Genomic DNA, 72,089 nt, shown 5'->3' with positions numbered 1-72,089 from the left:
AATCAATTCTGCAAAGTAACTAACAAACATCTATATTTTCATCCATAATGATTTTACTCTATAAGAATAAATTCTGGAGTTATCAAATGTGTACCCAAACACACTCATAGACTAATAGAATGGTTGAGAGGCCTTGACATGAAACAAAAGCACATAATTTATGTGCATGACATTAGAAAAACAGAGAGTGAGAGATAACTAACCTGGTCTGAGGAAGCAGATTTTGGAACAGAGGAGCCAGAGCGTTTAGACGAATGATTGGTTTCATCTCCATGAACAACTTCAGCTTTTTTGTTATCAACTTTGGTTAAAGCCAGAACAGGGTCAAAATCAAAGGAAGCTGCAGAGCCACCAAGCAAATATCTTGAAGAACCAGGAGGTGTATTCAAATCAGAAGGTGGCTTAACCCAGCTCCTCCTCAGAACACTGTCAATTGGTTTACAAGAGAAATTGTTGGTGATGTGTTCAGTTATCTTTTCTGCTGCAGCTTCACATTTCTTCTTCTTCTTCTCATCATCATGACCCTTTGTTGCTTTTTTCTTTTTCCTCTCACCTGGTTTTGGAATGGTGTTTTTCTTGGCCTTATGGGGATCATGGGAAGGTTTGGGGTCTGTGAGTGGTGGTGGCTGAGAGGAAGAACTGGGAGCGGTGAAGTCTCTGGAAGGGGTTCTTTTAGGATCTGTGATGATGGGGTTGTGGCGGTCAATGGCTCTGCCACCAAATTGGATGGTGTTGGAAGAGGAGGAGATGGAGGAGGAGGAGGAGGAGGGTTGATCCGTGCTGAGACATATGGCTGTGGAGGCCTGTGATGCACAGAAGATATCTATGGTTTTCATTTCTGGTTGGTGATGAATGAGAAGAAACAGTGGTTCAGTGAAGGGAGAGATAGAGAGGAAGTTGAACCAGAAGGAAGGTTGGAACTGACTGCTTTTAAACTTCAATTCGTTTGGGATTGAGGACAGAGTGAGAGAGAGAGGATTGAAAATGGGAAATTCAAAATTCAATTAAAAGTTTTTATTGTTTAAATGTGTGATAATGGAAGTAATTAAAGTGGGAAGTTAATGTTTAAGCTTTTAAACTTACCCAAGACATGAGTTTGGACCTTTTATTTCATTTCATTCATACTGGTATGGCACTTAATCTTAAGCCAATTGGCAATTGCTACTGGAATAGTACACTTGGATTGTTGTGGGGGACCTAAACCATTAATAACATTTGGATTGGAATATGTTAAATTTATTTAAGTTATTGGAATCTCAAATTTGACTTTTCAAACTAGAAGTCTAGAATGAAGGGAATAGTTAAATTTTCATTAAACTGAACAGAATTTGAATGTAAACATGCGCCTGCATATCAAGGGTTTTGTAATTTTGTTCTTGATGGAAATGGGTAGAGACAAGATGCTATAATATTTATGTCTATATCTCTACATTCAAGAAGAAACTCATATCTTATCTAAATTTGAGTTTAGTGTAACATGGTTTCCTTTTATTTTTTCTTGCAAATACTAGTGGACTGATATGGACAACAATGTAGAGTTAGATTATGATGATGCTATGTTTGCCATCAAGGAGAAACCAAGTAGTTATTGGAGGAGGTAATGTTCCCATTTAGCTTAAGTTATAATACATAGCCCATAGCCCTTAATGGGGCACCTAATGTTGCAAGCCTTTGAGCGACATGTGCCCTTAAGAAGGGAGGTTGGAACGCTCTCAACCGGTTGTGAGACACAATATCAAAGTGTGGTGTTTGAAAACCACGTCTCATGGAGCGATTGGAGGACGATTGGATACAACTTTTGTACGTAAAGAATGTTTGTATGAAATAAGAACTCATATTCACTTATATACTAATTCAAAGATTGAATTTAGAATTCTTCATTCCATTTTCACTTTCTCTCACCTTAATTCACTTTTTGAACAACTAGTAACCATTGTGGTACTATTCATTCTATATAGAAATCTTTTTAACTAAAAATACAATTCATAACTCAATTAAAAAATATCATAAAATTTAGGAAACTTTAATAGTAAATATACTATGCATGTAGAAAGTGTGACAAGTACTATGCAGCACACATATTCACACTCAATAGACTTGGTTCACGCTCAATTCAAGACAACTCTTGCAAGTGCCCATCATTCCATTTGCATCCCTATTTAATTTACACATAATTGTGGATGTTTTTAGTACCATCATAGCTACGGTACTCGTGCGTTAGAGTCAAACATTAAAAAATGGGCTGGGGTGAAAGGTGAAAGAAATGCATCAATTTTATAATAAGACAGAGCAAAACAGTGTGGCTTTAATGAGATATGTAACCAACAGTACCATTAGGATGACTAGTGTATGTATATATTCCACCACATAGTACTTTTTACTATCTTATTCCATGGGTGTTAGTGTTTGCAATTATTACTGGTCTCAGAATTATATATAACAATCATTTCTTTATATTAATCATGCTATGCTGAGTGCAACATATGCACAAGGGTGCAGGCATGTATTTTGGATAGACGTGAAGTTCCAGCGACATGAACTTCCATTTGAAGTAAAAGGATAAAAAAAATTGGTGGCACAAATAGCTAAAGCACTGTGAATTTGGGTATCTCTGTTACCCTGCTGGTTTTGTTGGGCATGGCCTGAAGTTTTAGTACTTACCAAGCACTTCACACAGCATGCATGCTGTCTTTTTAGAACATTGAAAACTTCCAGCAGTTTCATGTGCTAAGTTCATTCAGATAACAATTTGTAATTTATACAAAATATTAATGGGATAAATAAAAGTGTCAGATACCAATTGACTACAGAGTAAGATACCAAATTATACATTTGTAGTGCTATTCAATGTGACTATTTCACTGTACTATAGATGGTACTTTGGTAGTAAGTAGCCAAAGATGAATCCAGATCCTCTGTTCCCCTTTCATGCCTAAGCAGACAAGTGTTTAAATAATTAAAGTTTTTCACCAATTCAATTTTTTTACTAATTAATGTAAACCATTTAATATAATATAAGAGTGAAAGGTCAAGAATTTGTCGTAAGAAGTTGCAGAGAAAATAGCTGTAGAGGATGCATGTTGAATCAAAGATAGTCAACAAAATTACTGTAGGATCGTTTGTGTTGTTGTCCAATGAAAAACTCAATCACTCACTGCTTTTTTAATATTTTATTAATGTGATAACTTTCAACATTTTTTCCTCTTCCAACAGGTGTGTGTCTCATGGATAACAGTAAAAACAACAAGTAATGTATATAACTATATCTAAGTTTTTTTTCATTTCATAAATTGAAATCTTGGTTATTGGAAAGCACTAGGAAACTAGGAAAAGCATCAAACTTGCATGAACATTTGAAGCCTGCAGGGGCATATGAATTGTGCAACTTGAACAGAATAAAGGCCTTGTTGGAGAGGAGAATCAAAGCACACAATTATTGAGATTCTAATGGAACAAATTCTGCCACTAAGTTAACCATTTGGAATTTTGCTTTGCTGTGGATGGTTGAAACGCAAAGCCACTTTCTTTCTCTCTTCTATCATCATCTTAGAAAATAAAGTCTCATCCACACAACTACGCAGAATCGGATGCTTCTATGGCTTTCTGGCTCCTCTTTACCTCCATACTTTGCCTGATTGTCCCATTTTTGAACCATAACCAAATTTCTACACCTAGCTTTTGAAAATTCTCTTTCTTTTCCCACTTTATTCTAGTTTTTCTTCAACTTCAGTCCCGAAAGCTTCAAGAAAGAGGCCAAAGCTTTTACCTTCTTCCGGTTGGGAGATCCAATACTTGGTGAGAGGAAGAACTGGATAAGCTACTAAAAGTCCTACTAAGAGTGAACATGTTAGCTAAATAAACTTTAAGGACAATATTGAGCTAAACACCAAGCCCTTAATATATTTAGAACAGTGCTAGCAACATTCATTTTAATATTCACTTTTTAATATGTTTTTATTAATTGATTGAATTTATATGAGTTTAATTCAATTGGAAATGAATCAATATTTTCTGTGAACCTTACATAAATTCCAACTAATAACAAAAACAAATTGTATTAGAAAAAAAAGTGTTGAACAGATTGTGGCTAGCATTTTTCTCTTGTCGAACATTAACAATGTAAGTACTTAATTATTTACCAAATTAAACAAAAATGATTTATGTCGAATTGATGAAACAATCTCTTAGCTGGTCCTTTTCGTATGGAAGAAATCATGAAAGTACTACATAAATTATTCCAAGATGTTAATGAAATGACTCATTGATTATAAAGAAGTAACAAATTTAGATAGTGTCCGTTTGAGGTGGTTGATAGTTTCAATATTTCTTTAGTTTTTAAATGCAAATTTTGACACATTACATGTTTGTCAAAAAAGAAACTGAAGTAATTTTTTACATAATTTAAACGCTTAATCCTCAAATTAGTCTCTGTCTTTGTCTTGACGTCTGATCTAAGTCCCTCACCGGAAAAATTTGTGTAATACGTCCCCATTTTTGCAAACCGTCTGGAGCCAATCCTCGCCGGAGCCCTGGGCTCCGACGAGTGATGATTTGGCATGTTGATTGGACTAATAACACTTACGTGGATTTAAAAAAAATAAAAAATTAACACATCAGAAAATTAAATTAAATTAACAAAAATAAAATAAATTAACAAAATTAACCCTAATCTAATTAACAAACCCGCTTTCAATTTTTTTTTTAACAAACCCAAAATCCTTCATCATCCACCGGTCTATCTTCATCATTCTAACCCAGAAAAATCAAGTCCAGAACCGTCCACTCAAATCCTTTCTTCTTCCCCTCTTTTATCATCAACCCATTCACCTTTTTTTATCAAACCTTTAATCAATAACATGAGTTCATAGAAAGTCCTAGATCCAATTTGTGAAAGCAAACACCAAAATTCAACACACGCCAAACACCAGAAAGCAAGGAATCTACAAGATTGTTCTTGTTAGTTCAAGAACTTGTGAACTTCTTGGTCCCCTCGGAGACGGCAGGCTTGGCCAACTCTCTGGCAGAAAAACCCAACCTTTTTGAAAGAAAAGAAACAGGTGGAGAAGAGAAAATAGGGGAAGAAGAAAGGGTTTGAGATTCAAAAAACCTAGAAACAAAAGAGAAAGGGAAAAGATCCAAATCTGAATCATTGAACCCAGATCCGGATCCATTGAACCTTTGACCCACATGACCGAGATCCAGATCAGAATCATCATCAACCCATTCATCTCCCACTCCCCCCTCCATCAAAGGAACAAATCGAAAACCCAGATCAAAATCATCATCAACCCATTCATCTACAGCGATAGTGCGACGCGAAGATGGAGGTTTGAACTGATTTGGCGGTGGTGCTGGTTTGCGGGAGATCGTATGGTGGCTGGGTGCTCCGTGATGGTGGCTCCATGAAGACTCAGAGGTTGATGATGGATGATGTGTGCGGAGGAAGGAAGGAAAGGGAGAAGCAGCAACGTTAATTGTTGTTGATGTATCTGAGTTGATGCAATTTGGAATTGGGAATTAGGGTAATTTGGGGGGAATTAGGATAAGTTTGTGGGAGAATTAAGTTTGGTTAATTAAGTTTGGGTTAGATTAAGAAATAAGTTTATTTATGTTAATTAAAACTTAATTATATGATGTGTAAAATATTTTTTAATTTTTTTAAATCCACGTAAGCGTTATTAGTCCATTCATCATGTCATTTCATCACTCGGAGCTCCGGCGAGGACTGCCTCCATACGTTTTTCATTCATGAGGACTTTTTCCACAAATTTTTCCGGTCATGGACCTACCTCAGACGGCGACACAAAGACAGGGACTAATATGAGGTTTAAGCCTAATTTAAAATGGTTTAATTCAAGTTTCTAAAACTAGCTAGTATTCGTCACTACCTGAACTCTACATTATCACCACACCTGAACTCTACATTATCACCACAGACGGCGACACAAAGATAGTTTTAAAAATGTGTCCACCTTTCTTTGTTGTTTTCCTAAATTTCATTTTCCAAGCTGCATTCGTCACTACCTGAACTCTACATTATCACCACAATAACTCGGGTGGGGATCCTCTCAAAGTTTATTTTATCTCAATTTTATGCAATTGACATTTATGGCGGTTTCTAGCCGCCTCAAAATGTTGTCAGACCGCCACAAATGTTGCTGCAAAATATTGGCAACATTTGTGACGGCTAAAAACCGCCATAAATGTCCACTACAGAAAATTGAGAGAAAATAAACTTGAGAGGATCCATCTCCCCCATAACTCTTGCCATCATCTGACACTCTTTATTACCACCATATCCTAACACTCTTCATCATTGTCAATGTTCAACGCCCTCTACTAGAACCAATGTACCCTCCATCATCACCACCACCAAGACAACCTTGTACCTTCCCTTGCAACTCTACCTTCAAGACCGCCCTGCTATCCCATCAGAACCTCCACCACCACAATTGAATAAGAACTCTAGTCATTGTCGAACACCCTCCACGACCTACACTAGATACTCTCCACAATCGATGTCATCACTACTTCACTATCACCATTTGACATCCTTTATCATCATGCCATTAACCTCACTCGGCCTCTATCAATGTCACCCTCCATTACCACCACCTTCGAAGGATCGCTCAGGTACAAAATGATGCTAAAGGAGTAGAGGTTGAGCACGACGAGGAGATACCTGCAACAGATATTGTGATGATCAAGTCAGCTCAAGATCAAATTTATATAACCTTAACGTCTAAGAAGAGAAATAGAGAGCAAATGTGTGTCTGAATTATTTATGGTGCAATCAAACCTATTTATTGTGGTCGTCTAATCAACTGTCAGGACAACTAAATGTTTCTTTGTTTGTCATCTAGGTAGCATTGAGGCTTAAACCCAAGTTAAGTTCACTTGACCATTCTAAAACTTAGTTTTATGTTTAGCCAACTGCTTAGAATAATGGAAGCCAAGCTCTGATCTTGATTACAATCTTGCACTTGATCATCATGGTCGGCCAACTTGATTGACACGTGTTGTGTAATCATTTGGGTTGACCAAAACAAGTACATTCTAGCTTGGATTATGATAGTTTCTTTTGCGAGGGAGATTTGTTTCTTGTGGACTTACTTGTCGTGGAATTTGTTCTCCAGCATATATGAGATTTGAGATATCATGATGTTGTATGTGAGTCTGATTGCAAGAAAGTCAATGATGTACTTACTAATGATACATAAGTTATTGGCTAAGGGAGAAGATAGTCACTTTCTTTCACTTTGCAAGTGTAACCCAAAAAAAAATTAATGGCATGCATCCAATCCAGTGATCCACCCATTGAGCTGAGTGATAGATCCATACTTTAATTGTTGTGGGGGCAACTATACACATAATTTATACTATTACAAATATAATTTATTACTATTAAAATTTAAGTACTCACCATTATTGTTCGGAGTTTTTTATATTTTAGAAACATTACAATTTTTACTAACAACATAGAATATGTAATCCTATAAAATAAAATAAAATGTATCAAGTGCTGTGGAATTCTAAATGCATTAATAACAAAATTATTTTTAAAATATGGTTTTAACACAATGAAAACACCGTAAATTTGTAGATTTCCACTAGAATGACAATCATAATCATAATGTAATTAATACAACATAGATGGTTCCTCTAAAAGAAGAATGCAAGTCTCTTGGATAATAGAATGACAATTGAGGCCAAAAGCTGTAGCCCAAAACTCTGTTATAGCCATATTAATGAATAAAAGTTAAGAAATAGAAGAAAGTGGAGTTAATTATGTTCAACGTAAACGTATATTGCTATGGGAAAGAAAACTAAGTGTGTGTTTGGATTTCAGTTTGCAAAACGGAGTTTGAGTGAATGTGGGTTTGCAAAACGGAGTTTGAGTGAATGTGGGTTGAATGTAATGTGATTTATGTTTGGATACTTTTATTTTAAAAGTAAGTTTGATGAAATGAATGTTGTTTGGATAATTTAGTTGACATCACTTTTAAATGTGTCTAATTACTAAAAAGGGTATGATTTTTATAATGAATTTTTGTGTGAAGGTTTTGAAATTATTATTCCTTAAAATTATTCTTTTCATTATTGTTTAAGTACATATTAAGTAATAACATGTTTTTTATGCAATTATTTTATAGTTAATCCATCAAAATTTAATAAATTCAGAACAAATCAAAACACCAAACAATAATGAAATGCAAAATGAAAATTTAGCCTAACTTAAACATGGGGCTCAGGCCCAACCATTTCACACCAACAGAGGAAAGGGGATAAGAAACGTGAGGGAGGAAGATAAAGTTTGAGATCGAAATTGACGGTGGCTTCTCGGAGGCAATCTGAAGCGACAATGTTCCTCGCGCTGGCCAAGGAGAGATTGTTAGTATGACGATGGTGCTGCCGTGGTGGTTCGCAACTTCAGTGATGATGGTGTAACAATGAAGGGGTAGATCGAGGAGGACGAACGAATTTGTAGTGGCTTCTTGGACTACGATGGCAGAGGTTGCGGCGTGGTGCGGTGGTGGGTGATGTGGTGTGCGATGAAGCGGTGGTCTCGAAGGAGGTGTGTGATGATGAAGCATGAGTTTCTGGAGGTGGTGGTGGGCTCAAAGGTATGAAAAATGAGGGCTTTAATGTCACTACACGTTGGGTGATGAATTTAAATTCAGGATTAATCACCCCCAACGGACTCAACTGAACTGAAAAGTTACACTCGGGTTGAGTTGGGATGAAAGCTGGTTTAGGGGTCAAACTGAGTTTGGTGAATGTGAGTTGGAAGTTGCCAAACATCATGGCACAGAGTTACACATGAACCAAAAGTACTTTTGGGGCACCAAACGGAAAACCAAACATAGCCTAAAAAGGTGAATACATAGTAAAAGTTGAATCTTTTTTAGCTTCAGGGGCATTTAAAATCAATCTACAAAGTTATGAGGGCATTTATCAGATTGTGGGGTAATTAAACCCTTTATATTATCACAATGTAGTATGTTACTGTTAAAAATTGAAAATCAAGTGGGTCAATTGACCCCATAACCCCTCAAGTGAATCCGTCCCTGATTGAGCTCTTTTATTTTTGTCACAGAGTCAATATATTTTTAGTTAATAGAAGCCGATTGAGCTAGAAAATAATAAAAATTGGGCTATTTTTTTGTCATAAAAATTGGCAATTCCAAAAACGTGTGTTAAGTATAGCAAGGCCCACTCTACATTTTTGTACAAAGATTAGAGGTACAGTACAGTGTATTTTGACAAAAATTAAAACATATCAATTACTAATGGGTCATGATTATTGACCAAAATAAAATAATGGGTCATGATTTTTTTTGTGGTGTACATAATGGGTCATGATGGTTTTTGTCTCTTTAAAAAAATATGCTGGTTTTTGTCTTGTTTATTAAAGAACAAATGTTTCAGCAAAATAGTTTTAAGAATTGAAAAAAAAAAGAGAAACCGACCACAGTGGGAGTCGAACCCACGACCTTTTGATCCGAAGTCAAACGCGCTAATCCACTGCGCTATGCGGTCACTATGTGGATAGTGGTTTAATTTCCTTATATAAAACATAAAAAAGTGCAAAACTGTTAAGTTAAATCAGAACTAAATAATCACTAACTAATCAAAGAAAGAGTTTAACATTCATCCATTGTCAGTGTAAAAGGATTTTACACACACAACCAATAAGATTTCTTTTTTGGATACATCAATGCTTAAAGAAAAGAAAGAACAAGACCACAACACTAGCGCCTCATGAATAAGGTGTCACACAACCAATAAGATTTCAATATTGTCTAGCTATTTTAAAATTATTTATTAAATTAAAACAAAAAAGTACATGGTGGCAGGGCTATTGCTCTTGGACCCATTTCTGCATCACAACATCAAAGTTCTCAAGTTCTTCAACTGTGTCACGGTATCAAGATCATCGTCGTCCCCGAGGATTAGCTCAAATGGTAAAGAGTTAGGGGACATAAGGGTGGGGAGGGGAAGGTCCAGGGTTCGAATCCTGGAAGGGAACTTTGAAGGGATTTTCTAACTTACTAACAACTACCCACTAACATTTTCCTATAAAAAAAATCAAGATCATCGTCATCGAAGCTCCATGTAGTTTGCGAAACAATCCAGGTATGGAATTCCTTTTCACACTTCCTTCATGAAATCACTGTCACGGGACATGGTGGAATTCCAGCTGAGGGTAACAAAAACGTGAATATAGAAGATAGCTTGGTTGGACCAATGAGACAGAAGGATGAAAATGGTGAAATGAAGAACCGAAACAAGAAAGAAGCTCAGTTTGACCAAGTAAGTACTCATGACAAGTAATGATTCTAAAGATGCTATGAGAATTATGCTCTCTTAAACACTAAGCCTTAAAATATATACAAATGAACATTGTTCTTCCCTTGTAACTCGACCTCCTACAATGAAGAAACCTAAAAAGTTATCTTCATAATTGCATAATATTACGATTTCAACGAAAGCAACGGTCATAACACAAATGAGTGTTCAACTACTCAAAGACAAATTAATTGAGGCAAAGATTAAAGAAGCCAAGGACATGATTAAAGAAATGGCCATGATAGTGGAGGAAATTGGTACAACAGAGAATTCAAAAGGAGATTTCAGAATCCTCACAATCGAAATGGTAGACGACATGAAAATCAAGACGGGAGGGAGGAATTAGGGTAAGAAGAGGACTCGGTTGAAAGAGCGATTCAACCATTTGCAAATTCAATTGCGAGAGATTTTGTTGGAGGAAGTCTCTCTGTATTTTCTATCCGAACCACAAATACTAATCTCTATACATAATATAATCCTAGTCAAGTCAAATAAGAGTATTAATAGAAAGTTCTCGAGATATTTAAGGTAACTGCATTAGAAACTTTCTCTTTTATATATGAACATGCAAAAGGCACAAATATTATTCAGCACATGATGATAATTTGTATGTAGATAAAACCTTCAAGTGTTATCATCACATAGGCTATCATTTCAAACTTTGTAGTCGTAGTCTCGTAGATACTATTACGTGATTTGCTTCCGCTATCGATCCCTCTCTAGAAATCACGCGTGACGCTTCATTTGTGTTGTTTGTCTGTCGACAGAGACAGTGAAACATCGTTTTTTTTGTCTGCGCACCATGTTTCAGTCTAGCTCTCTAATTCAACCCTGGAAATTTTCAAAATATTGATTGATAAAAATCAAACAAGATGATGAGTTCGTGTGTGTAAGCAAACAAGTTTAAAAATCAAAATTCCTGTGCGTGTTTTCTCTTTTCTGATGTTTAATGACTGTTTTTCTTTAATTAGCTTTAATTCTTTCCCAAGTAATTAACCTGATAATTACATTCAAACTCAGTCGTGCCCACGCCCATAAAATTTTTTATTGAGACATGCATGCTACAAACTATACATAAACTACAATATTTGTTATATATATGATAATGAACTAAGCGCAATAAGTTACAGGTGAAACAATTCACCACCTATATAATTTAATTTATTGGTGTATGTGGTAGAACTCCCTTATATTCTGCGTGGATATACAAAGTTAATTAATTTTGTAACTAACTTATAACGATATGATAACACATGTGAATAAGTGACAAAAGAGATAATGGATAATCGTAAAAGTCAAGGTATGATAAGATGCATGGGTTGGCTAGCTTTGTGAGTCACTTTCGTTTTCTTTGGACTTTTCTTCGTCGATTGACCTATGCTCCCTCCATTATATTGCTTGCAAGTAATTCCACAATAATTGGCATTTGCTTTGTTCAACTCATGACTTGTTAATTCATGGACAATTGGACATTCAACTTTAGCTGTTTTATGCAAGAGTTGCATTATTGATTATTTAGTACCAAAATGTTTTTTTTTTGTACAGAGAGTACAGAATTAAATGAATTATTGTTACATTAATTAATTAATTAATGTCAAGCTACAATGTGTTTTAGTATTAGGGTTCATCAACTCTTATTGAATGCAACTATAGTTTTTTTTTTTTGGAATATGAATGCAACTATAGTTAAACAATCATATTAGAGTAAATTCTCATTTTTATCTCCGATTTGACATGATTTTTCATACATATAAATTCTTTTCTTGTATTAAGGGTTGGGGCACCCCTTGTGCCTCCTATTAATACAATCTTTTGGCTTACCAAAAAAATATCTAAATTCTTACAAAAAAAATTTCTCAATATATGTTTGTTATCCTTTAGTTTTTCGGTAAAAGTATATATGTTTAATTTCTTTCAATCACATTAGTCATGGCACAAAACGACTATGACCAAGTAAAAAGAAGTTGAAGACATTTTTTTCATATTTCTTTAATGTAAGGACTACCATAAATGTCAAAGGATAAAAATAGATAGTTCTCAACAATAATATTTCTTCACGTGGTTTTATTTAATATAAAGTTATAAACTATGCTTAATTAGGAATATACTTACGTATTGTGCAAGTATATTGAGACACCAACGCTAAACAAACTGACCTGAAATGCAAGTGTTGTGATCACTCATCACGCATGTACATACGTAGAATAATCTCATATTTTCCTGACATGTACGCTTACACCTTTGTTTATCTTCGGATTATGTAAGCGCTTATACTAATTACTTCATCACAGCATAAAAAATGTTCTGTTGAACTGCCTTCTTTCTTAAAATTTCTGTATATAAATAATTCAAATTAAACAACTCTGTTTCATGTTGCTGATTAATATTATTGTTAATTAGACCCCGTTTCTTCTCAGCTAATGACAAATTTAAGGATATCCCGCGTTTAATTTTCACATCTTAACTAAGCTGACAAATCAATAATCATGAGCTCACACCATGAATTAAAATATTAATTAATCATGTTTAGCTAAGCTAAGCAATGACTCAATCACGTAATTGCCAAGAATAGTGAAGTTTATACTTTATACCGTGGATTTTTTAACGGTGCTTGTTGTATGTGATGCTTAAGATAAATTAATGGGTGATACCTAGAATGATTTGTAGTGTACTATAATAAATATACACGCTCTGATTGAATTAACATTCATATATTTACTTTAAAATCTTTTATAAATTTTAAATGTCAATACCATTATTATTATGTGAATAGTTATTTTAGACAGTTTTCAACCTTTACTTCTCATCTGTATCCCTAAAAAAAATTCAAAGTAGAAGCATTAAATCTTTTACCATCATTTTTCATCGTTCATGGGTCATGATCTAATGATCTCCTCACATCATCTCCTCGCCTAGTTGTCAACATGCCTAAAACAATTTCTGTGATATAGCACAAAATTCACCTTTAATTTCTTGATTTGATTTTTCTGCATTCATTGTATCGCTCCATATTTTTTACTCTAGGCAGCGTTTGTGTTTGTGCATTGATGACACTCTTTCCTTGAAATTGGCTTATTGTGAACAATTCATCAAACCCTCTTCCGTCTGAACGAATTAATGTGAACTCATAATAAAACTCACGCGGAGAGCACTGTCCAAGTCCTTATAACAAAAGAGGAAGGAAATATCAGTTACTTCCCTCTCATGACCTAATCCAGTTGACTCCACAAACAGGGAAAGTTTCAACACGTAGGAGGACCCACGGGATTAAAAAACCCAGTTTTGAGTATTTTAATCCTCTTCCACAAGTTTCTCCAACGACAAACGTCGTCGTTTTCTGCAACCCCAACTCTATATAAACCCCACCTCCTGTTTCATTTATCTAATTTCTCCTTTCCCATAACAGAAAGTTTGTTACAACACCAAAAGGGGAAGTAACTAAACATGAAGAAGCTCTTCTTTAAGCCCAAAACCCCATCGTTTTCATTTGTCCACCATCATCCTCCATCTATGCCTGGAACCCCACGGAGGTCGAACCTCCCCGATCCCAGAAATGTCGAAGAAGAGAGATGTATCGCAGAAGCAGAGGCACTGATCCTGAAATGGGACTCGGAAACCTCTGCTTATGCCAAAGTGACATCTCTCTTCTTCGAGGATAAAACCGAAGCAAAACACTACACCAACAGTGTTATCCTGCTTCAGAAAGCCATGCATTCATTGCTCTCTAACAACCCTTCCTCCGAGAAGCTAATCCTCGCTCAACGCCTCATGCAGATGGCAATGAAGCGACTCAGGAAAGAGTTCTACCAGATTCTATCCATGAACCGGGCTTACCTCGACCCCGAATCGGTCTCCGTTAGATCCTCCCGGACCTCCATCCACTCTAGCACCTCCGACTACGACGAGGAAGAAGACGAAATCCGCGCTGCTGGAGACTCAATCTCTGAGGTGGAGCTGGTTTCCTCCGTCGCCATGGATGATCTTAGAACCATCGCTGACTGCATGATCTCCTGCGGCTACGCTAGAGAATGCGTCACCGTTTACAATTCCATCAGAAAATCCATCGTTGACGAAGGCATTTACCGCCTCAGCGTGGAGAAGCTCAGCCACGCGCGGTTGAACAAGATGGATTGGGAGGTTCTAGATTTGAAGATCAAGAGTTGGTTAGAAGCAATGAGGATTTCCGTTAGAACACTCTTCAACGGAGAGAGAATTCTCTGTGACCACGTCTTCAGTTCCTCAGACTCCATCAGAGAATCATGCTTCGCTGAAATTTCCAGGGACGGTGCCACTCTTATCTTCGGATTCCCGGAACTAGTTGCAAAGGCAAAGAAATCACCGCCGGAGAAATTGTTCAGCGTGCTCGACATGTACGCCGTAACAACCGCTCTGTGGCCGGAGATTGAATCAATCTTCTCCTCAGATGCTACCTCCGCCGTTAGATCTCTAGTCCTCACCTCACTTCAACGGCTGGCCGAGTGTGTTCAGATAATGCTCGCGGAGTTTGAAACCACGATCCAGAAGGAAGCTTCTAGATTACCGATGAACGGCGGTGGAGTTCACGCGCTCACGATCCAAACGATGAATTACCTCTCAACTCTCGGCGATTACGGCGGCGTGCTCCCTGACATATTCTCCCGCGCGGATTTGCCACCGTCGTCGGCGGGGCTACCGGAATCTTACTTGTACAGTCCGGAATCCGACGACTCGACGGCGCCGGCGCTCACAGCGCGCGTGGCGTGGCTGATCCTCGTTCTCCTTTGCAAACTCGATAGCAAGACGAAGCAATTGAAGGACATTTCACTTGCTTACCTGTTTCTGGCAAACAATCTCCGGCATGTCGTCACCAGAGTCCGCACCTCGAATCTGCAGTACGTGCTCGGCGACGATTGGGTCGCGAGGCACGAAGATAAGGTGAAGCGATTCGTTGCGAACTACGAGAAAATGGCGTGGCGGGAAGTGTTTGCGTCGTTGCCGGAAAATCCGACTGCGGCGGAGGCGAGGGCGGTGTTCGAGAATTTCAATCACCGTTTCGAGGAGGCGTATCGGAAACAGAACTCGTTTGTGGTGGCTGACAGGGAGTTGCGAGATGAGATAAAGGGATCGATCGCGAGAAAGATAGTGCCGAGATATCGCGAGTGGTATAATGCGGTGGTTGGCACGGTGGGATCGGTGAGGGAAATGGCGGAGATGGATTTTGTCACTTTTACCCCTTTGGATGTTGATAATTACTTGGCTAACCTTTTCTTTTTTAGAAAAAGCAACAGTGGTGTATCGTCGCCGGCGTCGTCTGTGACTTCGTCTTCTCACCAGCGGCGGATTTTGGTTCACAATTTCTAAGACGACTGATTCCGCCGTTATTTATTCCTGACCTAAGGTCAAAGAAAAAGGATAAAAGAAAGTTTTGAACATGTGCCAGAAGACATAAGATAACGACTTTTTTTGTGAACTGTATTTCTCTGATGCTGATATAGGTTTGAATTTTTTGCATCAAGGTTAATTGTATTTATACATGTAAAATAATACTGTCCAACCCAATTCATCCCCTTGATAGAAAAAAATATATATGTGAAGAATAAAATGGGGGAATTGTAATTGAAGAAAAATATGTGTGGATACATCAAAATTGTTTACACATGCAAGACTTTTAGCATGATTAATTGATATGTTGTACTCATATTAATATCTTTCATCTAATTATTCACTCTCTTTATTTATGTTTCTCTTAATTTTTATCACAACACAGTCAACACCTATCATATCCCTAATTCTCTCTTTTTTTTCTTCTTTTCTCTTATAAGTAAGTTAGAGTATAGTGTGAAAGGATGGGTGGTGGTGTAATAATAATAAGGTGGTAGTTCTTAATGTAAGAACTCTCCTTTTCTATGCGAAGAAGATGATAAAATGTTTTAATTACCATTCCTACGATGTCACTAAAAGAAAGCGTTCAATTATCGATAAATATTTAGCAACGATCAAAACCTAGTTAATTATATTTTCCAGTTTTATTATCTGTGATACATTTTTAAGAAAAGAAGACTACTGATGACTAACATTGTTGGTGGGTAGACTCGCAGTTGTTGTCGAAAAAACATAGGAGGAACGAGTTAGAGTAGAGAGAGATGAAACCTTATTTACTAGGGGAGATTATGTGGGGGGGATAAAAGCATACAGGATCCTCAAATTTTAGTGGACTCACCAAATTCAGAGGAAAATGTGTGGAAGTCTGTAATTTTTTTATTTTGCCACATTCCTTATTTTATTCATAATTATTATCACGCTTATTTATAAATACAAGTTGGCTCTGAATCTTTGATAATAGTTAAATAGTTGGTGACACCTAACGATACTTATATATACTTTTGTACTCTCTCCGTTCCTAATTATAAGACCTAATACAAAAAATTACGCTTAATAAGAAAACATTAAATGTGTTTAATTAGTGTGTTGATTTTTTAAAAATGCATTCATTCTTCCATATTTACCCTTTGTTATTTTCTCTCACTAATAAATGGTAGGTGGTGATTAAAACTTTGAAATTGAAAACACACCATTAATGTAAGGGTTATATATGGAAGAGTATAATACTTTTTGCTAGATTATTGTTAAAGGTCTTATAATTAGGAACTAGAAAATTTTAAAACTAGGTCTTATAATTAGGAACGGAGGGAGTAGCGCTTATGAAGTATCATAATGCACATTAAACATGCTCATAGTGATTCTCTCATTTTTTTCAAATATTATACTCCCTCCGTTCCTCAAATTTTAGTGGACTCACCAAATTCAGAGGAAAATGTGTGGAAGTATGTAATTTTTTAGTTTTGCCACATTCCTTATTTTATCCATAATTATTATCACGCTTATTTATAAATACAAGTTGGCTCAGAATCTCGGATAATAGTTAAATAGTTGGTGACACCTAACGATACTTATATATACTTTTGTAGCGCTTATGAAGTATCATAATGCACATTAAACATGCTCATAGTGATTCTCTCATTTTTTTCAAATATTATACTCCCTCCGTTCCTAATTATAAGACCTAGTTTTAAAATTTTCATGTTCCTAAATATAAGACCTCTTACAATAATCTAGCATAAGGTTTTGTATTCTTCAATATTTACCCCTCACATTAATTGTATGTTTTCGATTCCAAAATTACCACCTACCATTAATTACTACTAATGCAACTAACTATGACTTTTGATATAAATGCAATGATTATTAGTGAGAGAAAATGACAAAGGGTAAATATGGAAAAATGTATGCATTTTTAAAAAATCAATACATTAATTAGTCACATTAAATGCTTCGTTAATAAGCGCAATTTTTTAAAATAGGTCTTATATTTAGGAACGAATGGGGTATGTTTGAGGTAAACTAAAATTTCATGCTTTTTCAATTTTATTTTCTCATAATATCTACCGTACGTGAATATTTTCTCATGTGTTTTCCGAAGAAAAAAAAAACTCTTTGGGAGTTTCTCTCTTGTCACTTTTCCAAAGAAAGCAATGCATTAACCATTAAACGCAGAAGAAAACAAGGCCGCATTACAATGTTCAGGAACCACAAGTCCACAAGTTTGTCAACAGCAATTTGGAAACCCTTTTGGGTCACTAGATTGTGAAAGAAGGTTGTTACTTGTTAATCATTATTGTGAATGCGACTGTGTGCTCTAGCCACACAGAATAAAGTATACGTATTAAAGTATACGTGACCCATCTAGGGTGTGTAGCACTCATTAGGATTTAGGAGTAACCATCAAACCATTCAATCTTATAGAAGTTTTTTTAAAAAAATCAAAACATTTGAATTCTTTTTGTGGACAGGACCTGTTTCATATTCAATTTTAAGAATAGAACCACTTTTTGTTCCAACGACAGGATCAATTTAATTCAAATCTGTGTTTCAAAAAAAAATCAAATATTTTAAATATATATATAACTATATTTATAAATATATCATATCAATATGTCAAAAATAATAATATAAATGTATTTATTCCTGCAAATCCTAAGCACCACGTATTTAGCCCTGAATATGAGAATGTGTGTTAAAAAATCTCACATTTACTAAAAATATGACCAAGATATCCCTTATATATAGAAAGACAATCCTCAACTATTAAGCTAACTTTTGGATTGGAATAAATCTCATAAATTCTAATAAGGTATCAGAGTCTTTGGGTATTGTCTCTTGCGTGAGAGAACGTGTCAGAAATAATAATATAAAATTATTCACTCTCACCTTATAGCTTAAACTTTTGAAATAATTAACTGTTTAACATTGTATCATGAAACACATTATGAAACCCTTTATGAACATAATTGGGTTCGTAAGTTTTTTTTTTCTGAAAAAAAAACCTCATAAACACGGTTATATAATTAATTGTGTAAAGTTTTTTTCTTTTTTTTACATCGGAAAGATAAATTGTACTTTTAGGGATTGATTTCTAACCTCCCCACAACTCATATGTCTTCTAACTCTTACCACTTGAGCTATCATTCGAGAACATTGATTGTGTAAAGTTTAATAAAACTCTTTATGACTTTGAAATAAGTAAATTTGGAAAATTTTTGTGTTATTTCTATTGCTTATAAGGGCTTCATCCTTTTATTTTGGTTAAAGGGCTCTTCATCCCTTCTTCCTTCTAAATTGTGTTTTTGGGCCAGGACCATCTACCTTTCTAAAAAAACTTCAGCCGGGCAGAGGAGCCCAGTATTACCCTGCATCATATTGCTGCCCAAAAATAAAAACAATAGAGCACTTTGGGAAACACATATTGAAATGGGCGGAAAAACCCAATGTTCAACTTTATTTAATGAAAACATGTAGAGTGATGTGATCCAAAATGCAGGCTCTGGTTCTTTCCCCTGTTGGTAGAGTGTTGAAGGTAGCTAGCGGTACTGGCCTCACCTTGATTGCCATTTCTTTGCTTCTCTTGGTGTTCTGGGAAGAGATAAGATTCTCCACTAGTACACTTCTGCTAGCATTATTGCCGCTTGGTGTTTTGGAAAAGTGGTTGCTGCAATTCAAGTCTCTGTTGCTCCCCATGTGCCTCTTGTTTTTTAGTGTGTTGGGACCACGTGTTTTCCTTGTAAATTACTGAGTGAAGTGAATCCTTCATTGCTGGCTAACGTGTTCCAGCTTTCTTGTTCCTCCCCATGTGGGCTTGGCTTTGGGCCTCTTTTTTAATACAATCATCTTTGACCAAAAAAAAACAAAATGAAAAGGGGTAAAAAAATATGTAGTAATTGTTGGGTCATGAGAAATATAAAATTATGTGTATTTTCACATTGGACTAATAAGAGCAAATTAAATCAGTAGTGAATTTGGACATCACATCATTCACCAAACCTTAAGACATTGATGTATGAGTCATCTCACTTATAAAGTGTTTACCACTCCCTTAATAATCAAATGTAGGACTTCTTACTCGTACTTGAATTTCCAACAATTTCTCTCAAGTGTAAGTCCATCTCAAGCGGATGTCTTACACCACCGTTGGATCTCAATCAACGAGACACACCGCTTAGCCACAATTGTTACGAAGTCTTTCCATACCAGAGTCGTCATCATGACCGCACTAGCCATCGATTCTTATATCACTTTCTAGGAGACCTAGGTGTAAAATTACGAGTGATCATCCACATTGGGCTAACAAGAGCAATTCATAAATGTATCAACTGCCACATATTTTACACAAAATTTTAAGGTTCTAAGTGTATGAATCATCTCATTTCTAAAGTGTGTACCACTCCTCTAATCATTTAATGTAATGTAGGTGTGAGTTGGGTTTTCTCCAAGTTGCTATAGGGTCTCATCTCTCATATATACTCATTTGTTTGCCGAGTAATGATATATACACACCTCATTTTTTAAACACTTCATTTCCACCTCTTTTTATTTCTATCTCTTTCATCTTATCATCTATCACATCTCATATTTTCTCTCTCTTACTTTTTCTTTTCTTCCTATCTCTCTCACCATTCCACCTCTCCACCTCAAAAGAGAGGTGTAGATGAAACATTACCCTTTGTTTGCCCTTTCTCATTTCTACATATGGTCAAATAACATATTCTCAGTACTATCTCATTTTTTTTTGTCATCTAAGTTCATATATTTCCCCCCTTTGCTTGTTTTTATTTTAAGTGAAAAGATAACCAAAAGAGTTATAGGAGCTTATTATAAGAATGGTGTTATGCAATGATGTTATAGGAGCTTATTATAAGAATGGCCTAACAAAATACTGTTAAAAGGGAAGGGTTATGCATGCAACAAACCAACCAACGAATTTTGTGAAGGGAGTAGTTTCCGCTAATGGTGCAGTGCAGATCAAAACCAGAGGCCATGTTGTCTTCTACGCGTTGTCGAGGATCTTGGAATGGGGCACCCACCCCTAACCCCATCCCCACCGTCGTAGCACTCGCCGCCGTCCTCCTCCTCCATGGATTACGGCCATGGTCCCCAATCCGAACCCGCCACCCCAAGGTCCACCCTCTTTCTCTCCTCTTCCGGCAAGGCTCTCGTCGTCTCCAACTCCAACAAATCCCTCGTCGTTTCCAATTCCGACAAGCGCCTCGGCACCCCTAGGAAGAAGTATGTCAAGCAGGTCACCGGCCGCCATAACGACACCGAGCTCCACCTCGCTGCACAGCGAGGTGACGCCGCATCCATCCGGCAGATCCTCGGCGATATTGATGCTCTCATGACGGGGACCCTCAGCGGTGCTGAGTTTGATGCTGAGGTCGCTGATATCAGGTCCGCTATTGTGAACGAGGTCAATGAGCTGGGCGAGACCGCTCTGTTCACCGCCGCTGAAAAGGGTCACCTCAATGTCGTCAAGGAGCTCCTCCCTTATACCACCACCGAAGCACTTTCCTTCAAAAACCGCTCTGCCTTTGATCCCCTGCACATTGCAGCTAGCCAAGGCCATCAAGGTAAATAGGTGCATGTAACATTATAATAATATCTACATTCATTTGATGTGATTATTGCTAATATCTATGAAGAGTTTCAAATTCATGGGTAAGCAAAGTTTTTTTTTACATTATCACTTTTATACGAATTGATCGAGCGGGATGATGTAGTGTGATCCATATAGATAACTGACCTCACTTAGTGGGATAAGACTGTTGTTGTTGTTGTATGACTTTTAAAGGAAATTCATATCTCAATGTGGATTGAAATAAAAGTTCATTTTAGTTCCATACACACGCATAATACTCCAGGAGTATGTTTGGTTTTGCTTCTACTTGGGCACAATGGATTCTATTGCTTAGAAGTTACAAGGAGTCACTTCTCCGAATTTTAATCGATTATGCACTAACGTGTCCGAAGATTGATTTTTCAAACATGTAGGTAAAGTATATCAAAATTTTAATTTGGACAAGTCTGATAGAATGCACATTGTTATGGAATTTCACTTTAGAGGACATTTTTACTAATAGGTGTAAATAATAAGTATTTTTTTGACAGTACCTTTAATTAGTTATGTTTGTAGGCACTGTGGTCACATTATATTGTTGTGGCAGCTATTGTGCAGGTGCTGCTGGACCATGACCCTGAGCTAATAAAGACGTTTGCGCAGTCAAATGCAACTCCTCTCGTCTCTGCGGCTACACGAGGACATGCGGGTGTTGTTGATCTGTTGCTGTCACGGGATCCTAGCCAGTTGGAGATAGCTAGATCCAATGGGAAGAATGCGCTCCATTTAGCTGCACGCCAAGGACATGTTGATGTTGTTAGGATATTGCTGGGGAAGGACCCGCAACTTGCTCGGAGGACTGATAAGAAAGGACAGACTGCACTTCACATGGCTGTCAAAGGTGTTAGCTGTGAAGTGGTGAAGCTGATTCTTGCTGCAGATGCTGCAATTGTCATGCTCCCTGATAGGTTTGGCAATACTGCATTGCATGTAGCCACCAGGAAGAAGAGGGTAGAGGTATCATATCATAAACTGCAGACCTTTTAACAATGATAACACTAAATCCTTGAGGAGTTAGTTAATTATCTACATGTCCTGTAATTTTATACGTATTGTCGTTTTTGTTTGTGGACAAGAGTTAGATACTAATGTTTTTGTGAAATTTATATGCGTGTGGTGATGACTAGTAATTTTTTTTGCAGATAGTGAATGAGCTGTTACTTATTCCCGACACTAATGTGAATGCCCTGACTAGAGACCACAAAACAGCTCTTGACCTTGCGGAAGCGCTTCCAATATCCGAAGAAATTTTGGAGGTTAAAGAGTCCCTTATTCGTTATGGTGCAGTTAAAGCCAATGATCTTAACCAGCCCAGGGATGAGCTAAGGAAAACCATGACACAGATTAAGAAAGATGTTTATTATCAGCTTGAACAAACTAGAAAAACAAACAAGAATGTGAGTGGGATTGCCAAAGACTTAAAAAAGTTGCACAAGGCTGGAATCAACAATGCTACCAACTCAGTAACGGTGGTAGCCGTGCTATTTGCAACGGTTGCATTTGCTGCACTTTTCACAGTTCCTGGTGGGGATGATAACACTGGAAGGGCTGTGATGGTACACACTGTGTCTTTCAAGTCTTTCTTCCTGTCTAATGCCATTGCACTTTTTACTTCATTGGCTGTGGTGGTAGTTCAAATCACACTTGTAAGAGGAGAGACAAAGTCGGAGAAGAGGGTTGTGGAGGTGATCAATAAGATGATGTGGTTAGCCTCTGTCTGCACCACAGTTTCATATATTTCTGCATCTTATATAGTAGTTGGCCGGCGCAGCGAGTGGGCTGCAATCCTTGTCACTGTTGTTGGGGGGATCACAATGGGTGGTGTTCTTGGTACCATGACATATTATGTGGTGAAATCCAAACGTTCCCTAAGGTTGAGGAAGAAAGAGAAGTTATTATCAAGGGCTGGAACAAACTCATGGCGTCTCTCGGAAACTGATTCAGAAGCTCATCAAATTTATGCCATTTGATATTTACTTTGGACTTCAATATAACTGACAAATATTGAAAAGAACTCTAGCTCAATTTGGAGGTTTCATGATTTCATCTGTTGATAGAGAAAAAAGATGGCTTTTAGTGCTTCAAAGTGGACAAAATAAAGGAGCCAAATTGGTAAGTTACACACTGAGAAAATGGTTGGTATCAGATATAAGTTGTCACATTTATGGTACTTGAGAACATAATTGCACTTGTTTTGTTAGGTGCTGCCAAAGGCTTGAGGAAACATGAAGGGTGAGCAATTTGTGTTGGTTGGGAAGAAGCCTGCAGTGAGGGTCATGCCTTTGATCTCTTAGGTACACCTTCATTGTTAAGGCGAGGAACTCGCCTTTAGCACCTCCTGAAACTTATGTTACAGTCAATTTAAAATGTTGGTTGTTGTAAAAATAGTCTGAAAGGCCAGCCATTTAACCTGCTGATAACTGTGATGTAAGAGGATAAAATAATGAGTGTTACTAAAGCAACAGTTTTGGGGTAGCTTCAGGGTTTTGTAAATGACTGAGTCTGATAAAGTTAGCAGGAAGGCTCGGATACTTCCTAAGAATAAAGAGATAGGTGTTAAAATGAAGAAAGATTTAAATTTACGAGGGGGAGATGGAAGTAATGAGAGTTATGGAATTGGATCTTATATTGATTCCGTTGTCCACAGATCATAGATGCACTCTTGGACTTTTTTCTAATAAACTTAGATCACTGAGTTGGCTTATTTTCTTTTGTTATGAATTTTAAAATACATGCCTATATCCAACACACAAAATTAACATCATTGTCTAAAGTTATATATACACACATTTCTTAGAAATATGTCCACAAGCCGTCAATATTTTTCTTAAAAAAAAAACATGGAAGAACAACTTTCATAATTACACACAGAAATAGGAATGAAATAGATCATGCAAGTACCCCAAAATTCTGGACTCTGATGGATTAAAATGTCATACATTTGTGTATTGCCATGAGAATTGTATGAAAGCATGAAGAACAAAAACTCCATATTATTTTTCTTTCTTTCTTTCTTTTGTTTTTGTGGTGTGAAGCAGAGTATATGTGTTGAGTCATGGGCCAAAAAGAGAAGTCTAGTTTAGCATTAAGTTATTCCTTCTGTAACTTAGTTTCATTGCGGCTGCTGACACACGGTGCTTCAGTTTTTATTTTACGTGAGTAGACACAAATACCCCCTATTGTTAAAAAAATTCCACATTTCTCCTTCACTGATCACTGTGTTCTATCACTGTTCCGGTTTCCATTTCTCTCACTGTCAGCCACCAAAGTTGAATTAATCAACAACATCATCATCCATTTGGTGACCATATGATCGGCGGCCATCTTCCATTTCTCTCCTTTAACATTTTCCTCTTCTTTGGTGGCCACCAACAACATCATCCATTACACAAGGCCTTGGTTGCTTCGTACAAGTGAGATGAGCTTCGGTAGTGGCGGTGGAAAAAGGTGGGTTTTGATGGTGATGGAGGGTTGTTCAAGTTCAGATCCAAGTTCCACTCTCTTTTGCCTCTTCTCTATTTCAATTTCTTCTTTCCCTTCCTCAAAATTGCACCTTTACTCTCATGGTCATGGAAAACCCCATTCCCCTCCATCGTTTTTGGCATGGTGCCATGGTGTGGTTCGTGGACTGGAGGTGGATGTGGGAGGGAGAAGGGGTTGGATTGTAGTTTAAGGGTTGAGGTTCAATCTTCTACATCTCTTAAGGTGCACTAAAATGATACAGTAAGAGAAAGAGAGAAAGTTAAAATAAATATCAAAACTATATAAAGTACAATTTAAAGCTTTCTTTGCACATAGACTAGATATACCAGAGTAGCATAGTGTTTGCAAAGAGAGACATGAAAGAGAGATAAAGAAATAAAAGATAGAAGTGAGAAATACAAAAAGTAATGTGAAGAGAAAAAAGAAATGGAGTTGAGATTCAAGAGAAAGGGGTAAGCATGTATCAAAGTTGGTTTTTTCAAGCAAGGAGTATACAGTTAGGAATAACTGAATTATTAAATGAAACGTGGTAATTTAATCAAGACCTATCGGTGCAATTTTTTTCCTTGATAATAACTAACGAGATTAATTTCTATGCATTGACGGTGTAAAAAGTTTTACACCATCACTCAATCACAATCTTCTATTTTCTATTTTAGATATTATTAAATTCAAAATTAATTGTGAGCTAACAAAATGGAGGAATGTGATTGAATGATGATGTAAAACTTATTTACATCGTCGGTGCATAGAAATTAATATCCTCAACAACAGATATATATGAGATTAATTCATCGTCTTATGGTTAACTCACTAAGCAATATGAGACTAACAAAGAGTTTTTTCATTTACAAGAATTAAGATCCAACTCTCAATAGCAAGAGATAAAATGTTAAACTACTATACTGAATCATTTGATTCTATAGTTTAATCAAGACTACTACCCATTTCAATGATTTTTTTGGAAGATAGGTTTATTTATTTTTATGGATATTATAACTATCTAGATCATAGAATCTTAAATCTTTGAGTAAAGTACACTCACCCCCCTTAAGGTTTGTTAGAATTACACTCCACCCCATTCTTATCTAAAATCTACATCCTACCCCATTTTATATAGAGGCAAATTTAGTGACGAAAAATATTTTTCATTAATAATTAGTTATTATTTAAATTGTTAATCAATAATTTCAAAAAAAAAAATCAATATAATCCAATAAATTTAAAAATGAAAACATCACAATCCTCCTCATTCTCTCAATCGCGTTTTTCCTCCGTAAATTCATAATGCAAATTATGCAATAGCACACCTGCCCGATTTACAAACCATATCTCGAACATAGTGAAACATGCTTGTGTTTTCATATTTGGTAATAATTCAATTTTAATCAAAATAATCTCTTTATACCTCCAATTTTCAAAATTGGGTTGTAGGCCAAAAAAGCAACACAAATGGGTGAAGAAAATAGAGAAACAAAATTATGAAAATATGAAGTGGATCTGAGGTTATTAGAGCCCAACGAGGCGGTGGAGCATCGTTTTTAACAAAATCCAACAATATCTAAGACCAACAGAGCGTTCGCTCACAACTTCAAGGGGTGAAATTCACAAGAAGTAGTTGAACAAGTGGCTTTAGGGATGTGCGATTCACGTTCTGGGGTTCAGGTTGCAACAAAACTTTGAGGCATGGAGGTGCCATGGGGTTTCACATTGTGGGACAGTGGAATCGTGTTAAAGAGAGTAAAGGCTTGGTGGTGGCCGTTTGTGGTGAGAAATATGATTTGGAGATAGATGGGACGTGGACTTAACAGACAGAGTGAATGGTTTTTTTAAATTTAATTCAGTAAAATTATTTTCATAAATTAATGTATGATAGTGTATATGCATTAAATTTATTTAAATTTTTACTAATTAGTAATTAGTTTTTAGTAGTGAGGAATTTGTTTTCGTCACTAAAATTTGCCTTTATAAAAAATGGGGTGGAGTGTAGATTTTTAAAAAGAATGGGGTGGAGTGTCATTCTTACAAATCTTGATGGGGGTGAGTGTATTTTACTCTAAATCTTTGACTGATTCTTGTAATATTGAATTAACAATTTGCAAAGTCAGGGGCGGCTGGACCTTAATTTGGTACGGGGAAAGCATATCCACCAACAAACATACAATAGTAATAGTTCACATTATTATGTCCACACGTGGTCTATTACGGATAATCATCACATTTCACATAGTTTTTCCATGTTGAATATTATACTTATTTTCTATTTAATTCTAAATGATATAAAAAAAAAATAGAGAAATGTCTAGCACACTGTAATAGATTTATTTTCCAAGAAATAATCACATTTTTTAAGAAATTAAAAAATAAATCAATCACAATCAGAGTGTTCAAAAGCGAAAAGAGAGACGGAACTTAAGACAAAGACCAAAAAAAGACAGAGAGCACAATGACAAACAATGGTAACGTCAGCTTGTTCCTAGTGGAAAATGCAGGCCAAACCATTGAGCATCATGATCCGGCATGGGACCACTGTATTCAAAGTTTGAAACTTTGCAAACAATCTAACCTAACAGCTCCATTTTGTTGCCTAACTTTCTTCTTCACGTCTCAACCACGCCTCTCAAAGGGGCTAACTTTTTCTTCATGCCCCTGATTGGAGTTATCTTCCTCATTCCATTTCTCCTCTTCAGCTCCTAGATCTTTGGAAAGCACAACCTGCTGTGTCTTATTGGAGATTGAAGATTGGGTTAGTTGATGTTTTCTTAATTTATTTCCATTGCTACTTACTAATTTTGAGAAAAAAATGATTTTTTTTTGTTACTTTTGTTTTTCAGTAGATGTTGCATCAAAATTGTTTCCCCTGCACCAAAAAAATAAATGTTGCTTTGTATCAATTTTGGGGTTCAAGGACTTACCCTTTAGGTTTTTTTTTCCTCCATACTATGCAGCTATCTCAAATTGATGTTTGAAGCAAAAGAAGTGGAGTTTTGTTGGATGCTGAACTATGGATGCTGAAGTGGTCAGCATGTGAACCTGGACCTTGAGTGTGATACTGTCCAATTTTGGATTCCCTTGCCAATATTGTTCAGTGAATTGATATTTGGGTTTGGGGAGACAAGCAATGAGTTTAACTTGGGTATGTCTTGAGAAAATGTGAACAAGTTGGAGCTCCATCAAAGCAGTGATAAGCATTTCAAAAGAAGATGAAGAAACAGTTGACGGGTTTACGGGGGGATTCTCCCCTGCAATCAGCAATCCGGGATGGAAATTTAGAATTGGTGATGGAAATCATCTCTCAGAGTCAGAAAGATGAAGAGTTGAAAGAGTTGCTTTCCAGGACGAATAACTCTGGTGAAACTGCCTTGTATGTTGCAGCTGAAAATGGTCATCTTGATATAGTGAAGGAATTGATCAGATACCATGATATTGGTTTGGCCAGCTTGAAAGCTAGAAATGGATTTGATGCATTTCATGTTGCTGCTAAAAATGGAAACTTAGGTAAGTCTATTTAATGCATTCAATGTCCTCACCATAGATATTTTGTACCTTGGTCTGTACAACATTTATCTACCATATGATTAGGGTATTTGCTTAATCTCATTTGAGCATACAGACACTTTGATGAATGATTATATCAACTCTTTGCTTACTATGTCAAAAACTTATTTATTTATTTATTTAATTGATGCCCAAATAATATATATTATTTCTACATGATTTGAGTTCTTGTTTCAAAATTGGCAAAATCTTTAAGTCCGCTCACTTTCAAGGTTTCCCATTGACCCTCATTTTTTCAATCATAACAATTATAAATTTATATTTTATAATCAATTTAACCTTTCGAATTTGTCTGAGTCTTTGTTCTTTTACTGGTTTGCAGAGATATTGAAGGTCCTCATGGAGGCCTTTCCTGAAATTTCAATGACAGTTGATCTGTCAAACACTACTGCATTGCACACTGCTGCAGCACAAGGACATATCCATGTTGTAAATTTTCTCTTGGAGAAAGGTTACAGCCTGATAAGTATTGCAAAAAGCAATGGGAAAACTGTGTTGCATTCGGCTGCAAGAAACGGCCACGTGGAGGTCATCAAGGCCATTCTAAGCAGAGAGCCTGAAATTGCAATGAGAATTGATAAGAAGGGGCAGACAGCACTCCATATGGCAGTTAAAGGACAAAACCTTGAATTGGTGGATGAGCTTGTGACATTGACTCCATCTTCGGTTAATATGGTGGATGCCAAAGGAAACACTGCACTGCATATAGCAACCCGGAAGAGTCGTCTAAAGGTACGGAAAAAACACAAGAAAACTGCCTTCCTGATTTTTCTTTCTTAAGTAGATACTGATCTTGTGTTCTTTCCTTCTAAGACCTTGAACAGCACAAACTAAATTTCCTTATTAGTTCCAGATGTGATACTTCAGATGAGGTCTGCTTTTACTAACACTGATAACAACTGCATATTTGTATTAGAACTTTTTCGAAATTAAAATTTGAAGTGAAGAATATTTAAAAGAATTTCTGTATGTGTCTGGTTTGTCTAAAGAATGAAAGAAGTGAACTTTCAACTTACTTTATTCAGCACTTTTAGTGGTAGACGTGCACTGTATATCAATTGAGCTGTAAATGTGAGTGCAATTACTATCCTGTCTTGTGGTAAAACTTAAAGGTGTGGTGGTATAAATGCAATAAGTTAGTAATTGATAGAATCTGTTTTGTTTATTTTTTGTTTGTGATATACAGTGTGTTCTGCATAAATTTTAATATCGTACAATTTGTATTAGTCCTAAGCTGAACTTCTGGTTGAGCTAATTAGCATAAGCAGTTTTTAGGTCCTGCAACCATAGTAAGCAAACTCACCATCGTTTTCTTGTGCTGATCTTGCAGATTATTCAGAGGTTACTAGATTGCAGTGAAATAGACACAAACGTTATCAATAAATCTGGAGAAACTGCTTTGGATATTGCAGAGAGAAGTAGTCACTTGGAAATTACCAACTCTCTACAAGATCATGGAGCTCAAAATGCTAAGTCCATCAGGTCATCTTCCAGAAACCCAGCCCTTGAACTCAAACGGACTGTGAGTGACATAAAAAGCGGGGTACATAACCAGCTGGAACACACATTTAAAACGCAAAGGCGTATGAAAGGCATAGCCAAGCGAATTAACAAGATGCATGCTGAGGGGCTTAACAATGCAATCAACTCCAATACCGTTGTTGCTGTCCTCATCGCAACAGTGGCTTTCGCTGCCATATTTACTGTCCCAGGCCAGTATCCTAGAAACCCAGAGGAACTCGCTCCTGGAATGTCTCCGGGAGAAGCAAACATTGCTCCGAATACCGAATTCTTGATATTCATGATCTTTGATTCTACTGCCTTATTCATATCATTGGCTGTTGTGGTTGTCCAAACATCTGTGGTTATTATAGACAGGAAGACAAAGAAACAAATGACAGCAGTTATAAATAAGTTAATGTGGATAGCCTGTGTGCTAATTTCTGTGGCATTCATGGCAATGTCTTACATAGTTGTGGGGGATCACAAAGAGTTGGCTATTGCAGCCACAGTTCTAGGAACAGTGATTATGGTAGCTACTCTAGGAACACTCTGTTATTGGGTGATCGCCCACCGCCTTGAAGCATCCAGATTGAGAAGTCAACGGACAATGACAAGCAGCAGGCAGTCATTCGCTATGTCAATGATGTCAGATCATGAGAATGAGTTTAAGACAGTGTACGCTATATAATTTTGATTCTACCATTTCAGATCACACCTCTTTCTTTTGTTGTCTAATTACACTAACATAGATTCCGGCTTTTGGTTCTTAGTAGCATGCCCATTGTAGAACACTGGCAAAGAATGTAGTCATAGTCTTGTTGTTAGTAAATACTAAACATGTCATTCTAAATTGAAGTTTTGGATGATGCTCGATCTCACAACATTTGTTTCTTCTGAACATCATTGTGTTATCGCTTGCAATAACTTTGCAATGAAATTTCTGGTGCTTCTTACATCAAGTGAGTGTATGTTTGGTTTCCCATTGAGGAAACTCAGAATTAGTTCTCACGGGAGAAACCCACTTTAGATAACAATACAAATGTTTAAGAGCCATCTCAAAGAGTTGATTCCAGTTTCCAGCCCCAGAATCAATTATGGTTGAAGTTAGAGAGAGTTGATTTTGCGTTGAACATAATCAATTGTGATATTATGCAACTAAATTTCATAACATTACCCTACAAAAATCATTTTTCTCATGATTATGTAGAAACATACTTCATATAAAATAAACTATTTTTTCGGTACATATCTATAATGAATATATGTATATAAACTTTTTTTATGTACCAAAAAAAAATCTCCTTTTATAATGATAGTTTAAAGGAAAAAAAACTTAATGACTTATAAATAAGACTAGATGAGTAGTTATTCTACTTAGATTTTTGGACAAATGATAGAAAAGTGAAAAACGTGTTTATTATCCTTTAGGACTATAAACAATTAAACCAATTGGTGGGAAAATACTTGCTTGTTGTTTGTGTTTGTTCTCTATGTTTGTCTAATTGATACCCTACAATGTTTATGTCTAGTTACAACTTCGAATTATCCCCATGTGATTCAGATTCATGTTTGAGCAGCAGTTAACGAGTAGTCAAAACCAAAAGAATGGAAGAAGTGCCCTACAAAAAGTGGTTTAATTATCTGCCAAAAATAATTGTACACTATATGTTTTGTTTTTTTGTTAACATTTGCAGATTACAGATAGCCTTGATGTAACCAAAACAACGAAGGACAAGTACGATGATGTTTTAATAATACCATGATTTTAATGATAAGTCGACGGCACTTCAAGCATCAAATATACCATGATTTTCACATCACCAAAACGAAACTACTGCTGTGTGACCTTCTTACCTTTTTCTTCTTCTGCAAAGGTGATTTGGTCAATAGCTCTTAGAAAACATTTTGGGCCACATTAGATTATTCTAAAGTGACCTTCTTTTATTCCTTTTTTTTCAATATTTCAACTTACCAGCTTCTTACATGCAATTTTCTCTTTATTTAGTTATTTCTATTAAATTTATTATAACTTATTCTGGTTGGCTAAAATGTTCACACTTCCCAATATGTCATGATCGACTCAGAGGATTCACAGTCAAGTGATCATCATGTTAGTTGGTTAAGACAACCAAAGGGACTTTATCTTGTACAATAGTTAGCCGAGTAAAAGCAGAACCGACACAATCAATGACTTAAAGTTTCTCAAGTGTAGTCATTATCTTCGAAGTTATTCATGATGTTTAATTGTTTAGTTACATAAACATTTACTCATTTGTCCGCTTGTCGTTCATACTAGTCATTCTGCAGGCACTTCCCCCGTTGTGGACATTCGGCTGGCCACCACCTATTTGAGACCAGCACAAGAACATATTTTATATTATTACTTAACTCTATTCTTTTTCTTTATTTCTTTTGTCATTTAGTTGCAAGCATCCCATACAACAAATATAAAAAAAAAATCATGGGGACCCCATACTTTATATTTGGGAATTAGCAAAGCTAAAACTGATAGAGTTAATAATTTAAAGACGGTACAAGTTCAAACTCAAAAGCTACAATTAAAGGAAGGTTAAACATATTAGTTGTTAACTCATATCAAACTCTATAAATAATGTTTTTAATTATTAAGTCTCACATTAACTAGATATATGGCTAATTAAATGTTTATTGGGTAGACAATCTTCACCTCTTGAACTAGCTTTTAGGTTGAGTTTGGGCTCCTACATTCTAATTTGGTATCAGAGTCTGTCCTAGATTCATTGTTGGGTCATTCGGATCACCCTCGAATGGTATCTTCTGAATTATGATGGACATGGATATGAACATGATCTAGATCGCCCTGACGAGATCCCATGATGAACAAGGATATGACAATGTCCTGAGCATGAGGGGTGTTAAGTCACACATTGTCAGAGTCAATCCAAAATCCATTGTTGGGTCATTTTGATCACCCTCGGACACAATCTGTGGATTTTCTAAAATATAGTAGAGGTCTTATATAAAGACACGCTATTTCTTTAAAAGTCTTATATAATTAAAAAATAAAAACGGATACAATATAATGTTTGGAGGCAAGTTCATTATCCCAAATGGGTCAATGCCTGAGAGTAGGATAATCCGGGACCAAAGAGGCAAATAGCATTTAAGCGAGATTTGAGAGTAGCATTTATGTCTCGGTGTTAAACGCTCAAATCCATAATACTCATGGACTAGCAACTCGAGGGTTAATTAAGGGTATGGACCAATTTCAAATTCAAATTACCAAGAAAACAGTGCTATGTCAATATGTCATGACTCCTTGTCATGAAGAACTATTGAACTAAGGACTAAACAATTAACATAACTACAAACAATGTGTAACATAACTACAACAGTGGTATATCATGCACTATTGGTTAAGCTGCTTAATCATTTAATTTTAGAGTTGATTTCTCAATAATGTATATGAATAAATATCTGTTGAAAGAAACTTATTTACTTAACATGATCTTAAAACATTGATCTAAACTTTCTTAACTCGAGCAAAATTACCCGTAGAAGTTTTCTTTTAGTCAACCCAAAATCCAAAAATCTCAGTATGCATGCACCCAAGGATAGTGGCCAATAGGAAAGAGAGGGAACAAAGAGAATACCAATTTGGACCAATTAATGGTGTAATTCCAAGCAATTAATTCAAGCATTAAATTTTTTTAAAATACAATTGCATTTCAAATAAAAAATTATTTTTCCTCTAACCCCACACTCTCACTCCCTCTTCAGCTCAGCCAAGTGCTGCACTGCACCGTTTCTCAATTTCCACAACCTGCAACCTTTGAAGCTGATTCAGAACCATTCTTATCATCATCATCAAGAGCTTTGTCATCACCATTCCTCTGCTGTGACTGTTTACAATGAGCAATAGCATCCTCAATTGAACTTTCCCCCTCAGAATTCATACCAAAACTCCTCCTGAATGACGAAAAAGATGAAGATAAAGAAGAGGACCCAGATGAAGTGTTTGACAAAGATGAAGCCTTTGGAGCACAATGCCGTTGAAACACCCCCGAGAAAGACAACCTTCTGCGATTATCTTCAACCATGTCACTGTCAATTCTCCTTGTGACAACAGAACAGGATCTCCGAGGCTTATCATGAAATTTCTCAAACGAGTTTCTCTTAGCATCGTTCTTGTTCTGACTCTGATAGTCCTGCTGGCACATTGGTTTATCATTCACTGCTTTGTTTGCAGCAATAGCACTTGACTTTTCTGAGCAACCAGTGCTGGTAAACAGAGATTTGATGAAAGCTCGTGAGTCATTGAACCTCTGTGCCAGCCAGAATTGCTTGCTCTGTTTACTCTGTTTGCTCTGTTTGCTCTGTTTTGGCTTGTTGGACCAATGTTCCTTTGGAAGATCAATGCACATTTCATCGATTTTATTGAACCATTGAAATCGATAACCATGTGGTTTTTCATCACGAAAGCTTCTGCTTTGAAACAGTGAGCGTGATCGAACAAAGCCAAAGGGGGTGTTGGTGTTTTGAACAATCTCATTACCTGCTGAACTTTTGAGCTTTTTCTTGTTCTGTGATTGAAACTCTGTTTTCTGTGGGACAGAGCCAATGGAATAGGAGAATTTGGAGGGAGGAAGAGTTGGTTCCATTTCAATGCAGTCTTCTTCTTCTTCTTCCACACAAATCAATGAGGCTTTTTTTGTGGTCATCACATGTGAATGTGACTTTCTCTGTGACTGTGAATGACGATTTCTCTGTTTTTGTGTCGGAGAATGGAGATGGATTTGGGAAATTGAGCTTTCTAAAGGGTAGTGAGGATATGGATATTGCTCCTACATCCTACATTCTTATAAGAACTATATTTTTTTAGTTTATTTTTTTATAAAATAATAAAACGTATAAAGTTATACTCCTTTAATGACTTCATTCCTATCATATCATTTGAATATATCTACAATAGTATTTTCAAGCAAAATATATATATATATATATATATAAATATATAAATAATAAACTTTTCAAATGTATTTTTTTAAAATCGAGTCTTAATAACTTTTGTTGTAAAAAAAGTTCACTTGTAGATGTTGTTGAAATATAAAGTGTTAAAACAAAATGTGTCAATCTATCAACAAATAGAATCATTGTTGTTTTATCAGTTTCAATTAACCCCCAATAAAACTTGGATAATTTGACATTTTTCCTAAATTAAGATCTCAAGAAACATGTCTTAGCTGAAACGATAAATTTCTTTTTTTCAGCTCGAAAAAATCATCTTCATAAAGTTTCTCAACAAGCTTACATATTTTCTCATTATCGAATGATTTAAAATTTCCTTAGGATTTATAAATGAACAAGTATAAGAAGTTATGTTGCCTCGACATTATCTTCTATTTAATTCTGATAGTTATAGAAAAAGACGGAGAGTAACATTAATTTCTATATAGAAATACATATAGTTGGGGAAAAAAATCTTAGGGTCGTGACCTATGTCATCCCCCCGCTGGATAGTCCATGCTCATGGTTAAGAGACGATTTGAGCAACCACTATGCTACACCGCATGACCCTCTGTTTAGATGGATGCATCTCATAAGGTGTTTATGAATCTTTTTCCTAGTCTTACAAACATTTATGAGAAATCTTTTTAAAATGTCAGCACAATAAAAAATATTATTTAAATATTATTTTTTCCCGGAAGCAGTTATTGTTGTATTAATTTATTATTTCGTCGACGTCAGCGTACGAACGTTATTTTTTTTTTTTATAAAATAGTATTAAGTTAAAGTATGTTATTACGTGAATAGTTCATTGAGATAGTACGAACGGTCAAACATAAGTGATTTTCATAGTGGAAGTAAATAATAACTCTAAATGAACTTTATTTGGAATGTTAGGTATCCAAACCCTAAAGCCGTAATTTGAAGTAAGATCGTAAGTGCTCGCACCAAACGGTAAATAACTTACCATTAAATGTGTCGTTTTTTCATGGGCGAGAATGAAACCTTGACCTCATGATTAGTGGACAAGCTAATTAGTAACTACCATACCACACTATATGGCTCTCTATTCAGATGGATACATCTCACGAGATGTTTATGAATCTTTTTCTTAGTCTCACAAACATTTATTTATGAGAAATCTTTTTAAAATGTCGGCACAGTAAAAAATATTATTTTAACATTATATTTTTCTTAGAAGCCGTTATTGTCATTTTAATTTATTATTTCCTCGATGCCTGTGTATGAAAGTTATTTATTGTTTTTATAAAAAATAGGCTTATTAGCACTTTTGGTCCCCAGGTTTGACATTTGTGCAAATGAGGTCCCTTAAGTTTAAATATAGCATTTCAGTACCTCCATGTTTATCTCCGTCAACAGTTTTAGTCCCCCAGCACCTTTCCGTCCAAAAGTTAACGGTTTTAGGGACTAAAATTGCAATTGAACCCAAAAATTAATTTTAAAAATAGAAAAAAATTAAAACCCTTGATCTTCATCTTCTTCCTCTATTATCTTCAAACCCAAAACTGAAATTGACACAAAACATATTCTCTCATGAAACTTTCTCTCCTCAACCACCACTCCTCCTACTTCCTCAGCCACCACCACCTGAAACCCACAAAATGGAGAACAAACCCAGAAAAATAACTTTTCCCCAAACCTCATCAAAATGGAGAACAAACCCAGAAAAATAATTTTTCCCCAAACCTCATCAACATACGTCAAAAAACCAGAAAATTATTAAAATCCAAATATGGAAAACAAAACAAATCCACTAGAAGCAAAAAGAGTCCATCTTTGGAAGTAAAAATATGTATGCAACATCATTCATCAGGGCAAACAATACTTAGCTCTTCGTATCTGTACAATATCAGGGAATAAAAGTAATTAGGAATTCTTCACATTGTAGTATGCAAGGTTATAATAAGACATCATCTGTATTCTAAGAACTGCAAGTAATCCATGGTTCACGAGGTCCTCCTTCGAATTCAAACTCCAATTGTACTTGCCCTTGAAACATAGATCGACACAAAAATTCCTGCCACCATTGGTTCACGGGTGCAGAAGCAGAGGCACTGCTGCCTCCAGTTCCTTCCATTCAATTCACAATCTGCAACTCAAAACAACCAATTCATTCCAAATCTGACAAAAAAAACTCGCATCAACGAAAACAAGAAAATCAAGCGAATATGGTGTCGTTTTATTGATCGCGGATCAAGACTTGTGTTATTAGCGGAATCGGGAAACCCTAACAGTAATGGAGAATGGAATCACGGGATCCATGTTCTATTCACCAAATTAGAGCCGCCGGCGCCACCATGGAGCTACCAGACCTCTCATTTCGCCGTCAAAGCCTACAACCACCATGACACCGCCACAGCTTCCACCCTCCTCCTTCAATCTGCACTTCGCTCTTTCCCTCTCTCTACGATTGAAGGAGTTGTTGGCGGTTGGTTTTCTGCTTCTTGTCTCTCTAACATTATGGGGTTTGAGGGATAGGGAACAGAAGATGGAGAGGTCGAGAGGTAGAAGGAGGATGTGGATTGTGCTCAGCTTGGGGCTCTGCGTTTGGAAGAGGAAGATTTTTTTTTTCTGGGCAAGGTGATGAAGATGATAAGGGAGATGAAGAGGAGATATTTTTCTGGGTTTAAAATTTTTATGTTTATTTTTTAATTAATTTTTTCGTGCTTAATTACATATTTACCCTCAGAATCGTTAACTTTTGGACGGAAAGGTGCTGGGGGACTAAAACTGTTGACGGAGATAAACGTGGAGGTACTGAAATGCTATATTTAAACTTAAGGGACCTCGTTTGCACAAATGTCAAACCTGGGGGACCAAAAGTGCTAATAAGCCTAAAAAATATTAAGCTAAAGGGTACGTTATTACCAAAATAGTTCATTGACATAGTACAATGTAAATGAATAGTCAAACAATAATAATTTTTATGGTGAAAGTAAACAATAACTCTAAATGAACTTAGTTGGAATGTTAGAGATGCATACCCAAAAGTCGTTATTTGGAGTAAGAGTCGTAGATGTTCGCATTACATAGTAAATAACCGGTCATTAAATTGTTGTATTTTTATGAGTGAGGATCAAACAACGACCTCACAATAAATACGAGTTAAACAATCACCATACCACATTGCATGAATCTCTATTTAGATGGATACATCTCATAAGATGTGTACGAATCTTTTTCCTAATCTTTCAAACATTTATGAGGAATAATTTTAAAATGTCGGCACAATAAAAGAATATTTTTATAACACTCACTTTGTCCCATATTATAAGTCACATTTTAAAATGTTTACCATAAACACACATATGTAGCATTTTGTTTCTGGTGTTTGTCAACACAAACGGAAGAAATGCATGGCTCAAGACACATTTTATGAGAGGAAAAAGTTGTATTTGGTCATACAATAGTTTGACACACTTCAAAGATCCAATTAATAATATATATTTTTTTGTTCTCTAAAAAAATAAAAGAATCCAATTAAAATAAATAAAATACATATTGTTCAAAGTAACTTCTCAAATAAAAACATTTTCATAGGATGCTATGATACTCTCATTACAAATTAAAAAATGAGTTTATATAATTACACGCAACACATTTTCATTTAGATAGTATCCCCACTTTTAAAATTTAAAAATAGTTAAGTTATTAATTCAAGTCAAGTTGGATATGCTCAATCCATAAAATGTGTCGTCTGTTATTAGGGAAACATAATTGAAACAATCATGTGTTTCAATCATTCTATCCTCCTCATATTGTCTTCTTCCATTTGAACTTGATAGGCTTTTAGTACATGTTGAGAACCTAGTCAATGTACATACAACTCAAGGATGTTGACTTTAGTCTTGTATTTTATCGAGGGTTTCAATGAAAGAAACATACTCAACCTTCCAATTAGTACCATGAAAACGAAAGTAAGAAGAATGGTTCATGTTCTAGATTAAATGAAGCTTGTGCAGAAGCAGCTAAATGACATATCTTCCTGAAAGAAACATACTCATATTCGATTAATGCAATGCATGCACTACAACAGGCTTATCTGACACAATTTGGAAAGGTATCAATTTTTTTCTAGGAAGACATGTCTTTGGAAGTTTGCACATTCGAAGTGGTTTGTCTGAGCATAAAAAATCCAAACACAGTGAGAAATTTGTGAACCTCTTATCTAGTTTTCGCTTTTTTTTATTCTGACCAATTCAGTATAATGCATCCATATCTCATTAAGTACATGTGGCCACTGAGACCAAAATTATGGTATGCAGTATGCACTAAAACTATGGTGCACAATCACAAAGCTAGGTCTCCATTATCCTGTCTCTCTAAGAAAATTAATTTTTTTTGAATAGAATCAAACGAGGTAGGGTTAAATCACTCATGGTCATGATATGTATATTTGACCAGGACAAGATGTAACGATTCTCCTTTTTAATTAGCACTTTTTATCTTTGGCTCTTTGCATGTATTGTTATTGTTTTGGAAGTTCTAACATAGGTTTGAACATATGTGAGCCAAGTACTAAGGTGAACCCACCACCACTAGGAAGTGATCAATGCCAGGGTATAGCTAACCCATTGGAAGCTGATGCAAGGAGTGTTTAGTGCAAAATTCTTCTATAATTAATTTTGAAGTCAAAATGAAAATCAATTTTAAAGAGAAATTTTTGTGAGTAATTTCTGTGGGTCAGAGGAAAAAAGTTCCATGCAAAAATGCTGTTAATCACTTCCTCTCCATAGCCAAACGGGGTTAGTGTTGGTTTGGAGATGAAGTGAAAAAATAAAGAAAGCTGAAAGCTCGATCGAAAGCAATTGTTTTGTCCTCGTTCACCAAGTGCCCATTCTCCTGTAGATTCCTTATCCAAGTTGAATTCACTAGATATCTGATAGTATGTTGAAAACCCAACATGTTTGGATCAACATTTGAGAGCTTCAGATTCTTGTCTGGGACTTCCAATCATGATTTTTCAGAAAGTTTAGCACCTTTTTAATCAAACGGGACTTTCTAAACACACATATTATTATATGTTCGGATACACAATGGAAAACTACGGACAGTAAGTCATAGTAGACAGTTGCAAAAGTTAAAACAATTTGTTTTTTCTACCATAATTTTGGTATCATCGTGAATTTTCCCCGTGTATTCAAAAATACACTTAGCTTAGCTAAGTTAAAAATGAATCTTTCACATAATGTTAAGAATTTTATGCCAAGTTTTATGGGAGAAACTAATATGGACCATTTTTAGGTGGTGTAATTTTACACCACCTACTTTGACTGGGCATAGCAGGTCAACATATTATTTTTTTTAAGAAAAAATATCATTAAAAATTTATCATATATTAAATTTCTTTAAAAAAAGATGTGTTAACCTGTTATAGCAGGTTAAAAAAAGTAGTCTAAAATTAGACACCTTTAAAAGTGGTCCACATTAGGGGTCACCAAGTTTTATTACACAATAAATTCTAAATATTAATCTCTTATGAATCTTTATACTTTCTAACCTTACAAATGGAAACCAAACTAGTAAACATGCTATCATGGGTCACATCAGTACTCTGATTCAACTATAGCCCAAGCAAATTTCTGCAGAAACAGGGCCAAAAGGAAGGAATGAATTTTTAGTACGAGATTTCACATTCACATGTTTGTCCAGGTGAAATGAATGGAATATAGATACTACATTTGTTGTTGGAAATACAGACAGCCATTGAGGGAGAAGACAGATTCTGACTGAATTAATCATGTCAGCACTTATCAACTAGTAATAGAAAGTTAGAAACATACTTTTCCCAAAGATTAAATAATTATACAGGCTGTGCTGCCAATTTTGCATGCTTATTATGTGTTTGAATTTCTGATAAACTCAGCTCTCGACCCACGTTGAAGTCAGCATAGCAAAATCTTATTTTTATGTTTCTTCCTTGAAATGTGTGTTCTACCACACTGGTAAATCAAACATACACGAAATCATTTTGTTTTAAGAAGGTGCTAAACTTTTATTTCTTGACATGTAATGTTGAACTTAAGGTGGGTATATATTGTACAAATGTTGGGACATGAGTCTGTCTCATGACCCCCAAGATTATCATCAATCGAGATTGTGTACAAATGTTGTACAAAGAAGAAAAGCAAGAACATAACCACCAAAGTGAAGAATCTCTAAGGAAAGCAAGATGATATTAACATCTTGGGTGGTCCTATTCCAATCAAAGAATTAACTATCTTTAAGCACTAAACTAATCATCATCTACATCTGGTAAAGGCAATCTCCAATAGTTCCACGGGTTGAAGTCCTCCTGGCATAATTAGAAATTGCAAATCAAAATGTGTTAGTTGCAAGGTTCAAAAGTAGCAGCAAATCCACACATTTCAAAGATGTTTTTTCACCTTCTCAATCAAAGTAGCTGGAAACATGTCATCCACGAGAGTGTGTAATGATGTGTAAGATTTTGCATAATTACAATGGCTTGTTGCAACCTCACCCTGTTAGTTTTCACAGGCATTTGTTAGTGCCCTGAGAGAACAGAAGAAAATACTGATTTGGTCAGAAATAACAATTTAGGATTCATACCTTAGGGTTAATAATAAATATTTTGCCCTCGGGGATTCCTATCTTCTTGTAACTAAGTTCATCAGTGTCTCTATTGCCAAACCCAGCATAGAATGGATTGTAATCAGAAGGGAAAAGTCTTCTGATATCCTGTAAAACATTCTTATCAGATTCAGAACACACATGATACGATGTCAGCAAGAAAATGCATTTTGATGGCACTTTCAAGAATGTTGCATATATTGATAATAAGGATTTGTGTTTTGAGAATTACCTCCAGGCATGCAATCTTGAACTCATGAGGTGCTCTTCTTATTACTTCCATCAGAAAAGGGTCCAAAAATAATATAATAAGTCAGCTATGCAGACAGATAATCATAAACATATAAGTAACACTTGATCCAAAATAATATCAAGGTGTTTCTTATTAGCATTATAGTAGACAGAAAATAGTTTACTTTGCAGAAATCCACACATTTAGTTCATTTATATGACCAACTATCACCACAAACATAAAGCATGAGTGCATCAGCACAAAGAGAAGTCATTATCATCATCACACGACTCAACTCACAAGTGGCTATATAAACTAAAAATGCATTGTCGATTCAATCTGACTACTTTCACATCAAAAGCTCCTTACTTTCTCGGTAAAGTGAGGGAAATAAGCCATCAGGTGAAATAACTACAGGCCCATTTGGTAAGGCTTTTCCGTCCTGCAAAAATACAAACTTCAGTTAAGATGCTATTTTTACAATTATAACTTGGCTGTCAAGATGCAAAGATATTAGGTTTCTTAATAAATAAAAACGTAGCGAAGTCAAGACTCAATTATCCAAAGGGAAAGCAAAAATTAATTAAATGAAGCGATATCTATATCCTTGTACCTTCACGGGACTAGAAAGATTATTAAAGTTAACGCCTCAAATCCAGTTATAACGTTAAATTTTTCACAAAGAAAATCTCATTGATTGGTTCCTGTCTGCAACTATTTTAATCCTGTTGAGATATGTAGATAAAATAAATAGGGAATAAATATATTTAGTATATTTTATCTTTTATTAGGATAGATCTTTTCCTTATTTAGCTATCCCTAAACTCTTGTATATATATATGTACTCAGCTTCATGGAATAATCAATCAGAATATTTCATTCAAGTTGATACCAGAGCTTTCTGATTCAAGTCTCCCTCTGGTTTACTAGTTTAGTTTAGGGTTTCAGCCATCGTAGGCTAACCCTTATTTTTACCAGTTAGAATTCCGGAAGCAACCACCGGCCGCCACCACTGCTGTTGGCTGCTGCTACCATAGTCCGCTGCTGCCACCACTGTGTCGTGATCAGCCGCCACCGCCAGCCGCTGCGGTCGCCGCTGACAATTTTTCTGGGTTTGCTTGTTTTTATTCCAGGATTCCTCTTCTGTGGTTCGTTTCTGTGTTTGAGGTCTCTTGTTTCTGTTTTTTGGCCTGTTCCAGTCAGTGAGCCTTTCGTTTGAAGTGTGTTTGGATTTGTTTGGTTGCGGTTGTTTTCCCTGTCTCTGTTTGTTCTTTTTCTTCATGGAGGATTTGCTGAAGGATAAGTCTCCCAAGGGTGAGAAGAAGAGTCTCATCTCATTTGCTTTTTCTGGGACTCCTGTTATCACTTCTGAGAAGTTGAATGAGGCAAATTATCTAGATTGGTCCAATGCTGTTGAGATCTGGTTTTTGGGTCAAGGTTTGTCCGAGCACCTTACTAAAAAGTGTGCTGATATTGATGCTTCTGAGAAGAAGGAATGGGAGAAGGCTGATTATCAACTTGTTTCTTTATTATACCAGGCAATTGAACCTAGACTGATTGTTCACTTTCGTCCCTACAAAACATGTTATGATGTGTGGAAAAAGGCACAGGACATCTATGCTAATGATATTCAGCGGTTGTATGATTCAGTACGTAATTTGGCAAATCTCCAGATGACTGATCTTAATTTTCCGTCTTACCTGAATAAGGCACAATCTACCATTGTGGAGCTGAAGTCAATGCTGGTTAATGACGATTTGAAGAAGGTGCTGGAGAAACTTGACAATATGTTCATGGTGTTTGTTTTGCATGGTCTCCATAAGGATCTGGAATCTGTTCGAAACCAGACCCTTACTAATCCCAATATTCCTACAGCGGAGGAGCTTATTAATCGTTTACTTCGTGTTCCTTCATCTGCCACTTCAGCTAGACTTGAATCTCATACAGCCTCTGATTCCTCTGCTCTCATATCAAATTCTTTTGAGTCAGGGGGTCGAGGTCGTGGTCGTAAAGGTGGTGGGCGTGGAAGAGGAGGTAGAGGAAATCTCCATTGTTCTTACTGTAAGAGGGATGGACACACACAGGATCGTTGTTACTCTCTAGTTGGGTTTCCAGACAAAACTGCTAATGTCGCACAGTCTATGGAGTCCAAGGTTGAATCTGATGGTGCAAAGAACCACTCATTCTCAGCTGATGAGTACAAGGAATATCTCCAGCTGAAGGGCGCTCAACGATCATCTTCGTCAGCAACTGTTGCTCAAACCGGTAATTCTACAGTTTGTTACTCTCATTCTACACCTGTTGGATCCTGGGTTTTGGATTCCGGTGCCTCAGATCATCTCACTGGTAATCCTTCCTTTTTCTCTAACTTATCTTCACCCAAAACTACACACCATGTTACCCTTGCAAATGGCTCGAAAGTACAAGCCACCGGTGTTGGGCAGACATCTCCTCTTCCTACACTACCTTTGAGTTCTGTTCTATTAGTTCCGGGATGTGCTTTTAATCTTATTTCTATCAGTAAATTAACCAAATCATTAGGTTGTGCCATAACTTTTACCTCTGATTCCTTCTTTATACAGGACCGGAGTACGGGACGGATGATTGGAGCAGGATCTGAATCACATGGTCTCTATTATCTACAACAACCATCTTCTGCAATTTGTGCGGCTGCTGCTGAGTCTCCGAGTTTACTTCATCGTCGTCTGGGACATCCGAGTTTGGACAAATTAAAGAAGATGGTGCCTTACTTGTCGCAGTTAGAGTCTTTGGAATGCGAGTCATGTCAGCTTGGGAAGCATGTTAGGTCGTCTTTTCCTAGTAGTGTCAATAAAATGGCCCTACATCCATTTGATGTCATTCATTCTGATGTTTGGGGTCCAAGTCGTGTTTCTTCTATCTTAGGATATAGGTATTATGTCAGTTTTATTGATGATTTCTCCAGGTGTACTTGGATATTTTTAATGAAAGATAGATCTGAGTTGTTTAGTATCTTTCAAAATTTTTGTCATGAAATTGAAACTCAATTTGATAAGAAAATTCGTGTTCTGCGAAGTGATAATGCTAAAGAGTATTTTTCTGATTCCTTTAACTCTTTTATGAAGTCTCATGGCATTATACATCAGTCTAGTTGTCCACATACACCCCAACAAAATGGGGTAGCTGAGAGAAAACATAGACATATTGTGGATACGGCTCGTACTTTATTGATCAATGCTAATGCACCTTTAAAGTTTTGGGGTGAAGCTGTTTTGACTGCAGGATATTTGATAAATCGGATGCCATCATCTGTTTTGGGTAATCAGATTCCTCATTCCATGTTGTATCCTAGGGAATCTTCATTTTGTGTTCTGCCTCGTGTCTTTGGTTGTACTTGCTTTGTTCATGATCTTTCACCAGGTCGTGATAAGATGTCTGCTCGGGCTGTCAAATGTGTCTTTTTAGGTTACTCTCGTGTTCAAAAAGGGTATAAGTGTTACTCTCCATCCACACATAAGTTCTACACTTCTGCAGATGTCACGTTCTTTGAAGATACACCTTACTTTGTTACAACTGGTCAACAATCTGATCTAGATATCTTTCCTGTGGTTTTACCTGTTCCTCAAGTGTCTATGTCACCATCTTCGGTCGTTACTCCTCAAGCAGACACTTCCACTCCATCAGCGCCAGCTCCTGATATGTCTCGTTATCGCATTACTTATGAGCGTCGCCCACGACGTACTGTAACGGATGAGCCCCACGACTCAGTTTCTGCAGGAAATGAGACATGTGATTTGGTTCCTCATCCAGCCTCCTCTCCTGCTTCGGATCCTGTTGACTTGCCCATTGCCCTTCGGAAAGGTAGTCGTTCTACTCGTAATCCCCATCCTATTTATAATTTTCTCTCATATCATCGCTTGTCCCCTGCATACTACGCTTTTGTTTCTACCATATCTTCCATTATTGTACCTAAGACTATACAGGAGGCCCTATCTCACAAAGGTTGGCGTCAAGCGATGATTGACGAGATGACAGCTTTAGAGTCTAATAATACATGGGAGCTTGTTCCTCTTCCTGCAGGGAAATCTATTGTTGGGTGTCGTTGGGTCTTTAATGTTAAAGTAGGCCCTGATGGACATATTGATCGATTGAAGGCTCGTCTTGTTGCCAAAGGGTACACTCAGGTTTATGGCTTGGATTATAGTGATACTTTTTCACCAGTTGCAAAGATGGCATCTGTCCGTTTATTTTTGGCCATGGCTGCTATGCGACATTGGCCCTTGTTTCAGCTGGATATTAAAAATGCTTTCTTACATGGTGATTTGGAAGAAGAGATCTATATGGAGCAACCACCGGGGTTTATTGCTCAGGGGGAGTCAGGACTAGTTTGTAAATTGCAAAAGTCTCTGTATGGTCTGAAACAATCACCCCGAGCTTGGTTTGGCCGTTTCAGCAATGTTATTCAGCAGTTTGGGTTAGTTCGTTGTGAAGCGGATCACTCAGTCTTCTTTAGGTGTTCATCCTCAAAGACGTTCATTTATCTTGTTGTCTATGTGGATGATATTGTAATCACCGGTGATGACCAAGAGGGCATACAAGCTCTTAAGCAGCACCTGTTTCAGCATTTTCAGACTAAGGATCTTGGATCTTTGCATTACTTTCTTGGGATTGAGGTAGCTCAGTCAAAGTCTGGCATTGCTATTTGTCAAAGAAAGTATGCGCTTGATATTTTGGAAGAAACAGGCCTTCTTAACTGCAAGCCTGCGGATACTCCTATGGACCCTAATGTGAAGCTTCTGCCTAACCAGGGGGAGCCTTATTCTGATCCAGGAAGATATAGGAGGTTAGTAGGAAAGTTGAATTATCTCACAATGACCAGGCCTGATATATCATTCTCTGTTAGTGTTGTCAGTCAGTTTTTAAACTCTCCTTGTAAGAGTCATTGGCAGGCTGTTATTCGGATACTTCAATACATAAAAGGGTCGCCTGGAAAAGGTCTTGTTTATACTGATAGAGGTCATACTAGTATTACTGGATATTCAGATGCGGATTGGGCAGGTGATGCAGGTGATAGGAGATCCACCTCTGGTTATTGTGTTTTTATTGGTGGAAATCTCATCTCTTGGAAGAGTAAGAAACAAAGTGTTGTTGCTAGATCAAGCACCGAAGCTGAGTATCGTGCTATGGCTCATACTACGTGTGAGCTCTTGTGGTTGAAGCACTTACTTCAGGAGTTGAAGTTTTGTGCGATTACTCCTATGAACTTAGTATGTGACAATCAGTCAGCTTTACATCTTTCTTCTAATCCGGTTTTTCATGAACGAACAAAACATATAGAAGTTGATTGTCATTTTATTAGGGAGAAGATTCTTTGTGGTACTATCAAGACTTCTTCTGTTTGCTCTCAAGATCAGCTGGCTGATATTTTTACCAAGTCTTTACGAGGTCCCCGGATAAAATATATATGTGACAAACTGGATGCATACGATTTATATGCTCCAACTTGAGGGGGAGTGTTGAGATATGTAGATAAAATAAATAGGGAATAAATATATTTAGTATATTTTATCTTTTATTAGGATAGATCTTTTCCTTATTTAGCTATCCCTAAACTCTTGTATATATATATGTACTCAGCTTCATGGAATAATCAATCAGAATATTTCATTCAAGTAATCCTAATATTGAATATAAGGGTGTGGATTACAGAAAGCCAAGTTGTTTGAATACCTGTTTCAGGTTAAGCAAGAAGTTCCTGGTTAGATAAGCCTGGACAATAGCACGTGCACTCAAAAACATTAGCTGGTATCCATTCTCCTGTCATACACAACCAAGATCAAGCATTAGACATGAATCTTCAAGACATAAAATTCAATGAAACAATAGATATCATGAATGCATCAAACATCCTATCTACATTTTACATTAAACAGATACAAAAAGTTCTTCTAATATTGATCAAAAGTATGCGAAGAAAAACAGGGAAAAAATGTTAATGTCGTAAATCAAGAAAGACAACATGGACCTTGTCTTTACCATTTCAGTTATAACGATGGAAATATGAAATTATCTAATTAACTAGCCTTTCACATTTAGCTATGATTTTTCATAGAGCAAACCAGACTTAACCAGGCTTCATGTCAACTTAGTGGGCAATCTCAAGCTCAGAATCGAGAGAACTTGCTTCAGCTCATAGAAAACCTATTTATGTGTTCATGTATATTTGTATGAGATCACACAAAGTGTTTTCTAAAATCACTCATGATGCAACAAGCATTCCTACGCTGCAGTCATCTCATCATTAAAACAGAATACTCATTAAGTTAGTGAAGTTAACGGGTAGCTGAATTTTTTTCTTGTCTCTGAACTCAGAAGTCTATCATCATAAATGAAATGGTTGTATTAGGAGGTAGTATAGAAACATTATATTTCAAAGAAAATTTGACTACATGACCGCTAAACAAGATACTTTTTTGAAGAAAGACCCTAGAAAATCTTTTGCCATTATATTTCATCAAATGTTAACAAACAATATTACTCTATCTCAGTAAATTTAGATGTGAATGTAAAAAGAATACCTTAATAGCTGAGAAAAGCCTTGCTACTCCAGACTGTGACCAATCTTTGCCAACTAAAGGCATGAACTGCCCCAAAACATCAGATCTGAAAGTAATAAATAAATTATTAAAATAGGTGTTGGTAATGATTTTGACATCGTAATGCAACTCTATTTTCTATTCCTGCTTTAAATTAAGAGTTTCCGGAGTCTCAAAAGTTACCAAATTTGCATGATAGGTCCAAAATGGGATTTCCTTATATAAAATATCACAAATTAAGTGGAGGAAGTAGTGAACAGAAATATGGTAAAGAAGAATATCAACAGGGAAGTAGTATAATTATCAAGTTCAAAAGAATGTTTTTATGAATCTGTCTTACTTGGTAATAGTTCCATCCACATCTGAAATTACAATTTTTGCATTCCACTTCCACAAGTATATATGAGCATCAACCTGTTATGCAATTAAAAATTTAACACTAAAATAAGCAAACAACCAAAAAATGTATATGAAGTCATATAGGAATATGGATTCTTAACAAATGCCACACCTGTTGTTTTCCAAGAACCCTCGTAGAGAAACTGAATGTTACTGAATTTTGACCGTCTTTGAGATTCATGGATGCTATCATCTCATTCAAGGGAACATTTGTTTTTACAAATCGCTTGCGAGGAGACTCTTGCCTGCCAGAAGTTGAAGTTGACTCCACAACCGAAGTTTGCAATTCACACTCAGAATCTAGAAATATTTCGTCAGTCGATGAACTACGCTCAATTGTCTTGACTCTTCGAAAAGGAATAGGCCAGAGTCTCCATCTGCGTCCAGACAAAGCTGGTCCAGTATCAACATCCCTGGACTTTGGTGCATCATCCTGTTCCACAGGAATTGTATCTTTGGGCTCAACAGGCAAGTCTAAACCAAATACAGCCATTCCAAGAACAAGAGGCGCGGCCTTTTCCCACAGCAGATACCTTTCTTTGAATTTCACAACAAGATTTTCATTCTTAATTATAGATGGGGCAGAACTTCTAAATTGCTCTGCAGATATCTGATGTGCTTCAAACACTTCAGCAGCAGCAACCAAACCCATACCCGCCTTTAGTTCATGACCACAAAGTGAGACATCAAATCCTGCAAAGTTTAAGAAAATTAAACAAACAATTGACTTGTGTCAAAAAAATAGTTGCATAATGAAAGAGCAACTAATTTGAAGCACAGTTCTTAGTTCTTACTCAATCCAGAATGAGGCTGGTCCCTCTCTTCGGATGTTGCTGCATGAGGTTCAATTACCTCGCTTTTCCTACTTGCAGTTTCAAATGAAGGGGTTTGTTGACTATCATCTACACTATCATTTGACTCTGACTTGCCAATATGTTCATCATTCCATTCAGTATCAATAGCACCAGAATGAGTGCCCTCCACGGAAATAGGCTCACTAACGGGAGATAACTTGTCAAAGTTACTAGATTGTTTGATGTTCTCTTGTTCATTATTATCAACAGTTGAACAACTTTCATTAGATTCCTCAGCTAAATTTTGAATCTCCAATGAGGAGTCTGCATCTTGAGAATCAGCATTTCCAGCCTGCTGAGCAAGTTCATGCAGCTCCATACAACTTTGAAAGACATTCTCCCTCTTCATACAAGAAGCATCCTCTTCTGAATCAGTTGGCAAATGAAAATCTTGATTTTTAACCACCAAGGTTTCCTCTGTGTGACAATTATGTTCCTCCTCTCTTTGGCAAACTTCAAGCAGGATCTCAGAAGTATTATTATCGATGTTAGTGTTACAACTACCGGATAGATCATCAGCTGATGAAGCATCTAGCTGACTGGCATAATCAGCAGCCCAAGCATTTTCACCAGAACTTAACACCTCATTGCTTTCATAGAAGTCAGTAGCTTCACCTGGGCCCAGATGAAATTGAGGATCTAACTGCAAATTCTCCTCATTCCGCTCTGATTCTGAGATAGGGGCCATCAATATTTGACCACCAACTCTAACCAATACCACCTTCGAATGGGAACCCGGCAAGTCCACAAAATTCTCATATCGACCAGACCCACATTCCGACAACTCAGCTGAACCTTCAAAAGAGGATGGACCATCTTGGACTTCATAAAATTCTCTATCAGCATCAGATATGCTAAGGTCAAGTCTATAACCATGAGTATCATCCATATTCAGATGACTATTATCTATGCCATCAATTTCAACATCTCCGTCTTCACGGGCAAATTCAGAGTTAGGAGCATCATCCACAACCCCATTTGACTTGACTTCTTTATCAACATCATCATCATCCACCTCTTTTACAAAATAAGCCTCCCCTGAATTATCAAGATACATATGGAAATTCGCCTCAACCCCATTGACGCTTATCCGAACAACCTTCTCGGAGCCTTTGAGAACACCCTGAAATTTACCAAACTGAACATACCACGGCGTGCTCCGGAAAGTCCCATCTTGATGCTTAACAACAATTATATCAACAGCCCCACCAAAGGGGTGAAAAGGGGTAGCAACTGAATAGAGTTTCGAATTCAACTTTTCCCACCACATTTATTCTCTCAGTGGGAAATGACAGAAGCACTGGAATCAGACCTTAAAGATTCTTGAATCTAACACTGCCCCTTAAATTACTCACTAATGAAATTGACCCAAGATTATCTGAACTTCTTGATTTCTTGCAAAAGCAGCACTGGTATGATATATGAATATGATCAATGAGCTAAACAATTTAGACCAACTAATATTCAACTTAGAAAATGTGCAAAAGAACAAAACTTTACCATTCAAAACTACTCATATAGTCATATTCTTTGTCTAAAACTATAAAATAACAAAACTTGTCAATCAAAAAGAAGACGAAGAAGACTTACAGATTAAGAACACCAATCTGATAGCTCAAAAAACTGAAATTTGTGATCTTTCTGCAATGGGGTTTCTTGCACACTACTGTGAATGCTGTTGGATTCAGCTATGGCGTTCAATTTCTCTTGGGCACTTGAAAGTTGAGATTTTTATTTTTTATTTTGTGAAGTGGATAACGATAAACAGAAATATGAGAAATCAGGTGCAAGCATTAAATAGGTACCCCCATTCAACTTTTTAATGCCGAAAATGACCCTTGGATTCTGAACCGAATGAGGACTTTTTGGTAATTAAGTTGGTTGCGTGTTTCTTTTTTGTGAAACACTCATTGGCCCACCCTGCCACCCAATCATCTTCTTGTTCGAAAAATGAATTTGACTAGGATGAAATTTTAGATGACAAATTGTTAAGAATAATACTCAATATTATATGCCTATGCATAGTAAATTGTATTAGTTAATAATATTTTCATGTTGATTATTTTATGAATAGTTATTATTTAAGAGTTTATCACTATCTATAATGCACTACTTAGTTTATAAGAGGGTGATCCTTAAGAAATATAAATATGATGATCAATTTTCTTTGGATGACTAATGTTTTGTGGAAGCTTATTTGAGCTACATGCCGTAGAAACTTTAGGTCATTGGGTCAATTGGCCAACATGGTGGATATGCTCATATTCTTATCAGAAACAATTGCCCCTAAGTTAGGGTGATTGAGATGCGGAAACTCCAAAGTTATTGCTTTTTGCACATGATAAAATTATTTTCTATATACCTAATAATTTTATATTTTTTAAATCAACTTCTAAGGTACTCTTAAATTGTTTTTTTCACATATTTATAAATATACACCCGAAACTTCAAATTTTGAGAAGTGAAATATTTTTTTCCCTTCAGGAGGTTGAAGTTTTGGGAATAAAAAAAGTTTTGCTTTTAAAAATGAGTTTAATTTTAATGCACTGACGGTGTAAAGTTTTTTTATACCGTCAACCAATCAGATTTCAAGGATGTGACATGTCAATTAAAAAAATTAAATGAAAAGAGAGATTTTCTCACATCCTTGAAATCTGATTGGTTGACGGTGTCAGTACATCAAACTTTTTCTCTTTAAAAATTATGGTTCTAAGTGTAAATTTTACTGAGTTATGGAGCTGAACATTTTTTTCTTCACAATTTGGAAATGTAAAATTTAACAGCAGGAAGTCCAAGTTCTGAAAGGTCAAATTTGTTTTCTTCTTGATTAAGTTTCGTATGTGATAATTTTTTTTCTTCTAGAACTCAGACTTTCTGAAATGATTCCTTTTCTTCTTGATTAAACTTCCATGTTCCAAGTGAGGGGAGAGAATGAGAAAAGAGAGTAGGCAACTTTATTTTATCGTAAAATAATGTTTTGTTCACATCTCTTATTGAGGTAGAAAGAAGTGGAGAGAGAAGAGAAATAAGAAGAAAAGAGTGAAAATAAAGATGTAATAAATGATTTAATTGAAAATAAATAAATAAATAGAAAATAAAAGTAGAAAATAAGTGAAGGTGTGTTCCGGTATGAAACCGCAGACTAAGGCTAACCAATATCGAGAGCAAGCGAGAGTAAACAAAGCGAGTAAAAATGCGTGAAAATGATAGGATCCTCCGCTTGGGCGGTCCTCTTTTATTTATAGCTTGGGTTTTGATCCGGTTGGATCATGGGTTACCCGGCCCATTTGATACATGATTTGTTCAGCCCAATTATTAAATACATCGATCCGCCCTATACCAGACCACAAGCCCTCAAGACACTAAGGCTTAGTGTAAGGCGAAAGTGTCTTTAATAAGCCCTCAACCATTGAAGCCCTCATGGTGCAATTGAAATGGGCGTATAAACCATTACATATGTTCATTTGAATAAAAGTAAATAATATAATAATAACCACGTCAAACCAGCTCTTTCCTCTTCTTCTTTTCTTGCGTGTTCAACCTAACCTGTCAAATCTCTGAGTCTATTACCTGCTACGCCCTCACTGTGGTAAGAATCATCATTGCTTTTCCTGCTACAATTACATCAACAGATATCTACAAATATTTTGGAACTTGAGTCGCAGCATTACCGCGTCTTTAAATCCCACTGACATAATTACCATCATGAAAATAAATACGATTAAAGGCACATAAAATAAATTCAAACACAAAAGGTTGTATCGTTCCAGTGACTCATAAAACGTCATGACTGCCGGACTAAGATGACCCTTCCACTTGACTTTACAATGAATCACATCCGTTTAAATTCAAATCCCTGATCGACGTGTCCTCTTTTACTTCAATGATCAAACCTGACTCTTGAATATCCATATGTGAGCACACGTCCACTCATCTGTAATTAATGTACCTTTTCATCTCACCCTTTCACCCCTCCTTCCTTCTCTATATAAAGCCCCCTTTTCTACCCCTCTCATCACTTACCTGCAATTCCTTACTACCCATATTCTTTTCAAAAACGAAAAACCCACACCCTGCTTCTTCTCTGCCAAACTCGCTTTCCTATTTCTTGCATTCACTCATCGACCATCCCAGCAGTCTTTGAAGTTCCAAACTTTCTCTCAGGTAACAATCTCCTTCTCTTTTCTTCTTTATTTCATACTTTCACATGAACTTGCGCATAAAAGTTTCTATTTTTAATATCCATGACTCACTCTCTACCCAGAAACACTGCATAAACCTTGCATTGTAAACTAAAAACTTTTACTCTATTCCATCTTCATCTTACTTCTAAACCTTTCACTTTCAGGACACTTTGAAAATGGTTTCTAAACACACCCGTAAAGAGGCTTCTACTCCTAATGTCCCACCTATCGCTGATTCCCTATGGGTAGCTAGTAAAATCAAAAAACAATTCTCTAAATATTGTACTCCAAAAGCTATTATAGATTTAGTCACTAAATACAACTTTAGGAAAGATGGCCTAGATGCACATTTGGACATAATTCCCTGCGCCCCTGATGAGCCGTGTTGTTTCGGGGGGCCAGATAGTCAGGGGCGAAACTTCACATATCTCTTTGAAAACTTATTTTCCGATTTGAAGTACACTCTGCCTTTCTCTGATTTCACTTGTTCCGTTTTAACCCTTCTGAATGTAGCTCCTACCCAACTTCATGGCAATGCTTGGGCGTATTTAAAAGCCTTTGAAATTTTATGCCTAACTCTAAAAATCGAACCCACCAGTAATAAGTTTTTCTACTTTTTTGAAACATGCGGGCGAAACGTTAGAGGTGAATATGTTTCACTTGCCACTGCTAGGGGTCTAGGGCTATTCACTTTATTCAAAAGCCACTATAAACATTTCAAAGGAAAATTTTTCAAACTCCGTGAATCAGAACCTTGTAAAGATATTTTTTACTTTGACGACGGGAGTCCCCGATTTCCGTTCTACTGGACGAACCAATATGAAGGCATCATCAAAATTCCCGAGGATGCCTTGACTAAAGAAGAATTAGTAGATTGCCAACTTTTATCTGGCTTAGGATTGAACCTTGCAGATTTTATGGCCGCTCTTTCTAAGAATGAAGTGGGTAAATACATTGGTAAGGCATCTCATTATGCATTCTACCTTTCCTCTTTATAGCGAAATCTTCTTATATCCTAACACCACTATCTTATTACAGGAACAATGGCTCGACTTACTGAAGAAGACCTCCTCCGCTTTCGCCGTGAACAACAGGCCGCTCGTGAAAAAAGGAATCCCTCCAAGTCCGCTGCCGATCAAGACACCAGCCATTCTGGCACTGAAGTTGGTCGCCCCACTAAGAAAAAGAAGAAGAATGAAGAACCTGCCTCTCAGAAGAATAAAGCTTCGAACCAGACTTCTTTGGAACAATTCATGAACAGAAATGATTCGCCAGCGGCGAATAAAGACTGCTCCTCAAGCGCTCAGCCTGTTTGCTGAAAAAACTTGCTGAAGGAATTTGAAGAACTAACCTCCAATGAAGTAACTTCACTTTGGGATTCAAAGATAGATTTCAACTCTTTGGTGGAAACGAACCTGGTTTTTGAGGCTGACCGTGAGAAAATGAGGAAGATGGGTTTAAAAGAGGCCTGTCAAGCTATGATGACCAAAGGTTTAGAGATTGCTGCAGTCGCCAAGATGATTGACTTAGAGTCTAACGGCTTCGATGGCCTCGCCAATGCCAAACTTGTTGAAGAAAAAGAAAAAGAAATTGGAAAGTTGAAAGCAACGTTGAAGTTGTTAGATAAATCCAACAAAGCCAATGAGAAAAAAGCTGCTGATTTGGCTGTAGAAATTGAGAATGCGAAGAAGACTGCTGAAGATCACAAAGCTTCTGTTCAAACACTGACTGAAGAAAATGACAAGATGAAAGCTGATCTCGCCCAGATTACTACTGTTCACAACCAAACTCTGGACGAGAATTCTAAGATGAAAACAGAAATTGCTGAATTACAATGTTCTGTTTTGGATCAATTTGAGGCTGGCTTCGCCAAAGCACTAAGCCAAATCTCCTTTCTCAATCCTGACCTGGCGATTAACTTGGAGGGGTCAAACCCTTATGCTCGTATCGTGGATGGAAAACTGATCAGCCCGGATAACGCGGATGGGAAAGGAGAAGAGGAAGAAGAAGAAGACAAGAATGAAGAAGAGAATGTCAACACCAAAGAAGGAGAAGGAGAAAACCATTAGTGACAAGTCTTGTGCCCTTTTCCTTTTTAGCAAATTATATAAAAGACCTTCGGTCTCTTTGATCTTTGTCTATTTTGTTTTCTTGGCTGCCATGTACTGAACTTTCCCTTATTGTAATGAATTTCCTTTCAGCACTACATGAATGCATCACATTCTAATTGTTTCGCCTAATAACCAAAACATGTTATAATTGTTTCGCCAAAAACCTAAAACTTCATGACTCTAGTAATAACGTTACCCTTTGTTCCCCCCAAACAACTATCACAATTACTAATTCTATGATTGAACACAATGTTACTGAAATATTCAGGTTATCATATAACTTCAAAATATAACTTAACATAAATAACATTTACTAACCTTTCACCAAAGTTAGTCCGCCTTCATCATTTAGTGGAGTACTTTACCCTCTCATTTTACTGTACATAGTAAGATACTCTTGAGTGAATCTCTTTAAATGTTTTAGAGTTTAAACTTAATCAACTACTTTGGAATCATAAGGCCTTTGTTTGCATAACTTAGTCAAATTTTTCATTTTTGACATAGTTACTCATGGAAATCAAAGTCAAAATATTTGATTTCATTAGTATGCTCGCGTGGAGACTTGTGCTTAGTTTGGACAAGCTTAAATCCAATTTAAGACTGTGCTTATGAATTCGTGGCCGAATGCTCTTGTTTTAAGAGACTTACTTTTTTCTCAATTGTCTGACGTCGCCCAATTGATAGACCTTAGTTGATAAGTTTCCGCTATGGGTAAAAGAAATAAGTAAAATGATAAGCCCTTGATCATTTTAAAAAAGGTTATGCCTCGTTAAAAACTCTCCCGCCTGGGGTAGAGAAAAGAGTGCACACCTGTTATTCATTAATAATTGATGCATCGTTAAAAACTCTCCCGCCTGGGGTAGAGAAAAGAGTGCATCAAATTTAATCTTACACAACAAACATAGTCTTAAACGATACAACCAACAAACGTAGACTTCAACACACACAAAACTGAAACAACGAAACACAGTCTTGGACAAACATACACTGAAACAAACTGTACAACACAAAACAACCCGAACGAACCACCCTGCACTTCAACTGTAATAATAACGGAGATGCTGTGCATTCCAAGCCCTTGGGACCCTTCGCCCCGATAACTCCTCCAAATGATACGCTCCTTGACCAAGCTCTCGCAGAATCCTGTAAGGTCCTTCCCAATTAGGTGATAACTTCGAATCATCAGGCCCCTTTGCCTTCCTACGCAGAACCAAATCACCAACTTTCATTTGCCTCGGAACCACTCTAGAATTGTATCGCCTTTCCGACCTCTGTTTTACCATTGCCTGCCTCAAACGAACCTCTGCTTGCGTTTCCTCTGCTAAATTGAGATCAACCACTCTATTCATGTCGTTCTGCTCTTCATTATAAGTTGCCACCCTGAAAGTTACATCTTGCAATTCTGCTGGTATCATTGCATTTACCCCGTAAGTCAACTTAAAAGGTGATTCGCCAGTAGTTGATTGAGGAGTAGTATTGTACGCCCAAATGACCGTGATCAACTCTTCAGCCCATAATCCCTTAGCTTCGCCTAGACGCTTTCTAATTCCATTGAGAATGACTTTATTCGCTGACTCCACTTGTCCATTTGTCTGAGGGTGCTCAACTGAGGCGAAACGCATCTCAATTCCCATTCCTGCACAAAAATCCTTTACACTCCTGCTTGTAAACTGTGTTCCATTGTCTGAGACGATAGTTGCTGGAACGCCAAATCTGCAAACCAATTTTCTCCAATAAAACTTTTTGACTTTTTCTACTGTTATTTTCGCCATTGATTCCGCCTCAATCCACTTAGTAAAATAGTCCACCGCCACCAAAATAAATCTGATTTGAGAACCGGCTGGAGTGAACGGTCCCAGAATATCTACTCCCCACATTGCAAATGGCCACGATGAACTCATTGAGCTAAGAGTCTCAGGCGGCGCCTTATGTAAATCTGCATAAATTTGACATTTACCACACTTCTTCACATATTCCATACAATCCCCTCGTAAAGTTGGCCAATCTAGGCTTCGTTTTTTGTCACGATGGTGACTCGATCCGGGGCGAACGGAGAGAGGAATCATGTTCAATAAAATGATGTTCCTCCCGATGTTCTTCAGCGGATCATGGACGATCTCAATGAACTTCGTCAACATAATCAGCAGTTGCAAAATCAACTTACTGATCTTAATCAGACTCAGGGTTTACGAGAGGGCGATCGAAGAATGGCTGAGACGGTGGTGGACTTTCAACCTTTCACAGAGGAAATAGCGAACACTGTCGTCCCAGACAATTTGAAGACGTTGAAACTTGATTCTTACTATGGCGATTCAGATCCAAAGGACCATTTAGTGTATTTCAACACGAAAATGGTCATTGTAGGCGCATCAGACGCGTTGAAGTGCAAAATGTTACCGTCAACTTTTAAGAAATCAGCGATGATTTGGTTTACAACTCTACCGTCAAGGTCAATCATCAATTTCACAGAATTATCTACAAAATTCTTGTCTCAGTTTTCTACCAGTCGTGCACAAAAAGTGACTCCGGCGACATTATTCAACATTCGGCAGGGAGTAAATGAGACTTTGCAATCTTATATAGGGCGTTTCAATCAACTATCTGTTCATTTGGAGGATAAGATGCCAGAAATTTGCATTGCAGCCTTTGAATTGGGTTTGAGGCCGGGCGGTCTAAACAGTAATTTAAGCAGGAAACCAGTGGAAACAATGGTGCACCTACGCGAAAGGGTTCAAGGATACATTAGGGAGGAGCAAAGTGATCAGATCAAGAATAACCGCCTAAATGCGGTGGTAACTGGGCAAAAACAGCAGTTCGAGGCGAGAAAAGGAGCGGTTACAGATCAATATTCGAAGGGATGGACCGAACGTGGCAACGCAGGGTATAATAATCGTAACCGTTATGACGGCCGATTTGATAAAGGTTCTAATTTCAAAAATCGTGCTCAACCGTATGGAGTGCGTGGGCCAGGACATTCGATGACGTGGACTCGGAACCAAAATGACCGTGCAGTACCTTTGGCGGTTAATTTGACTGAAGCTTTGCACACGTGTTTGGAGGCGAATGTTATTCGTTTTCCACGGCAACCAAAGCCGTCAACGGGTTACGTGGATAAGAAGAAGTGGTGCGAGTATCATAGGATTTCAGGGCATAATACTGATGACTGTTTTACTTTGAAGAAGGAGATTGATAAATTGATAAAGGCTGGGTATATGAAGCAGCTTGAGGGGCGAAGCAATTCAGATGAAGCAGGAACTTCAACAAGACGAACCGAAGATGGAAAAGAGATTGAGGGTGATGGTCAAGATAGGCAATCGGATGGAAAAGCAAAGGGGCGAATTCATTCTATTTTTGGTGGATTTCGTGGCGGAGGAATGACTAATTCAGCTCGTAAGAGGTACGTTCACTCCATTAATGATGTTTACTCTAACGATTGGGGAAGTTGGACAACCAATCAACCCGATATAACGTTTACTGTGCGAGATTTTGAGGGAGTACAGCCTCACGAAGACGATCAAATTGTTGTAATGCTGAGGATTGCTGATTATGAAATTGAGAGGGTACTTCTGGATCAAGGAAGCTCGGCGGATTTGATCTATGGTGACGCTTTTGAAAAATTGGGGCTAAATGAATATGATTTGTTGCCTTATGATGGTTCTTTAGTGGGTTTTTCTGGAGAAAAAGTATTTGTTCGAGGATATGTGGAATTGAAGACTGTCTTTGGAGAAGGGAAGAATGCGGAGGCATTTGCTATTAAGTTTTTGGTAGTAAAGTGTACTTCACCGTACAATGTACTCATTGGGAGGCCATCACTAAACAGATTGGGGGCGATCATTTCTACAAGACATTTAACGGCGAAGTATCCATTGAGCAAAGGAGGAGTTGGAATTTTAAAGGCTGATCAAATGGTTGCTCGAAAGTGTTATTCAGAAAGTTTTAAGAAGTATGGGCACATGGGTAAGAAAGCAGTGAAAGAGGGGCATCGAGTCTATGAGGTGGATTTAGAACAGTCAGAAATTATTTTGGATCCTCGAGAAGGATTCAGTGAGCACAATATGAAATCAGAAGAGGAAACTAAGGCGATCCAAATTGGTGAGCGAAACTTGAAAGTTGGTGTCAATTTAACTACAAGTCAGGAAAACAGGTTGGTAAAATTGTTATCTGAGAATATGGATTTGTTTGCATGGAGTGCAAGAGATTTACCAGGAATCGATCCGGAATTTATATGTCACAAATTGGCATTAAATCCTGGGGCGAAACCTATTGTTCAGTTTAAAAGAAAGATGGGCGAAGAAAAGGCAGAGGCTGTAAAGGTGGAAACAAATAAGTTACTGGAAGCTGGATTCATTAGGGAAGTAAAGTATCCAACTTGGTTGGCGAATGTTGTTATGGTGAAGAAGGCTAATGGCAAGTGGCGAATGTGCACAGATTATACAGATTTGAACAAGCACTGTCCTAAGGATTCTTATCCTTTACCGAATATTGATAAGCTTGTGGATAGGGCATCTGGATTCGGAATGCTTAGCCTCATGGATGCATACTCAGGGTATCATCAAATAAGAATGTATCAGCCTGACGAGGAGAAAACAGCTTTCATGACAAATCAGGCGAACTATTGCTATCAGACTATGCCGTTTGGGCTGAAGAATGCGGGAGCAACATACCAAAGGTTGATGGATAAGGTGTTTGATAAGCAGGTGGGGCGGAACATGGAGATTTATGTAGACGACATGGTGGTCAAGTCAGAGGAAATGGTGGCGCATTGTTCTGATCTTGAAGAGGCTTTTGGCGAACTAAGAAAGCATAACATGAGACTTAATCCGGAAAAGTGTTCGTTTGGAATTCAAAGCGGAAAGTTTTTGGGTTTCATGATCACAAGGAGAGGAATTGAGGCGAACCCTGATAAGTGTAAGGCGATACTCGATATGCAGAGTCCAACCTCAGTTAAAGATGTGCAGAAGTTAACAGGAAGAATAGCAGCTTTGTCCAGGTTTCTTCCGTGTTCTGGGGAAAAATCAGCACCATTTTTTCAATGCTTAAGGAAAAACAAAATTTTTCAGTGGACTGAAGAATGTGAGAGGGCGTTCCAAAGTTTGAAGGATCATTTATCCAAGCCACCAATTTTAGCCAAACCAGTTCCAGGTATTTCATTATCAATGTTTATTTCCATCTCTGATAATGCAGTTAGTTCAGTTTTGTTGCAAGAAAATAAGGATGATATGAGGATCATATATTTTGTGAGTCATGCTCTTCAAGGAGCTGAAGTTAGATACCAAAAAATTGAAAAGGCTGCATTAGCTCTAATCATATCCGCCAGGAAATTAAGACCTTATTTTCAAGGCTTTCCAATTGTGGTAAAAACAGATTTGCCACTTCGCCAAGTTTTGCAAAAGCCTGATCTGGCTGGAAGAATGGTTTCCTGGGCTGTTGAATTGTCAGAATTTGAAATCACTTTTGACAGGAAAGGTATGGTTAAAGCACAGGTATTGGTGGATTTTGTTAATGAAATGTCTTCCAGTGAGAAAAATATGGAAGTTGGCGAATGGAGTTTGTCTGTAGATGGTTCGTCTAATGTCAAGGGAAGTGGAGCTGGAATAATCTTAGAAGGACCAGGTGGCGTGACAGTTGAGCAGTCACTCAAGTTTGACTTTAAAGCAAGCAATAATCAGGCAGAGTATGAAGCTATAATTGCAGGTTTGAAGTTGGCGATCGAGATGGGGGTCAAGAGCATAATGATTAAAACAGATTCTCAGATAGTTTCCAGGCAAATTCAGGGTGAATATCAGGCGAGGGACGCACAGCTGGCTAAGTATTTATTGAAAGCTCAGGGATTGATAAAGCAGATAGGCACAGTGCAGGTCAATTATGTTCCGCGGGAGGAGAATACAAGGGCGGATATTCTATCAAAGTTAGCAAGCACCAAGAAGCCGGGAAACAATAAGTCAGTCATCCAGGAAGTTTTGAGCAGCCCAAGTATCGAAGAAGATGAGACAATGATGGTGTTAACTTTAGCGAATTCAGATTGGATGGGGCGTATCAAACAGTGTTTGGAGGCAGAAGGCTCTGATGTGTTGACATTCTCTAAGGATCAAATTCGCGAGGCAAGTCGTACACATTGTTGGGCGATCAATTGTACAGAAGAGGGATTGGAGTTCCTTTATTGAGATGTGTCTCTGAGGATGAGGCGGAAAGAATCATGTTTGAGGTTCACGAAGGTGTGTGTGCAAGTCATGTAGGGGGAAGATCTTTGGCGGCGAAAGTGCTTAGAGCAAGGCTCTTAACCTTGTGGTCGTGGGTTCGAGCCCCACGGTGGGCGCCAATGTTCCGGTATGAAACCGCAGACTAAGGCTAACCAATATCGAGAGCAAGCGAGAGTAAACAAAGCGAGTAAAAATGCGTGAAAATGATAGGATCCTCCGCTTGGGCGGTCCTCTTTTATTTATAGCTTGGGTTTTGATCCTGTTGGATCATGGGTTACCCGGCCCATTTGATACATGATTTGTTCAGCCCAATTATTAAATACATCGATCCGCCCTATACCAGACCAAGGTGCGAACGAATTTTAATTCTTTATTGTATAGTGAGAAAGTGTAAGACAAAGAAGAGCACAAGTGAGCTCCATTATCTTTTTAGGATGTTGATCGTTTTTTTTTTTCCTCTTTCATTCTTGCCCCCTTGTAATTTGTCTTTAGAAAAAAAAATAAACTTGTCTCTTCTATTTCGATATTGATTCATCTTTTATTATACAAAATAACTTATAATGTCTACTCTCTTTAGTATAAATTATCTTGTGGCAGTAAAAACTTTTTTTAGTATATCAGAAAGTTAAACTACATTTCTCTAAGAATTGATTCATGGATTTTTCTCTTCTCAACTTATATGTCAACCAACTCTTACTACTTGGATTATTATTTAGGGACAAAATACAACTTTTTGATTTGAAAAGGTAATGTATTTGTTATAACTAAGCTCTCATGTAATAACTCCATAAAATTAAAAACCAATCAATCCTCAATTGTTAGTTATATTTTCCTTTTTTTGATAATACCTCAAGGCTTGAACCTTAATTGTTAGTTAAAAGTAAACTTGACAACAGGCTTCATAAAAGGAAATAGTGGACCATCCTTCCCCATTTAACAACTGGGCTGGTTGCAGGCCCATCAAATCATGTTACCTCCCCGTAGGTGGCGCGTCGTCGTGCACTGACACCAACACGTTCAGATCTATTCTCTTTTTTTCCTTTCTTCTTCTTCTTCTTCTTCTTCCCATACTGAATCAGAAACTCAGAATCACCGTTCACCGTGATGGCCAAAACGACATCCTCCTTCGCCGTATTACTCCTCCTCTCCCTCCTTACCCCTTCCACCGCCGAGATCAAATCCCTCACCATCAACTCCGACACCCGCCCCATGATCCTCTTCGAGAAATTCGGTTTCACCCACAAAGGCCACGTCTCCATCGCCGTCTCCTCCGTCTCCGTCGCCGTCCTCACCTCCGCCTCCCAACCCGAATCCTCCCGCCTCGGTTTCTTCCTCCTCAACGAAGAAACCCTCGTCCAAGTCCTCATGGAGATCCAGCAAAACCCCTCCTTCTGCGTCCTCGATTCCCACTACATCTTCCGCCTCTTCACCTTCCGCGACCTCTCGCCACCTCCCTCCGCCTCCGTCAACCGATCTTACCCCGTCACCAACCCCAACGAGTACAGCCTCTTCTTCGCTAACTGCGCACCGGAAACCTCCGTCTCCATGGTCGTCCGCACCGAGGTCTTCAACCTCGATTCCGATGGCTCCCGTGACTACCTCTCCGCCGGCCAGACAACACTCCCTTCCATCTTCTTCCTCTTCTCCCTCGCCTACATGGGTTTCTTCGCCGCCTGGGTCTACCTCTGCTACGCCAACAAGCGATCGTTCCACCGCATCCATCTCCTCATGGCCGTCCTTCTCGTCACCAAAGCTTTGAATCTGATCTGCGCCGCCGAGGACAAGCACTACATTAAGGTCACCGGTCTTCCTCACGGCTGGGATGTACTTTTCTACATCTTCCAGTTCATCCGTGTGATTTTGCTCTTCACTGTCATTGTCTTGATCGGAACTGGGTGGTCTTTCCTCAAGCCATTCTTGCAGGACAGGGAGAAGAAGGTGTTGATGATCGTGATCCCGCTTCAGGTTCTTGCCAATTTAGCTTCGGTTGTGATCGGCGAAACTGGGCCATTCATCAAGGATTGGGTTACTTGGAACCAGGTGTTCTTGCTGGTTGATATTATATGTTGTTGTGCTATCATTTTCCCAATTGTTTGGTCTATTAGATCGCTCAGGGAAACCTCGAAGACTGACGGAAAGGCTTCGAGGAATCTCGCAAAGTTGACACTCTTCAGGCAATTCTACATTGTTGTTATTGGGTATCTGTATTTTACCAGAATAGTGGTGTTTGCGTTGAGAACTATTGCAGCTTATAAGTATCAATGGGTGAGTAATGCTGCTGAGGAGATTGCTAGTCTTGCATTTTACATTATCATGTTCTACATGTTTAGACCAGTGGAGAAGAATGAGTACTTTGTCCTTGATGAGGAGGAAGAAGAGGCGGCGGAAATCGCGCTCAGGGATGAAGAATTTGAGCTTTGAAGAATCTGTTTCAGGGATTTTCAGCTGGGCAATTTGGCCCCTTTTTGGTGTTCTCTCTGCCGCAAATATCAAGTTGTATGGTGAATTCGGTGCTGTATTTGTGGTTCAGGTTCCTCCTTTTATCCATTTTGTTTTACTCTTTTCTTCTTTGTTTTCCACCTTAAGCCTTCATTGTTAGAAGAGTGTCCATAGTGAAATACTGATTGTATGTTTAGTTCTTTACTTGTATTGTATTTGTTAATGCTGATGAACTCTGTGGAATACAAAAAAGCTATGATCTTGTTCATTCAATTTCAATTTATATATCTCTTGAGAAGTTGTACACCCATTTATCACTAAGATGTTCTTTTAATGATTATTCTTTTGATTTTATGCATTTCTGAATTCATTTATTAATTTCTTAACTTGATTTGAACCTTCCATTCTCGTGTATGTTTAGCATTGGTGTGCAACTTCGTTTTGTTATGTTGATAGAATGTGTTGCAGTTTTGTTGGATGCGCTGCTTTGATGAAGGCTTTCCTGTCATTATTCATATTGCTTATTAAGTTAGTTTTAGTTAAGGTCTTGATCTTTTCTTATGATGCAATTTGGCTTCTTTTGCCGGTAACTTGCAAGAATTTATACCTAGATGGAGCAAAGCATGGACTTGAATAGAGAGTACCTTTTGAATTGTCTGGGAATGGCTAAGCTTAGTAAAGCTTGATTGATTGGCATTGGGTTTTCTTATTGTAAAACATAACACCTGATTAGTTACATGTTAAATCTATGTTTTGTTTATTTTACTAGTTTTTATGCTCTGTTTTTTTTCCCTAAAAGATCTACTAGTAATAATGATATTCCTTTGGGTTAAGCATCATATTGATCCCTGTCTTTGTGTCGTCGTCTAACCTAGGTCCCTCGCCGAAAAAATTATTGTAAATGATCCTCATGTTTGAAAATTATTTGGAGCAGATCCTCGCCGGAGTCCAGAGCTCCGGCGAGTGATGATTTGGCATGCTGACTGTGTTGATGGTGCTTACATGGATTTTAAAAATTAAATAAAAATTACACATCAGAAAATTAAATTAAATTAAAAAAATTAAATTAAATAAAAAACCCAAAGTACCCCCACCCCCAAATTGTCCCCAATCTAAATCCCTAATTCATCTTCATTAACATGAATCATCTTTAACATCATCACTGTTCTTGATCTAAAATTTTTTACATTAATAATCATCATTTTTCTTCATTGAGTCTTTAGAATAGAACACTTGTAAATCCTTGCGAATAGATTCCAGAATTTTTTTTGTGAATACCAGAAAACAAAACTTGCAGGTTTGATAAAAAAAACTTTAGAATAGAACACTTGTTTTTCAACTCTGAAGCTTTTCTTTTTCTTGGACATACCCTTCTTCAACTCTCCTAAACCATCGAACACAAAGCTGAATTTTTTTCCAGCAAAATCAACCCAAAATAAGCTTGACAATCAACATCACTGATCAAATTAAGAATGACCTACTTGAGCCAAAGCCAAACGCACCAGACTTATCGAAGGGATTCCCCTTTTTCATCTTCTCATTCAACAATGAGTCAAACCCAATTTTTTTACAAAGGAATGTTCCAGATCTGCATCCCTTCTGCATGAAACTAACATCAACCTTTCTTTGTCACTCTCCAACTTCCTTCCTTCCACTCTCTCTTCTTCAAAGGACTCAACCCTTCCGAAACGGCGATGGCAAGGGAAAACGGCGCGGCTGCTCTGGTGTAAAAGAGGCTCTGAAGTACTGGTTGATTTGGGGGTTTAGGTTTCGTAGCATAAGATGATGGCTGGGCGAAGGGAAATGGTGATGCGAGAGGGAGATCGAAGCAGTATGGGTAAAAATTGAAACGTGAGCAAGATCTGGACCTTTCTCTCTTGATCTCCTTTCTGCGCCTCTCCCTACTTCATATCCCTCTCTCTCTTTCTCTCTCTCTCGATCTTCTTTGGACTACGAGGTTGCAGGAAGAGGAACTATGGCTGTATTCCACGGTTGAACAATTTCTCTGGTTTGAGGGTGTTATTTTACGGTGAGGGATTCTAGGTTGAGTTTTTGGGATTTGGGTCTGGATTTTGGGTTTAGGTTGCAGGTTGGGTTGAGATGAAACTATTGGCTGGTTAGGTTTGGAGAAACCGTTGAAGATGAAGATTTGGAAGAGGTGGACACTTGCTAAGATGGAGAAGATGGAGACAATTTGTTTCAGAAAAGAATTGATGAGAGATGGTAGAAGATGATAAAGAAGAAGGTAGAAAGTTTGTTTTTGTGAAAAGATTGTTGTGATTTTTAAATTTTACTTAATAAGTTTAGTTTTAATTAATTTGGGTTTTTAATTTAATTTTCTGATGTGTAATTTATTTTTTATTTTTAATTTATTTTTATAATTTACGTAAGCATTTTTATCCTTGTCAGTGATCCAAATCAGCACTCGCCGGAGCTCCGGGCTCCGACGAGGATCCGCTCCAAATAATTTTCAAACATGAGGACCATTTACAATAATTTTTCCGGCGAGGGACCTAGATCAGACGGCGACACAAAGACAGGGACTAATATGATGATTAACCTTATTCCTTTATAGCATTTGAAGGTTGAGATATAACTTGAGGCCACAAACTTAGTAAAATAATATAATTCTTCCAATTTGATTGTCACCGCAAAAGGAATTTACCATGTAATAAGTGTTTAGAGTGGCTTTCTGGTCTGCAATTTCTAACTTCAAGGTGCTTTTAATTTTAGTTAAATCATTTTAGTTTGACTGTTCCATAATTCTACCAACCATTGTTTTTCATGTAATGAGTCAGTTATGTTTGATAAGTTGGTTTGTATTCAAGGTTTTCGTTGTTAAATTATTTAGTTTTAGTGTTCTATAATGTTACCAATCATTCCTTTTCAAGGACTGAGTCAATTCTGTTTGATAAGTTGGTTTCTCACAGATTGAAGTGTTTGGAAGTCAATTACATGTTGGCGAGTAGATAATTTGGAAGTGGTTGGGTCAGCTTAAAAGTTACTAAAAATAAAGTTAAATTTGTCTAGCAATTTTCAAATCTTTTTAACTTGAAAGTTACTAGTATGAAGGTGAGAACAAAAGTTCGAACTCTGAAAGTCATTTATTTTGAAGAATTGTCATAGTTTTTGAACGGGTTTACTTCCATCTTTACAAACAAAATAAGTATAATAATTATAGTCAGAAGTCAATATACCCCTTATTCAAATTCAATCAATCCTTGTATAATTGAGCATGAGAACACCAACACTCAAATTATCACCCCCTAAAGTCTAAAACTCCATTTGATCAACCAATTCAATCTTACAAGCATTCGCCTATCCTTTTCCATATGTCTTCACTTGCTTAGGATTTTTCCTGTCATGGCATTTCATTGTACTCTAATAATCAAAACCCTCATGGAGCAGATCCAACTCACATGTCAGCCACTGCATTGTTGTTGAAACAGCCCAAATGGAATCTACAAGGATCAATGTGCAGCTTATCATGATACATTGAAGTCCTTTAAATGGTTATTTTGAAACGTGATGCAGTGCTGCATCTTGTTCACAGCCTCCCCTTGAAACCCTAGCACCTCTTGTTCACATCCTCCAGCGTCCAAGGTTTTCCTCCCCCAAGGAGGGCTTCCTCCCTCACGTGGTCTCTCCATTCTTTATGAGAGGTTTTACCCTCTCTTTTGTATGAGTTTTCTATCCTCTAAGTAGGGTTCTTTTCATCTTCGTCTCCCTGTGCCCGCCCCATCACCACCACCATCTCTTCTCCTCACCCTCCAGTCATCACCCCATCACCTTTGAGCTATGACAAGTGGTTTCACATGCAGTTCATAGTGAAATGACAAGATTAGAGTTTAGCTAGTACAGCTACCTCTACACTATAAAAAAGGGGAAAAAAACGAGTGATGAAAATGGAGTCGACGAGCTGGAGGTTTGCAGCATTCTAAATTTCTAATCTGCCATTTGAATTTTTATTGTTCTATTGTTAGTGATGGTGATGATTTATCTCTTGCCTTTTGGGTTTACAATGTTTCATATGATTTAGAGCTAGCGAGCTTGTAATGTAATGTGTATTTGTGATGCTTTGTAGTATTGCTCCCATTAGGATTTGATTGTCCTTAATTTTTAAGTATTGTTTGTCTTGTCTTATGCCTTAATCTTATTAACCTTTGGAAATAAAAAGGTTTTTTGGAACATCTTTGCAAACACAAGCAAAATGAGCCCTAAACCTGAGACATTTTATGGGTTATGAACTTTTCATTTTATTCAAAATGATAATAAGCATCTTAGAAATTTGATTATTAGCAAGGGATCTAATTTCTTAAGGAAATTTAAAGTCAGCATGTACCTGAGAAGGAAACTGATACGGATATGCATATAGCATAGCCGCATAGGGTAAGTTGCTAGAGGGATTTTAATCTTAAACAAAACCAAGTGACTAGCCAACTTGACAAGGGTTTATCTAAATGATCTATGTGGGTTACTAACCCACAACTCAATGGACCAATATGATTTTTTATAAATAAAATATAGAAATTCTAACACATTTATCTTTCTTTTTTTTTGACCGAACACATTTATCTTTAATGTGATTGGATGATGAATTATTAACTCAAACTTTCCCATGAGTCATTTAAACAACCTTACTTAACAAAACAAAAGAGAAGTTAACATGTTCTTCTTTAATTGTCATGTGACTATTAAATAATTTTTAATCTTAACCATCAATCAATGTTTAGCAATTAGGTGAGGTTAAATCACCTTCATAGGATAACCCTTACAAAATTACTTCAATTCTAATTTTGTTTTTTATTTTTTAATTCCACACCAATATTACTCTTCCATCTCAAGTGATCAGTTACAAAGTTATTATACACCATGCTCTTGGATTTCAATCATCGCAAAAGGATAAGATGGAATGGAGATCATTGCAAGTGGAAGACTCCTCCCTATGACATTATGGTATGGAAGAGAATGGGCGTGACTCAGTACCCTGGATGAATGTAATCATATCATCCAACTAATCAATATATGGGCTTTGATGAAACTTGCATTTTACTCAAGTGACTCAGTTCCTTGGTCTACTTATCTATATGAGAACGTTTGGAAGAATATTTTCTTCAACGTCACACTGGCCACTGGGTTTGCAAATGTAAACCGTGCCTTGTCATGCCTATATTTTATAACCTTAGATTAGACAGCCATTAGATATATGTGACTGTAATCTTAGATGTGGAATGATGATATTCAATGGCTAGCGTACAGTATATATAAACTAAAAAGTATTCTATTCTAATGCTAGCATTGACTTGATTTATATCCTGAATCAGATAATTTTAACTTTCAAATCCATCGAGCGATAGATATATACTGAGTTTTGATCCATTCCCACTCTTTTTTCTTTTTCATTTTACTTTTACTCATTTATTTTCAATTTCTATCGTTTTTTTTTTATCAGTGTATTTATCATATCTCACATTTCTCTTTCACTTCTTCCTTATCTCTCATAGTGGAAGTGTGATTAATTAAAGACTTATAAGACATGAGCTATAATTCTTTTACACTCTCACCTTATTTACATCTGCACTCTCTATATATATATCTCTCTTTTATCACATAACCAATTATATTTTTTACTTTCTCTTCATTTTTCTTTCTTTCTCACTTTTCTCCCCTCCATTTCCACTTATATTAGAGTGTGAAGAAAACTTAATTTAAAGTAGAATGCTATTTGATTTTGCTTGTCAAAAGTGATTTGATGTGAAAAAGTTGTGTGCAAATGTGTGTTTTCCAACACCAAACACCACTATCACTTTTTTTTCTTCTAGGATATCCATCATCAATAATAATGACTAACTTTTGTGTCATGAACGTTCATATTAAACTGTAAATGACTGACCACAAAATGTGTTTCATTCTTATAGAAGAGGATACAAATATTAAGAGTCATGATTCAATCATACTTTATTTTTTCTTCAATATCATTTTCACTCATTTCTATTTATATCTCTCTTCTTTAATTTTCTATCATATCACTCATCATATCTCTCATTTTTATTTTTTTTCTCTTTTTATTTCTGTGAAAATAATTTAAAAGTATGTATGAAACTTTATTCAAAAGTTAAAGAGAGTTTGATAAATATTTTAAAATAACCAAATTGAACAAAACATAAGTTTTTCTATCTTAATTTGGTGCATATTAAGCGGTGTTTACTACGAATTTTCAAGCTCGAGGTTATGTTGAAGTTATCTTATAACATCAATGTATAATTGTAGTATATATAATTGTGATCAATGTTTTAATTTAATTGAAATTTTATGTGCGTGATATGAATATCACTATCATGCCCATTGATTCATTCACACTTTTTTTCTTCTTTATTTTAGTTTCACACACTTTATCTTTATATATTTTCTTCCATTTCTATCATATTATCTATTTTTATCAAATCATTTCTCATTTTCTCTATTTTCTTTTTATATTTTTTTGAGTAATGATATATACACACCTCATTTTTTAAACACTCTATTTTCACCTCTTTTTATTTCTATCTCTCTGATCTTATTATCTATCACATCTCATATTTTCTCTCTCTTACTTTTTCTTTTCTTCCCATCTCTCTCACAATTTCACCTCTCCACCTCAAAAGAGATGTGTGGATGAAACACTACTCTATTTTTTTTAGATCAGAAACTTAAATTGCACCTATTAGGGATTGATCCTTGGACATTTTCCTTCCCAACTCATATGTCACTCATCTCTTACTACTTGAGTTATCATAGATCTTCCTATATTTTTTATAGGTGTATGTATGTTTAATATACGAACAAAATATATTCTATTATCATGTTATTCAACCGAACTAAATTTATATTTAACTGAAATATATCATTAGTTGACACTTGAAATAACTGAAAACTTGTGGTCTCCACACCCGCTTGAGTGTATAGCAAGAGGTCACGACCATGAAAGGACACAAGCTTTTTAAAGTATGTTTTATTTTATAATGATCAGAAATTTTCTTTATTTTTGCATATATATCACAATTATGCAAACTTAGTTGTAGAATTTAAATTGGCAGTTAAATTAATATCGTAGTATATATGGAGGTATTATAAGATCTATATCACTAAAATAAAACAAAGATACGCATTACGATCACGATGAACGACAAGACAAAGTGACAATGATGCGCACAGGTAGTTAATAAGCCAAAAATGGTCTGCCTGTCAAGCAACAATTATTTTGACCAATATTTTATCTTCACTCCATTGTTCTTATTCAAGTTCAACTTTTATATCACTTTGAAGAGAAAATTAACTTTTAATTATATGCTCAGACTAACTCTTTCTTTTTTTGATCACGACTAACTCTTTCTTTTACCTTACTTATTGTCACCTATTTTTATTTTCTCTTATTTTCTATTACATTATTTATTATACTTATTATTTTTCTCTCTTCAAATTTCATCTCTTATTAAAGTGTGGGTGAAAAAAAAGACGAACTCATGTTTTTGGTTCTTATGTTTCTCATGACTTGTAAAGTTGGGAGAAGGGGGTTCTCAAACCCTTAATTATCTTCTTGTGTAATTGAATAATAAGTAATTGTTTTATATAATAAA

General features: G+C 36.8%; 6 protein-coding genes and 1 non-coding gene across 7 annotated transcripts in view; 3 read left to right on the top strand and 4 right to left on the bottom strand.

The window, feature by feature from the left end:
• LOC130730417 (protein SODIUM POTASSIUM ROOT DEFECTIVE 2-like) overlaps positions 1 to 1,079 on the bottom strand; it is a 2,352-nt gene extending 1,273 nt beyond the window's left edge. Inside the window, exon 1 of the mRNA XM_057582427.1 lies at positions 204 to 1,079. Within this exon, the coding sequence (XP_057438410.1) occupies positions 204 to 836 (633 nt within the window). The 5' untranslated portion in view covers positions 837 to 1,079. The remainder of the gene's footprint in view (positions 1 to 203) is intronic.
• Positions 1,080 to 9,466: 8,387 nt separating this feature from the next.
• TRNAR-UCG (transfer RNA arginine (anticodon UCG)) lies at positions 9,467 to 9,540 on the bottom strand. Its single transcript has one exon. It is a non-coding gene; the product is annotated as a tRNA-Arg (tRNA).
• Positions 9,541 to 13,730: 4,190 nt separating this feature from the next.
• On the top strand, positions 13,731 to 16,067 carry LOC130730416 (exocyst complex component EXO70H1). The gene has a single exon (XM_057582426.1). The coding sequence runs from the start codon at positions 13,795 to 13,797 to the stop codon at positions 15,688 to 15,690; it is 1,896 nt and encodes a 631-aa protein (XP_057438409.1). The 5' UTR covers positions 13,731 to 13,794; the 3' UTR covers positions 15,691 to 16,067.
• Positions 16,068 to 20,669: 4,602 nt separating this feature from the next.
• On the top strand, positions 20,670 to 30,779 carry LOC130724506 (uncharacterized). Its single transcript, XM_057575749.1, has 6 exons — positions 20,670 to 21,290; positions 21,885 to 22,294; positions 22,480 to 23,305; positions 28,010 to 28,318; positions 28,701 to 29,110; positions 29,709 to 30,779. The coding sequence occupies exons 1-6, from the start codon at positions 20,798 to 20,800 to the stop codon at positions 30,567 to 30,569; spliced, it is 3,309 nt and encodes a 1,102-aa protein (XP_057431732.1). The 5' UTR covers positions 20,670 to 20,797; the 3' UTR covers positions 30,570 to 30,779.
• A 2,747-nt stretch (positions 30,780 to 33,526) lies between these two features.
• Positions 33,527 to 34,664, bottom strand: LOC130730415 (uncharacterized). The gene has a single exon (XM_057582424.1). It carries the CDS (start codon positions 34,579 to 34,581, stop codon positions 33,670 to 33,672), a length of 912 nt encoding a protein of 303 aa, XP_057438407.1. The 5' UTR covers positions 34,582 to 34,664; the 3' UTR covers positions 33,527 to 33,669.
• A 6,193-nt stretch (positions 34,665 to 40,857) lies between these two features.
• LOC130730414 (phosphatidate phosphatase PAH1-like) lies at positions 40,858 to 51,292 on the bottom strand. Its single transcript, XM_057582423.1, has 11 exons — positions 51,130 to 51,292; positions 49,480 to 50,948; positions 48,798 to 49,378; positions 48,627 to 48,700; positions 48,269 to 48,353; positions 47,421 to 47,507; positions 42,081 to 42,153; positions 41,712 to 41,755; positions 41,459 to 41,587; positions 41,275 to 41,370; positions 40,858 to 41,183 (listed from the first exon to the last, which is right to left on the bottom strand). Exons 2-11 carry the CDS (start codon positions 50,807 to 50,809, stop codon positions 41,124 to 41,126), a joined length of 2,559 nt encoding a protein of 852 aa, XP_057438406.1. The 5' UTR covers positions 50,810 to 50,948; positions 51,130 to 51,292; the 3' UTR covers positions 40,858 to 41,123.
• An 11,682-nt stretch (positions 51,293 to 62,974) lies between these two features.
• LOC130730412 (protein CANDIDATE G-PROTEIN COUPLED RECEPTOR 7-like) lies at positions 62,975 to 64,752 on the top strand. The gene has a single exon (XM_057582422.1). The coding sequence runs from the start codon at positions 63,139 to 63,141 to the stop codon at positions 64,453 to 64,455; it is 1,317 nt and encodes a 438-aa protein (XP_057438405.1). The 5' UTR covers positions 62,975 to 63,138; the 3' UTR covers positions 64,456 to 64,752.
• The last annotated feature ends 7,337 nt before the right edge of the window (positions 64,753 to 72,089 follow it).

The sequence above is a fragment of the Lotus japonicus genome, chromosome 1 (genome assembly GCF_012489685.1).
Source record: "Lotus japonicus ecotype B-129 chromosome 1, LjGifu_v1.2".
Taxonomy (NCBI): Eukaryota; Viridiplantae; Streptophyta; class Magnoliopsida; order Fabales; family Fabaceae; genus Lotus; species Lotus japonicus.
This window is presented reverse-complemented; position numbering and strand designations above follow the sequence as displayed.

Excerpts from the sequence above, each read along its gene's own strand:
- LOC130730416 (XM_057582426.1), top strand. The coding sequence starts at position 13,795 with ATGAAGAAGCTCTTCTTTAAGCCCAAAACCCCATCGTTTTCATTTGTC.
- LOC130724506 (XM_057575749.1), top strand. The coding sequence starts at position 20,798 with ATGGATTACGGCCATGGTCCCCAATCCGAACCCGCCACCCCAAGGTCC. Across the intron at positions 22,295-22,479 it reads CCAGGAAGAAGAGGGTAGAG|ATAGTGAATGAGCTGTTACT; the intron begins GTATCATATCAT and ends TTTTTTTTGCAG. Across the intron at positions 29,111-29,708 it reads CCCGGAAGAGTCGTCTAAAG|ATTATTCAGAGGTTACTAGA; the intron begins GTACGGAAAAAA and ends CTGATCTTGCAG.
- LOC130730415 (XM_057582424.1), bottom strand. The coding sequence starts at position 34,581 with ATGACCACAAAAAAAGCCTCATTGATTTGTGTGGAAGAAGAAGAAGAA.
- LOC130730414 (XM_057582423.1), bottom strand. The coding sequence starts at position 50,809 with ATGTGGTGGGAAAAGTTGAATTCGAAACTCTATTCAGTTGCTACCCCT. Across the intron at positions 48,701-48,797 it reads GGGTTCTTGGAAAACAACAG|GTTGATGCTCATATATACTT; the intron begins GTGTGGCATTTG and ends ATTGCATAACAG. Across the intron at positions 41,756-42,080 it reads TCCCTCACTTTACCGAGAAA|TAATAAGAAGAGCACCTCAT; the intron begins GTAAGGAGCTTT and ends TTCTGATGGAAG.
- LOC130730412 (XM_057582422.1), top strand. The coding sequence starts at position 63,139 with ATGGCCAAAACGACATCCTCCTTCGCCGTATTACTCCTCCTCTCCCTC.